The sequence below is a fragment of the Oncorhynchus keta genome, chromosome 33, assembly GCF_023373465.1.
Source record: "Oncorhynchus keta strain PuntledgeMale-10-30-2019 chromosome 33, Oket_V2, whole genome shotgun sequence".
NCBI lineage: Eukaryota > Metazoa > Chordata > Actinopteri > Salmoniformes > Salmonidae > Oncorhynchus > Oncorhynchus keta.
The window spans coordinates 1,580,112-1,650,546 of record NC_068453.1 but is presented as its reverse complement, the minus strand read 5'-3'; the positions used below and the strand labels follow the sequence as shown (position 1 = coordinate 1,650,546).

Here is a 70,435-nt window from a genome sequence, read left to right as displayed (position 1 = left end):
GCCGGGTGGAGATTATAACAGTACGTGGCCAAGATGTTCAAACGTTCATAGATGACCAGTAGGGTCAGATAATAATAATCACAGTGGCTGTAGAGGGTGCAACAGGTCAGCACCTGCGGAGTAAATGTCAGTTGGCTTTTCATAGCCAATCATTCAGAGAAAGCAGGTCTGGAACAAGGTAGCACGTCCGGTGAACAGGTCAGGGTTCCATAGCTGCAGACAGAACAGTTGAAACTGGAGCAGCAGCACGACCAGGTGGACTGGGGATGCAAGGAGTAGTCCTCAGGCATGGTCCTAGGGCTTAGGTCCTCTGAGAGAGAGAGAGAAAGAGAGAGAGAGAAGGAGAAAGAAAGAGAGAGAGAAAGAGAAATAGAGGGAGCATATCTAAATTCACACAGGACACCGGATAAGACAGGATAAATACTCCAGATATAACAAACTGACTGTTAGGAATATTATGATTAAATGACTGAACAATATTCTCATTTTAAATGGAACTGTAACTAAGTAAACTAACTGTAACTAGTAAACCTATGGTTGAACCGACGAAACTGAGCTCTGGGGTGTTTTAGATAAGACAGTGAGTGCATTCCTAGGTTTTCTGAGGGCGACAGAGAAGGTGACGGAATCGAACCGGCATTGCTTTTCCCAGTCTACAGGACGATGGTAAATAGTCTTTATTCTCGAATTTGGGAGGAATTATTTAAGGTATTTTTGATTGAATGTTCTAAAGGAGCTTGGAATTAACCAATGATAGGTGCTTGAATATTCTGAACAAATCCACTAGGTTTCTACTTTGTGTTTTAACCAAGATCGATAGGAAGGAAGGAATACAGGTCTGAAATGACCTGTGGTATGGTGCACTACCGTAAATAAAATAGAACTTAATAAATCCTGTTTTTGCAAGCCGAAGGGTTATTAAGGGTAAGTTTTGTTAGGGTGGTCGTTCTGTACAAATAGGATAGCCATTAATTCAAAAGACATACCTAAATAAAGTTTTAACCAAAGTAGTCTATCTGTATATGGGAAGTAGTCTGACTATGAAAAGTAGCAGATAGATATATTAAAATAGGTGAGGATAAATTAGGCTTGGTGAGAAGGCAGGGTAATTCTAGGCAAGCGTAATAACCTGAACCTATTCAATACTGAAGTAAATAATATCCAAAGGAGGTGGAGAGGGAAACCTAGTCTAGAGAAGTGAGATATGAGATATTAACGTTGACAGTCCCAAGGAACAATAGTTTATAATGAGCTTATAATTGTATACGGGTGAAATTTAATGTCCGATCAAAAGTCAAATCTATAGACGAAGTTTCCAGAAAGGTGAAATAAATATAGAAACCCATACAAATTGATTATCATTAAAGAGACACACACATAGTCAGACAGGAGAGCAACTAAAGTAACTGTGTAACAGTAAATACACACACATAGAAGGTAAAAAGTAGAAAGGCATAGATAAGTGATTAAATACCATAGCTACTAGTAACGGTAAGGATTTAACTAACATGGGTAGTAAATCCTCAAAGGAGGTTCTGGAACTAATGGGAGACGACCGATATATGGAACAGAGAGACCAAAGTAACATTGATTTCTGTTGAATTGTAAAATGGGTCTATTTGCAGAGAATCTTAGACATTTACATAGCGGTGGTGAGCATAGCTGCCTTCCAAGCTGGAGTCCAGGGTTTGGTTCCCAGCCAAGGCGTTAACTATAATAATCTGAGTTTTTGATTGGAATTAAACTGTTTATTAGTATTGCCTAGAAAGCTATAGTCATTAGTGTTTGTATAAGATATAAACTGAACGTTTTAATAGATAGTTTAGTTCAAATTGATAGAAGGGATAAATTGAACGGTTTAATAGATTGTTTAGGTTAAATTGATAGACTAATTCATGGAACTAAAAATAATAACGAAGTGAATTTTGATGCAAGACGATGTCTGTTCACTAAATGATCTGTTTGAATAATGTATTGGGAATAGAGTCGTAATTAAAAATGCTGAATCAAAGACGAGACAGTTACTTAAATCTAACGAATTCTAAATAATAATGAAGAGACAATTACGACAGATTTGTTCCCATCGAAATGTTCTTAGAAATTTTGCTAATTGAGAGATGAGAGATGTTGATTGATGTTGTAAGTTCTAATTCAAGATTCAACAGATGTGATAAATTAGGTTGGTTTATCGAACCCCTACTACTGAGTGGTGAAGTGTAAGTGGTCAAGAGTAAATGGTCAAGTATGATCAGTCAGGTGTGAGTGGTCAAGTGATAGTGATCAGCCAAGGTGTGAGTGCTTACCTTCATGCGGCTGTAGACGCTGCTGACCGGGGTGATCTTGAGGCCGTGGTGAGCCCCGATGCTTCCACACAGCCCACAGATGACCATCTTGTCCTCCTCACAGTAGAGGATCAGGGGGTTTTCGTGCTTGGGGTATGTCTCTGGCTGAGCCCTCTTTTGCCCACTCATCTCCTGCAGCACATCCACGATCCTGACCAGGCTAACATTGGATGGAGGGATGTTCCCATCCACGGCACAGCGGCACTCAGGACATTGCAGTTGGCCCTTGGGGTCCATGGTCATAGAACGCACACAGCACCGGCAGTAGGAGTAGCCGCACTGTAACATCAGAGGCTCGGTGAAGACATCCAGACACACGGGACACCTCAGCTGGTACTCCAGGGAAAGAAGGCTCTCTCTACCGTCTATCGGTACCAATAAAGAACAGAAAGAAGGCAAGAAACTCTGTCACCTGTTACATCTCAAATTATCTTCAACCTATGAAGTTTCAATGAATTGAACATGGACCGACCCTTCACAGTAGACTCTCCTTGAGATTAGAGAAACTGTCCTCAGCCTCTCAAGCGTCTACCGTACTGGGAGATAAGAGTTGATATTATCCTGCTCTGGTGCCAGTGAGGTCAACCATGTGAACACACAGATGCCTCTACACTCACACACACACAAACAGACAGAAACGTACACAGAGACACATGAAAACGTACACATGCACATACATGCACACCCAGACTTGCACTCATGCACACATGCACTCACACACACACACACAGTTATGGGTCACCTTGAGGCCCTGTTTCTCACAGCTCCCCCTGCTGCTAAGTGTAGACCACTTCACTTTAAGCAGCTGATTGCCCAGAGACATGGCCACTCTGAAGTCAAACACACTAAACATAATGCCTGGAATAAGGGAGAGGCATTAATGTAATTTAGGGCTCGATTCAATCTGTATCGCTGAAGTTCAGCGCTATAACACCATTTAAATGTAAAGGTAATTTCCGATTGAGCCGCCATATGCAGCGTTTCCCTTGAATGCAGTCTCTGCTAACTCAGAAACATTGCCTTTAAATGTCTATTGCGCTGAAGCGCAGCTCTTCGCCTCTACGGATTGAATGGAGCCCTTAGATATTCTAGGAAGAAATGAACTGAAATGATGTCAAAGGAACTCATGTTAAAAAGGAACCAAATTAACTCTGGTTAATTTAACATAAAATGTGAATGATAATACTAAAGATAATCTGGTCTTGGCTTTTAGATTGCTCTTTGGCGTGATCCCAACCCGAGGAAGTCCTCAGATAATTATCCTTATCAAAGCCCAGCTATTCTTGGAAATAGAGACCAATCAAAAGTATTCCAATGAGAGACAATTGAAAAACTTACACTGAACAAAAATAAAAACAATTTCAAAGATTTTACAGTTCAAATACAGTAAGGAAATCAGTAAATTGAAATAAATTCATTAGGACCTAATCTATGGATTTCACATGACTGAGAATAAAGATATGCATCTGTTGGTAACAGTAAAAAAGGGGCATGGATCAGAAAACCAGTCAGTATCTGGTGTGACCATAATTTGCCTCATGAGGCGCTGCACATCTCCTTTTCACATAGAGTTGATCAGGCTGTTGGTTGTGGCCTGTGGAATGTTGTCCCACTCTTCTTCAATGGCTGTGCGAAGTTGCTAGATATTGGCGAGAACTGGAACACGCAGTCGTACACGTCGATTCAGAGCATCCCAAATATGCTCAATTATCGGCATGTCTGGTGAGTATGCATGCCATGGAAGAACTGGGACATTTTCAGCTTCCATGAATTGTGTGCAGATCCTTGCGACATGGGGCTGTGCATTATCATGCTGAAACATGAGGTAATGGCGGCGGATGAATGGCACGACCTTGAGCCTCAGGATCTCGTCATGGTATCTCAAATTGCAATCAATAAAATGCAATTGTGTTCATTTTCCGTAGATTATGCCTGCCCATACCATAACCCCACCACCGACATAGGGCACTCTGTTCACGCAGATGAGCTTCCCTGAGACGGTTTCTGACAGTTTGTGCAGAAATTCTTCGGTTGTGCAAACTCAGTTTCACCAGCTGTCTGGGTGGCTGGTCTTAAACAATCCCGCAGGTGAAGAAGCAGGATGTGAAGGTCCTAGGCTGGCTTGGCTACACGTTGTACCTCCCTAAAACAATATTGAAGGGAGCTTATGGTATAAAAATAAAAATCTGGCAACAACTTTGGTGGACATTCCTGAAGTCAGCATGCCAATTGCACACTCCCTCAAAACTTGAAACATCTGTGGTATTGTGTTGTGTGACAAAACTGCACATTTTATAGTGGCCTTTTATTTTCCCCAGTACAAGGTGCACCTGTGTGATAGTCATGCTGTATCATCAACGTATTGTATTGGCAAAGGAGAAATGCTCACTAACAGGGGTGTAAACAAATTTGTGCACAACATTTTAGAGAAATAAGCTTTTTGTGCATATGGAACATTACTGGGATCTTTTATTTCAGCTCATGAAACCAACACTTTAAATGTTGCTTTTATATTTTGTTCAGTATATATATATATATATATATATATATAAACTGTACACAGTATATACCTGTTCCAGGTACCTGGAGAGAGAAAAAAACATTGGTAAAAGATCCCAGAACCCTAGTGTTCTTGCAGGCCCAGTCTCCAAGATCAAATCAAACTTTATTTGACACATGCTCAAAATACAGTGTAGACCTTACCATGAAATGCTTACTTACAAGCCCTTAACCAACAGTGCAGTTCAACAAGAGTTAAGAAAATATTTACCAAATATTTTTTTTTAAATAAAAAGTAACACAATAACGTGGCTATATTCGGGGGTACAGGTACCAAGTCAGTGTGCAGGGGTACAGGTTAGTTGAGGGAATTTGTACATGTAGGTAGGGGTGAAGTGACTATGCATAGATAATAAATATTGAGTTGCAGCAGTGTACAAAACAAATGGGGGGAGTCAATGTTAAGGAGCCTTTTGGTCCTAGACTTGACACTCCGGAACCACTTGCCATGCGGTAGCAGAGAAAACAGTCTTTGACTTGGGTGACTGGAGTCTTTGACAATTTATTGGCTTTCCTCTGACACAGCCTATTACAGTTGAATTCGGAAGTTTACATGCACTTAGGTTGGAGTCATTAAAACTTGTTTTTCAACCACTCCACAAATGTCTTGCTAACAAACTTGTTTAGGCAAGTCGGTTAGGACATCAAAGAGGCCTTGAAATACATCCACAGGTACACCTCAAATTGACTCAAATTATGTCAATTAGCCTATCAGAAGCTTCTAAAGCCATGACATCATTTTCTGGAATTTTCCAAGCTGTTTAAAGGCACAGTATATAAACTTCTGACCCACTGGAATTGTGATACAGTGAATTATAAGTGAAATAATCCGTCTGTAAACCTTGTGTCATGCACAAGGTAGATGTCCTAACCGACTTGCCAAAACATAAAGTTTGATAATTAACAAGACATTTGTGGAGTGGTTGATAAACAAGTTTTAATGACTCCAACCTAAGTGTATGTAAACTTCCGACTTCAACTATAGCTATGTAATGTCATGCCACTCCACAGTACAGACAACAGTTAGAATTCAGCCTACATGAGCGTTCCACAACCGATAACCTTGCTCTTCCCAATTGCATAGGCTCAGGAGAATCCAACTCACCCGTCGTTCATTGATAATTTACAAGGGGGCTCGGGTGGCTTTGGATCCTCTCGGGAAAACGGCCTTTCGTGAACTTCTGGATTCCTCCGAAGGTGAGCAATCCATAGCGGGTGAACGAGTGCCCGAGGCGACCTCCTCTCACTCCTGCGTTCCCTTAAGCGTCCATCAATTTTAATGGTTAGGGTGATGAGGTAGTCGAGATCCACCAGCAATTCCCGAGCAGATAGCTCATATTTTACCACCTCAGATAATCCGCGAAGAAAGGTATCCAAGACAGACTTCCCAACAGCCCCCTTCCCAACATTAGCGTAATAATATATGCTATCTTCGATCGGTCTGAAGGGAACAAAGATGGCTGTAGCTCAAAAATAAGCAAGCACTGAGAAAGAAAGTCCCTACAGATACCAGGATCTTCAGAATATCGCTCCGGAGGAGATAAGCGGGGTTCTCGTGAACCGGGGTAGGCTAATACAACTCACCAATAAAAGGAAAAAATGTACCAGGAGGTTGGGGTCTCTCAGGGATGGCAGACAGTCTATGGGTTAACTCCTTAATAAGCTCCATAGTAGCCTTAAACCCTTAGTCGTGGCATTCTGTCAGAGAGTGAAGCCCTTCCAGAAGGTCCTGTAACAGCTCATCATGTCTCTCGAAGCTGGTCCAAGTCTGCTGGGTCTGTCATGGCCAGTTCGTACTATCGTGACACAAGGTGAGACCCAGATGCAGACACAGGAGGCAGATGGTTGGAGTCTATAATGTATAATAATCCAAAAAGGAGGCAAGAGAATGGTCATGGACAGGCAAAAGGTCAAAACCAGATCAGAGTCCAGGAGGTACAGAGTGGCAGACAGGCTCTAGGTCAAGGCAGGCAGAATGGTCAGGCAGACGGGTACAGAGTCCAGAAACAGGCAAGGGCCAAAACCAGGAGGACTAGAAAAAGGAGAATGGGAAAAAACCACTGGTTGACTTGGAACATACAAGACGAACTGGCAGAGATACAGGAAACGCAGGGATAAATACAGTGGGGAAAACAAGCAACACCTGGAGGGGGTGGAGACAATAACAAGGACAGGTGAAACAGATCAGGGTGTGACAGTGTCATCGGGGTTAGAAGGTTTGGCTGGCCGGGATGTCCTTGGTTTCTCTCCCTCTAAAAACATAAATAAATATTATTTTGGCCTTTATTCAGATTGCTGTCGCTCACTTTTATTTTTTTGAAAACAAAATAATCTCAAAAATATCGTTATATATAGCCTACCCACTGTGGTCAACTATTTCAGCACAGAATCGTGCTGCTCTGAGACAAGAATGGACAAATGAAAATGTTCAATTATATTCCATGACATTCTTAAGATATACAGTTGAAGTCAGAAGTTTACATACACTTAGGTTGGAGTCATAAAAACTCGTTTTTCAACCACTCCACAAATGTCTTGTTAACAAGCTATACTTTTGGCAAGTCGGTTAGGATGTCTACTTTATGCATGACACAAGTAATTTTCCAACAATTGTTTACAGACAGATTATTTCACTTATAATTCCCTGTATCACAATTCCAGTGGGTCAGAAGTTTACATACACTAAGTTGACTGTGTCTTTAAACAGCATGGACAATTCCAGAAAATTATGTCATGGCTTTAGAAGCTTCTAATAGGCTAATTGACATCATTTGAGTCAATTGGAGGTGTACCTGTGGATGTATTTCAAGGCCTACCTTCTGGCTCAGTGCCTCTTTGCTTGACATCATGGGAAAATCAAAAGAAATCAGCCAAGACCTCAAAAAAGAGAATGTAGACCTCCACAAGTCTGGTTCAACCTTGGGAGAAATTTCCAAACTCCTGAAGGTGCCACGTCCGTCTGTATAAACAATAGCACGCAAGTATAAACACCATGGTACCACGCAGTCGTCATACCGCTCAGGAAGGAGACATGTTCTGTCTCCTAGAGATGAATGTGCTTTGGTGCGAAAAGTGGGAATCAATCCCAGAACAACAGCAAAGGACCTTGTGAAGATGCTGGAGGAAACAGGTACAAAAGTATCTTTATCCACAGTTAATCAAGTCCAACAGCAACATAACCTGAAAGGCGGCTCAGCAAGGAAGAAGCCACTGCTCCAAAACCACCATAGAAAAGCCAGACTATGTTTTGCAACTTCAAATGGGGACAAAGATCGTACTTTTTGGAGAAATGTCCTCTTGTCTGATGAAACAAAAATAGAACTGTTTGGCCATAATGACCATCGTTATGTTTGGTGTAAAAAGGGGGAGGCTTGCAAGCTGAAGAACACCAACCCAACCGTGAGGCACGGGGGTGGCAGCATCATGTTGTGGGGGTGCTTTGCTGCAGGAGGGACTGGTGCACTTCACAAAATAGATGACATCATGAGGAAAGAAAAGTATGTGGATATTTTGAAGCAACAACTCAAGACATCAGTCAGGAAGTTAAAGCTTGGTAGCAAATGGGACTTCCAAATGGACAATGACCCCAAGCGTACTTCCAAAGTTGTGGCAAAATGGCTTAACAACCAGTTAAGGATAAGCAGAATACTGCCCCCTTTGGAGGAATTGCGTGCCCATAGTAAACTGAAAACAAATCTGTCCAAAATTGCTAATATATGCATATAATAATTATTATTGGATAGAAAACACTCTAAAGCTTCTAAAACCGTTTGAATTATGTCTGTAAGTATAGCAGAACTCACAGGGCAGGCAATCTCCCAAACTATTTTTGGGAGCCTCAAACTTGGGGCAACTTTGACGTCATCGCCCCCACCCTCCCCAACCAGCTATGGATCTCGAGACACTTTCTATGTCTTCCACTAGATGTCCTCATTCAGTACAGCATTTAATTGTGCAAATCCCGTGTGTTTTAGCCTTTGGTAGGCAAAAGACTGAGTGTCGCGAGAAAATTCAAAGTTAAGAAAGCGCGCTTTTTGGAGACACGTTCCTTTGTTCCAGATCGCCTGCCAAGAAGCACGTTCGTCCGAGAGATTAGATAATAGTTTTGTACGTTTAGAACATCCTAAAGCTTGATTCTGCACTTAGTTTGACCAGTTTAGTACAAATATGTAATATGTAATTTTGATGCGCAACTGTTCGTGACCAGAAGTAATTTTTGGTAGTATTTCAGCTGGAACTTGCAGAATATGCTAATACAAAGACACACGTATTGAAACCAAACGATGTTTTGGGTAAGTATGACTTCTTCCACTACATTATGATCGAAGACCATCAAAGGTAAGGGAATATTTATGTTGTAATTTTGTGTTTCTGTTGACTCCAACATAGCGGAGAAATATTGCTTATGTCTGAGCGCCGTCTCAGATTATTGAAAAATGAACGATTTCTGTAACGTTAAAAAGAAATGTGGATGACGGATCACCACCTCAAGCTAAACCTCGGCAAGACGGAGCTGCTCTTCCTCCCGGGGAAGGACTGCCCGTTCCATGATCTCGCCATCACGGTTGACAACTCCATTGTGTCCTCCTCCCAGAGCGCTAAGAACCTTGGCGTGATCCTGGACAACACCCTGTCGTTCTCAACTAACATCAAGGCGGTGGCCCGTTCCTGTAGGTTCATGCTCTACAACATCCGCAGAGTACGACCCTGCCTCACACAGGAAGCGGCGCAGGTCCTAATCCAGGCACTTGTCATCTCCCGTCTGGATTACTGCAACTCGCTGTTGGCTGGGCTCCCTGCCTGTGCCATTAAACCCCTACAACTCATCCAGAACGCTGCAGCCCGTCTGGTGTTCAACCTTCCCAAGTTCTCTCACGTCACCCCGCTCCTCCGCTCTCTCCACTGGCTTCCAGTTGAAGCTCGCATCCGCTACAAGACCATGGTGCTTGCCCACGGAGCTGTGAGGGGAACGGCACCTCAGTACCTCCAGGCTCTGATCAGGCCCTACACCCAAACAAGGGCACTGCGTTCATCCACCTCTGGCCTGCTCGCCTCCCTACCACTGAGGAAGTACAGTTCCCGCTCAGCCCAGTCAAAACTGTTCGCTGCTCTGGCTCCCCAATGGTGGAACACACTCCCTCACGACGCCAGGACAGCGGAGTCATTCACCACCTTCCGGAGACACCTGAAACCCCACCTCTTTAAGGAATACCTAGGATAGGATAAAGTAATCCTTCTCACACCCCCCTTAAAATATTTAGATGCACTATTGTAAAGTGGCTGTTCCACTGGATGTCATAAGGTGAATGCTCCAATTTGTAAGTCGCTCTGGATAAGAGCGTCTGCTAAATGACTTAAATGTAAATGTAAATGTAAATGTGACAAAGCGATTGCATTAAGAAGCAGTGTATCTTTCTAACTATATGTAGAACATGTATATTTAGTCAAAGTTTATGATGTGTATTGCTGTTATCTGGCGTTATCTGAGTTATATATAATTTCTCCGGACATTTTTTTAGCATGTTCTGAACATGGCGTCAATGTAAATGGTGATTTATGGATATAAATGGCATATTATTGAAAAAAACATAAATGTACTGTGTAACATGTCCTATTACTGTCATCTGATGAAGATTTTCAAAAGGTTCGTGAATTATTTTTCTTTTAATCCTGCGTTTGTGATTGCATCTTTTGTTCGACAAAATGGCTATATATTGGCTGTGTCTTTGGTGGTGGTTTGACATAAATATGTGCTATGTTTTCGCCGTAAAACATTTTAGAAATCTTACTCGCTGGGTAGATGAACAAGGTGTTTATCTTTCATTTGAGCTATTGGACTTGTTAATGTGTGGAGGTTAAATATTTCGAAGAATATTTTTGCATTCTGTGCGCCATCTTTTGAGTTGAGCGTGGGGGGGGGGGGGCCCTTTGGGAACCTGGTAGTGTGAACAAGTTAAGGACGACAAAGTCAAGATATTGGAGTGACCATCACAAAGCCCTGACCTCAATCCTATAGAAAATTTGTGGGCAGAACTGAAAAAGCATGTACGAAGAAAAAAGGCCTACAAACCTGACTCAGTTACACCAGCTCTGTCAGGATGAATGGGCAAGAATTCAGCCAATTTATTGTGGGAAGCTTTTGGAAGGCTACCTGAAACGTTTGACCCAAGTTAAACAATTTAAAGGCAATGCTACCAAATACTAATTGAATGTATGTAAACTTTGGACCCACTGGGAATGTGATGAAATAAATAAAAGCTGAAATAAATCTCTCCCTCTACTATTATTCTGACATTTCAAATTCTTAAAATAATGTGGTGATCCTAACTGACCTAAAACGGGGATTTTTTACCAGGATTAAATGTCAGGAATTGTGAAAAACTGAGTTTAAATGTATTTGGCTAAGGTGCATGTAAACTTCCGACTTCAACTGTATGTGTTAACTGAATATAAGCAAGTTATTAAGTCTGCTAAATAATCAAATTGCTGGCACAGTTTAGCCTTGGCACATACATAAAGCTGACTGACTCATTCATGGCTTTGGATCAAAATAAATAAGTACCAACATTCTGTCTGATAGTCTATAATAAAGAAATGTTTTGGTTATCCTGACCTGGACACCATGTACAGGATTATAATAGCCCATCATGGGCTATTAGCAGGACAATATACCTTTACCAACACCTCTCTGTATTTTGATACTTTGCAAGGCAATTGATCAGAATTAAAAACTTTGTGGCTGGGGCATCCCGTGTTGCTACAGATGCTGGTTAGATACCTGTGCCGACAGCCACCGGGAGACCCATATGAAATTATTTTATATATATTTATAAATGTTATTTTGGCCTTTATTCAGATTACAAACTGTGTTGCTACAGATGCTTGTTCGATACCTGTGCGGGCCGCCACCGGGAAACCCATGAGGCAGCTTTTGGTTTCTTTCCTTCTAAAAACAGAAATAAATAATTATAAATAACAAACTGACTTTATTTACAAATTAGTGAGAATGTCTCACCCCATGTTCAAGAATGGCCTTTTTCCTCGCTCACTCTAGGTTAAATTAAAACGAAAACATCTCCAAAATATCGTTATTTTGTTAATTAAAGAGATATATTATTATTAATTTAGAATTATATAAAAGCCCCTTAGATATTTTCACATATCAGATTTGCCCTAACGAAAAATGTCCCTTAGATGAATTTAGAATCATCCAATCCTCTTATGCTCTTATGCTCTTATGCTCTTAGTACTGTAGCCTACTCCTTCTGTAGCTCAGTTGGTAGAGCATGGCGCTTGTAACGCCAGGGTAGTGGGTTCGATTCCCGGGACCACCCATACGTAGAATGTATGCACACATGACTGTAAGTCGCTTTGGATAAAAGCGTCTGCTAAATGGCATATATTATTATATTTATATATTTACTCCCGACCACCACATTGTACAGAGTCATATTTTCCGTTCCATCCTAACGGAACCCTGAGGGTTTCACTTTTTGTTTTTTTTAGAATAGAAACCCCATAATATTAATCAAAATAATTAAGCTATATTTCTTCAAATCAATCCCATATACTATGTTCTGACAAAAAAAGGTTTAAATTCTCTAGTAATGCCAATATTGAAGACTATCAAATGCTTCTCAAAGATGCCCTCTGGTGGTCAAACTAGCTCTAACTAGCATTAATGGTAAAACTGTCTGACAATTAAATAACGTGCCAGAGAATTCTGCAGCAGCACGCAAGGTGTGTTGCAGTATGATACAACTTTTAAAGGAGAAACCGGGATTTCTTATAAGCATCCGGATTAGTGTCTCGCTCCTTGAAAGCGGTAGCTCTAGCCTTTAGCTCGATGCGGATGTTGCCTGTAATCCATGGCTTCTGATTGGGATATGTACGTACTGTCACTGTGGAGACAACGTCATCGATGCACTTGTTGATGAAGCCGATGATTGAGGTTTTATACTCCTTAATGCCATTGGATGAATCCCGGAACATATTCCAGTCTGTGCTAGCAAAGCAGTCCTGTAGCGTAGCATCCAGGTCATCTGACCACTTCCGTATAGAGTGAGTCACTGGTACTTCCTGATTTAGTTTTTGCTTGTAAGCAGGAATCAGGATATGGTCATGTTTTAATGGGTCAATAGACCTTCATCAGGGTTATTTCCATAGGACCACCATGTGAGGGCAGCAGGTCAACACAATACTACAGAGCATTCAACTCTACATTCAAATCCTGGGCTCAGATTTAAAGTTGCATTGTTGACCAGGGCTGACATCTGCAGCGTGTACCGTGTGTGATCTCTGTGAATGTCAGGGCAATTGCCATTAAAAGGCGTATTGCCAGAAGTGCAGTACACTTGTCCTTTAATTTATCCCAGCCATGGCACTAAAAGTAAATGGACACACATATCTTTAAAATCATCTTTATTTAAGATTTGTTCTCATACCGACCATAAGGCATCTGTACAAAGCACAGTTCCCATAGGGGTGTAAAAATGTCTTCCCTTAGATGTTGGACAGGTAGGTTGAATTATAAGCATATATATTTTGGGGCATTTTTTCATTCTTCATGTATTCTCTTAATCAATAATCTTAAATTACAGCTATTCATCTATTTCTTAGTTTGATCTCTTACAGCGTTCAGACATAGTGAGCTAAAGAAAAACAGTGTTTATAGCCATCAAGTATGTACATACAGAAACAACACATCACACATAGCAGACTGCACAGCACTACGGGAGAAATACCACAACTCAATGCTCCAAATACAGCTATATACAGGTCCCTACTATGGCACGCTGTTGCTACATTACCACTAACTTTAATGGAGGTGGGGGTGAGAGGTGTGTATTTGTGTGCGTTTCAGGGGGGGTTCATGTTGTTAGTTTATAAGGAGCACACAACCCTGCTACCGTAGCTTCCCCTGATCCACCGGATGGAGGGAGGGAAGTGGATGGAGGAAGAGGTGGAGGTGGGTGAGGGCATTGATTATACTCAAAGGCGGCATTGTGCAACGCTGGTGGTTTTCCTGAGCCACTACTCGACCACTTTGACCCTGAACGTGACGCGCCCAAGGAACTTGTCACGGTCGTCACTGTTCCGCAGGTCGGAGCCCTCGATCTTACACTCCACGGTCAGCTCATTGTTGTAGTCCTCCTTGGTCAGCAGAAGCTTGACCGCGACCAGTGGCTGAACGTAGGTTGACTGGCAAACACACAGGGAGAGATGGAGATAAACCACTGTTTATTCATATATGCACAGATGTGCGCACATCCACACACATAACAGTCATTGTCATGACAATACACTGGCATCAATGGAGTCTTAGTTCACTCCCATACATTTCCTAGCATTCTCTTCTCGCCAGACTGCCTTGACAATGGTAACATTAACTACTTGTAAATAAGTTAAATTATTCTATTCATGAACAGTTTCCTTCTCAATATAAATAAATATGTAGCGTAATGTACTTACATGTAAATTTTTCCCGTAATAAGGGAAGTACATCTTATCGAACCGCCCCTCGGATGGGAAGTACTGCATCTGCAGGGGGCTTTCTCTCTGTGGGAGGAAGAGGAGGATGAAGAGGAAGGAGGGGGTGAAGAAGAGGAGGAGGAGGAGGAGGAAGAGGTTTGAGATCACAGAACTATACATATGAATGCCCTTGGAACAAATGACTCTCAGAACAACAATCTGACTAACTCTGTAAACAACGAGATACAACAACCCTGTAGTGGACAAACAGACACACACACACACTGTAGCTTTACACATGTGCGCATGGCATGGACCACACGACATAGTGTAAACCACCACACACTCTCACAGTACACAACAGTTACCACACATGCGCATAATATAGCTACCATCCACTCACACATACCCGTACAAACACACGCACGCACACACATACAATCTGCCACCAGATGGTTCTCTATGGTTATCAGAATGGTCTACGGTGGAGAGGAGAAATTCAAATGAATTTAGAGAGAACTAGAGGAGGACAGATGGGAGTTAAAACACCAGTGAAGTATTTAAAAGAGCCTTTTCGTTTGCTGAAAAGCAGAGTACAGCATCAGTGTTTCTCTGTTCACCTTTAAACATTTGCAAACAGATCACAAAGTTCAGAGTTGACAGTCTTGGTGAGGGAGAGATGAAACCCATATCACGTGCGCTGAGAGTGAGAAGTTGTTAGAATGTCAGAGCCAGGGCCTCCCGAGTGGCGCAGTGGTCTAAGGCACTGCATCACAGTGCTAGCTGTGCCACTAGAGATCCTGGTTCGAGTTTAGGCTCTGTCGCAGCCGGCCACGACCGGCTGCGCAATTGGCCCAGCATCGTCCTGGTTAGGGGAGGGTTTGGCCGGCAGGGATGTCCTTGTCCCATCACGCTCTAGCGGCTCCTGTGGCGGGCCCGTGCGCATACACGCTGACATGGTCGCCAGCTGTATGGTGTTTCCTCCAACACATTGGTGTGGCTGGCTTCCGGGTTAAGTGGGCATTGTGTCAAGAAGCAGCGTGGCTTGGTTGGGTCGTGTTTTGAAGTACGCACGGCTCTCAACCTTCGTCTCTCCTGAGTCCGTACGGGAGTTGCAGAGGTGAGACAAGACCGTAACTACCAAATTGCATACCACGAAATTGTGGAGAAAAAGGGGTAAAAGTCATGTCAGAGCCAGACAAAAACCAGGGAAACATTGTTAATGGGAGCCATGGTGTAGCGGAGCAGGGTTCTAAAATCAATGGAAATAACCTTTTCAGCTTACCCTCCAGATATATACACCAACTGCAGTTATATACAGTCAGTGACAATAATTACTAAAAAGATCAATGCTTTAATATTGACTATTCTTCAGTCTATATAGTACTGTATATAGGGGTTAGAGTAGAAAGCTCAACAATATGAACGCCATGAATGCTGTTTAAAGCAGCAGAGGTCAAAGCGCCAAATCACAGAGTTGGACAGAAGCAGCACAGAAAGGTAATGGAGAAAGGCTAGGGCTAGGACCATGGGAAAACATAGGGGGATATGACCCAATTTCTTACCCACCAGTGAACTGCTGGCCCTACAGGCAGCGTGGAGAGAAATCAAATACAGACACGTGTGTGAAAACACAGACTGAAACATACATGTGCATATCTACATAATGCACACACACACACACACACACACACACACACAACAAAAAACAGACACCTAACCTGTCTCTAAAAGTCCTAGCACACAAAGACACAACCTGGAACACACACACAATTAACTGTTTGTTTGCTTACCTTAGCTGTGCAGTTAATGTAGGGGTCCCCGCGCGGTTTCAGTCCAATGATCTGCAGGAGTGAGAAGAATACATTAAAATACTATTATAGCAACCTTTCTTTACATGTGTTCCATACCCATTCCACAAGCTTGTTTACATGAAAAAAATGATCGAGACACCAGATTTCAGAATGGTCTCAGAAATGGAAGCACTGATTTGAGATATGTTAAGAAGTAGCCCAGTTAGTGACACAATGAGGTCATTCGATATGAGCTGGCCAAGTCTGTAGATGGGGCACATGTGTGCTGCCTGCTTACTGAAGGGCCATGGATTTTGACTGTCATAAACACAGCGTTCTCAGAGATGCCTAAGAATCTTCTTAATTGCCCCTGACTGGATTTATTAAGTTGGGTTGAACTGAATACCAATCAGGCTACACAGAGGCCAATCAATTCACTCTGACCTCAATCCCTGCAAACAGCAATGCTGACACAGGATGCCCTGTCGTCAGAGGATATTCCAAACAGTGATTGAAAAAAAACAAGTGCAGTGGAAAGGACAGAGAATATGCACACTTTTTCAATAGGAATTTGAACAAACTCTACGTCTGCATTGAAGACAGAGAGAGGATACACTGAAACGCTGTAGTTCAAAGGAAATGGATCGAAGACAGGGACGTACTCATGTAGGGGAGGTAGTTCAGTGAACCACGCTTGTGTGATAAGTGACCTTGCCTGAGACCTGAAGACTTGTGTTTACCTCCCAGAGCTAATAGCTTTAAGGCTTTAAGCTCCAGTCTATAGGCTCAGTGGGCTAACGTTGCCCAATGCATTTTCAGAAGAGCAGAACCGACGACAACCTCCAGTCGGGGCACTCACCCTGTTCATCTTGACCAGGACGCAGGGTTTCCCCTCGGTGTAGCCAAAGGTGGTGTCAGACAGGCCGGAGCACTGCCGGAGCAGACTGCGCTTGAACTGACACACCTTCTTCTCCTCCTGATCATCCTGCTCATAGTACTCTCCCACCATACACAGCTCGTTCCTCTCCTGCACAGTGTCGTTGTATTCTGAGGGGTCCCAACATAGGGCACAGACTCAAGTTCCACTGTATTTGACAGCCTGCTATTTACCTGGTACCGACAGTATTCACCTAAATATTACATGTCAACATTGTAGCTAATAATTATTTCACAGTAACGTATTCATTACTTGTTTGTTTGGGATACATATTACATAATCAGTGGAGGCTGCTGAGTGTAGGACGGCTCATAATGGCTGGAACGGAGCGAATGGAATGGAATGGCATCAAGCCAAGTGTTATTCCACTCCAGGCATTACCACGAGCCCATCCTCCCCAATTGAGGGGCCACCAAACTCCTGTGGCATATGCATATTCCAGTGCATCTGCCAAGGATTACAGTGCACTTTCAAGTCAGGTAGAATACTCCTTAGTCATGTATACAAAGTGGAATCAACTGTAACTACTCAAACTCAAATTTCCTTTACCATGGTGGCCCAACACTAATACTGTATTTGTCCATTGGAGTCAAATGTACACATTCTTTAGAAAAAAAATGAACGGGTCTGAAAGTGGGATTCTATCACTCACGCTGAAGGAAGTTCTCCAGATGCTGGACATACTGGCCGTACTGCTTAGTGTCGGTGCGGTTGAAGACGATGTCCAAGGACCGGGGCCTGATCACCAAACCTGAGGACAGGTAGGGGGAAACATGTCACGTCAACTGTCTGCACCTACTAATGTTATGGAGATGGTCCAGTGAACCTCGCTCACATAACGAGTATCCTTGCATGAGACCTGAAGATTTGTGTTAGATCCCCGGGGGAATGCCTGGGCTTTAGCTCAGCAGGCTAACTCAATTCTGGTGGCATGCAAATTACCCCAATTCCAGCTTGTCACATTAATGAATGCTATTCATATAGCAAATGAGAGATATATACATTTTTATCAAAATCTTATACTTACAATAAGCCACATGTATTGCTTATGCTGCCTGACATTGTTCGACGGGGTTGCGGGGAGAGTTGTTAAAAAAAAAAAAAGTTTAATTAGCTAAGTTTTCAAAACCGCCAATGATATTAACACTCGCCAGGTGAAAACCTTCTGGCAAAGAGGGTCAGCAGGTGACTGACCGTCAAGACAGGGGTTGCACTACTTTATGACCTGAGGCCTTTGGGTCCTGGTCAAAAGTATTGCACTATGTAGGGAATAGGGTGCCATTTGGGACTCAGTCAGGCCATCTGCAAACGGCAAGGCAGAGGAGGCCATATTATCAGGACACTGTGATACTATACTATAACTGCATTCTACACATTTTTTGCCAAACCCCAAAAAGAAGCCAGTCAGAAGATTTGCATTTTAGCTGCAACTCTGCAGGTTCTGCTACACAGCCTTATAAACTTATAAAAGAGCAGGAAGAGTTATACACGAACAGGACGAGTTATAAGACAGAATCCCATTCGAGAGGTTTGGCTGCGAATGGGAGAGGGCATAAATGACTCAACTGGTAGAACATGGTGCTTGCAACGGCAATATCATGGGTTTGATTCCTGCTGGGGCCACCCTTACAAAAATGCATGACTGTGTCTCTTTGGAGAAAAGCATCTGCTAAATGGAATATATTATTATTATTATAATATACAGTATTAGGACTTGTAGGCCTAAAGGAGGGGAGTTAGTTTCACGATGGCCTCTCTGTCATCAGCTATCTGGGCAGCTAACCGATCGCTGCAGCTGTACATAGTCTATTGGTAAATAGCCCACCCATTTTCACCTACCTCATCCCCATACTGTTTTTATTTATTTACTTTTCTGCTCTTTTGCACACCAATATCTCTACCTGTACATGACCATCTGATCATTTATCACTCCAGTGTTAATCTGCAAAATTGTAATTATTCGCCTTCCTCCTCATGCCTTTTGCACACATTGTATATCGACTCCGCTTTTTTTCCTACTGTGTTATTGACTTGTTAATTGTTTACTCCATGTGTAACTCTGTTGTCTGCTCACACTGCTATGCTTTATCTTGGCCAGGTCGCAGTTGCAAATGAGAACTTGTTCTCAACTAGCCTACCTGGTTAAATAAAGGTGAAATAAAAAATAAAAAAATAAAAAAAGAGCCATGGAGTTGGAGAGAGGCTGTGGGGAACAGATGGGTGCTATACTGGTAGACCAGCGGGAGGATACCTGCACAGCCTGGGAGACAGACTAACTCCTACACACATGCACACACACAAATCTGCTCCATAATTCACAGGATCATATTTCTAACTCTTCTATTTTTTTTGTTACACTGGCACAGTATTTTAATTTTTAATTTCTAAAATGCCAACAGTCAACTGATCTGTTAATTCGCTGATGCCGGGGACATAGGTCGGGGTGCCTTGTATGGATCCGACGGCGAGTGGGTAATCTGCCTCTACCATCAGTCCTATTAGCCAATGTATGCAGGGAAACTTTATTGCATGGAAACTTAAATCTGTTTTATATCATTTCGACCAGCATGTTAAATATGAAACCAGAGGAAGGAAAAAAAACTTGACACCAACTTTACTCCACATAGAGACACGTACAAAGCTCTCCCTCGCCCTCCATTTGGCAAATCTGAACATAATTATATCCTCCTGATTCCTGCTTACAAGCAAAAACTAAAGCAGGAAGCACCAGCGACTCTGGTGCTATAAAAAAAGTGGTCAGATGAAGCAGATGCAAAGCAACAGGACTATTTTGCTAGCACAGACTGGAATATGTTCTGGGATTCTTCTGATGGCATTGTGGGGTACACCACATCAGTCACTGGCTTCATCAATAAGTGCATCAATGACATCGTCCCCACAGTGACCGTACGTACATACCCCAAACAGAAGTCATGGATTACAGGCAACATCCGCACTGAGCTAAAGGGTAGAGCTGCCGCTTAAAAAGACGCTTATAAGAAATCCCGCTATGCCCTCCGATGAACCATCAAACAGGCAAAGCGTTGATACAGGACTAAGATTTAATCTTACTGCATCGGCTCCAACGCTCGATGGATGTAGCAGGGCTTGCAAACTATTACATGCTACAACGAGAGTCACAGCCGAGAGCTGCCCAGTGACAATAGCCTACCAGACGAGATAAATTACATCTATGCTTGCGTCGAGGCAAGCAACACTGAAACATGCATGAGAGCATCAGCTGTTCTGGGCAACTGTGATCATGCTCTCCATGTGAGTAAGACCTCCATGTGAGTAAGATCACGCTGATGTGAGTAAGACCTTTAAACAGGTCAACATTCACAAGGCCGCAGGACAAGATGGATTAACAGGACGTGTACTCTGAGCATGCGCTGACCAACTGGAAAGTGTCTTCACTGACATTTTCAACCTGTCCCTGGCTGAGTCTGTAATACCAACATGTAATACCCTAGACCCACTCCAAATTGCATACCGCCCCAACAGATCCACAGACTCTATTGCACTCTACACTGCCCTTTCCCACCTGGACAAAAGGAACACCTACGTGAGAATGCTATTCATTGACTGCGTCAACGTTCAACACCATAGTGCCCTCAAAGCTAATCACTAAGCTAAGGATCCTGGGACTAAACACCTCCCTCATCAACTCGATACAACACACCTGCCATGCTGATCCTCAACTCTGTGGCCCCTCAGGGGTGCGTGCTCAGTCCCCTCCTGTACTCCCTGTTCACCCATGACTGCATTGCCAGACACGACTCCAACACCATCATTAAGTTTGCAGAGGACACAGCAGTGGCAGGACTGATCACAGACAACGATGAGACAGCATATAGGGAGGAGGTCAGAGACCTGGCCATGTGGTGCCAGGATAACAACCTCTCCCTCAACGTGATCAAGACAAAGGAGATGATTGTGGACTACAGGAAAAGGAGGACCGAGCATGCCCCATTCTCATCGACGGGCTGCAGTGGAGCAGGTTGAGAGCTTCAAGTTTCTTGGTGTCTACATCACCAACAAACTAACATGGCCCAGTCGTAAAGAGGGCACGACAAAGCCTATTCCCTCTCAGGAGACTGAAATGTTTTGGCATTGGTCCTCAGATCCTCAAAAAGTTATACAGCTGCACCATCGAGAGCATGGTTGCATCACTGCCTGGTATTTCAACTGCTCTGCCACCAACCACAAGGCACTACAGAGGGTACATCACTGGAGCCAAGCTTGCTAACATCCAGGACCTATATACAAGGTGGTGTCAGAGGAAGGCACAAAAAATTGTCAAAGACTCCAGCCACCTTAGTCATAGACTGTTCTCTCTGCTACTGCATGGCAAGCGGTACCGGAGCACCAAGTCTAGGTCCAAAATGCTACTTAACTGATTCTACCCCCAAGCCATAAGACTCCAGAACAGCTAATCAAACAGCTACCCAGACTATTTGCATTGTCCAACCCCCTCTTTTACGCTGCTGCTACCCTCTGTCATTTATCTATGCATAGACACTTTAACTCTACCTACACGTCCATATTACCTCAATTACCTTGACTATCCTGTGCCCCCGCACATAGACTCTGTACTGGTATCCTTGTATATAGGCTCGCTACTATTATTTTACTGCTGCGCCATAATTATTTGTTATTTTTATTATATATTTTACTCATCTATTTTTTACTTAACACTTACTTTTCTTAAAACTGCATTGTTGGTTAAGTACTTGTAAGTATTTCACTGAAAGGTCTACTACACCTGTTGTATTTGGTGCATGTGACAAATACAATTTGATTTGATTTGTCAAGCCAGTCAGGGCTTCAGTGGGACATGACAGCAGAGTCCGAGACACTGTGCATGCCAGGTGCAAGCAGAGACAGCTCTGGTGTTAGTGAGTGACCATGCTCCCATTCTGCAGGAGCCTTGTCTATGTGTCCAGATGCAGCAAGAAAAGAAAGTGACGCAGTCCGTGAGAGACAATGACATGTTTGAGAAAGAGTGGACATATTCATATTTTACATGTGTGTGTGAAGAGAGAGAGCGAAAGAAAGGAAGATTGAGAGAGAGAGAAAGAAAGAAAGAAAAAGAGCGCGCGCGAGAGAGAGAGTGAGTGAATGGTTGAATTTCAATATGAGCACTATTCTGTTTAGGATGAGTGTCTGATTTTCTGCAGCGTAATAAGTCACCTGGACTGGCCACTCGGTCGCGGTACGTAGGAATGTTGTCGTCCAGTGTCTGTAGCATGACCCACATGGTGAGCGTGAACATCCCTGCCAGGAACCCATAGAAGACCAGGTAGAAAAGCAATATCAGGGCTGAGGAAAGAGAGAGAGAGAAAGAGAGAATAATTACTCTGTTAATCACACAATCTTGGCTCAACAGATCAAAATTATTCTTCCCATCAGTGTAAGTCATATGACTTGATTTTTTGTCCCCATAAATCTTTTGCGAATTCGACAGTGTGTGTTTGTACATGTTTTACTAGACTTGTGAGTACCAGAAGTCCTAACAATAAGAGTAAACCAACAAAAATACAAGGTGAGGACACGTTTCCAGTCCTCACTTGTCAAAAGGATATTTTAGGCTTAGAGGTTTAGGGTTAGCTTTAACATTTTACTACAGTGGGCTAAATCACAGTGTTTCTTGGTAGTCTTTAATAAATCTTCTTAGAAACAAAAGTATACACCTCACACACATGGTTATGGGCTTAAAACAAAGAAGAAGACACCTGTACCATGTCAGATATAGAGATTAAATGTATTACATTTTGAGTTCGCCTCCAAATATTACACTTTATATACACATCACAGAAGACTGAAATATAACAGAACCGTTTGACATAGAAACACCAGACTTTCGGCAGGTTTTTGTAAATAATTATGAAAAATATTGATAACACACCACCCATGAGGCCACTAGAGGGCGATTTGGTCATTTGACTGCAAGAAAGGGTTGTAACTACTGTTAGGGGTTAAGGTTAGGGTAAGGGTTCGGGTTTAGGGTTTGGATTTTGAATGGGAATCAATTGTTGGACCCCAAAATGTCCTCACAAGTATAATAAGACATATCTGTGTGTGTGTGTGTGCATGTGTGTTTATATAGAGAGCAAGAGAGACAGAGAGAGACAGAGAGAGACAGAGAGAGAAAAACATATTTACTGTTTGTGACAAAGCACCTCACCCCTTTCAATCTGATTGTAAATCAATTAATTTTCCTATGAATCTCTGTCAAATGTCCATTTTGGCCATATCAAACTAGGGGCTCTACTAAATCCGTATTGCGGAAGTTCAACATTACAGCATGATTGAAAGAGACTGCATTCACTGTATACGCTGCATAGAAAATATCAGGGCCAGCACAGTACGGAGAGACAGAGAGAGAGAGCTTGACAATCCTTGACTATGTACAGATTCAGTGAGTAGAGCCTTGCTATTTAGAGAGGTCGCCATAGCCCGTCTTCTCTTGAGAGCCAAGTCTGCCTATGTGCCCACTGCCCACAAAATAATGTGGAAACTGAGCTACACCTCCTAACCTCCTGCCAAATGTATGACCACATTAGGGACATATGTTTCCCACAGACCAAATCAAACATTGATCAATCAAATTTATTTATATAGCCCTTCGTACATCAGCTGATATCTCAAAGTGCTGTATAGAAACCCAGCCTAAAACCCCAAACAGCAAGCAATGCAGGTGTAGAAGCACGGTGGCTAGGAAAAACTCCCTAGAAAGGCCAAAACCTAGGAAGAAACCTAGAGAGGAACGGGTGGAGATTATAACAGAACATGGCCAAGATGTTCAAATGTTCATAAATGACCAGCATGGTCGAATAATAACAAGGCAGAACAGTTGAAACTGGAGCAGCAGCACAGTCAAGTGGACCGGGGACAGCAAGGAGTCATCATGTCAGGTAGTCCTGTTAAGTGAAATTTCAGTGTGCCATCACATCAGCAAAATTTGTGGCTTGTTGCCATGAGAAAAGGGCAACCAGTGGAGCACAAACAACACTGTAAATACAACCTATATTTATCTGTTCAGTTATTTTCCCTTTCATACTGCAACTATTTGCACATTGTTACAACCGCGAGAGAGCGAGAGAGAGAGAGAGAGAGAGAGAGAGAGCGAGAGAGAGAGCGAGAGAGAACATTGTTACAACTGCGAGAGAGAGAGAGAGAACATTGTTACAACTGCGAGAGAGAGAGAGAGAACATTGTTACAACTGCGAGAGAGAGAGAGAGAGAACATTGTTACAACTGCGAGAGAGAGAGAGAGAACATTGTTACAACTGCGAGAGAGAGAGAGAGAACATTGTTACAACTGCGAGAGAGAGAGAACATTGTTACAACTGCGAGAGAGAGAGAGAGAGAACATTGTTACAACTGCGAGAGAGAGAGAGAGAACATTGTTACAACTGCGAGAGAGAGAGAGAGAGAGAGAGAGAGCTCTTTAAAAAAAAAAACTCCAGCACACAGGTATTCTTATTAAGTTCCACAATACAAACAAATGTAGATTTCAATTTAAACCAGTGTTTCAGTCAACAAAGTACGTACACACACGAAGCTGTATTATTTAAAAGAAAATTGCCATTGCCAGTCAGAGGTGTTAAAAAGGTCTGTACAGATCTGGGAGCAGGCTGGGATATCGTGTAGATGACAGGACGGTGATATTACATTTTAGTCATTTAGCAGGCGCTTTTACACCCAGAGCGACTTAGTGCATTCATCTTAAAATAACTACGTGGGACTCCCACTTATCACAGGCATAGTAAGTACACTTTTCTTCAATAAAGTAGCTATCAGCAAAGACAAGTGCAATTGTGTTGGTTCAGGATTTCAGGTGAGTATTTAAGATACTCTTTGAAGAGGTAGGCTTTCAGGTGCTTTCAGAAGATGGGAAGGGACTCTGCTGTCCTAGCTTCAGGGGGATTTCCCTGGTGTCTAATGGATGAAGAATAGAAAGCTTGCTTAGAGATACATTATATATAGACACTGTATATACCATATCTCTATGGTAGAGAGTCACTATTACACCATGCATGATATCCCTACAGAAACACCGGGGTTCAGGGAAGAGCCCACTCACAGCTATTTTTCCTAGCCACCATGCTTCAACATCTGCATTGCTTGCTGTGTGGCGTTTTAGGCTGGGTTTTCTGTCTAGCATTTTGTGACATCTGCTGATGTAAAAAGGCTTTATAAATACATTTGATTGATTGATATTCCAGGGAAATAGAGTTACAAAGAAAGAAAGAGAGGGGAATACAAAGAAAGAGGAGAGATACAAAATGAAAGTAACAGGTGAAAATAGGGGGGTGAGAGGCACAAAATGGTTGAATGAGCTACAGAGAGATCTTCATAAGGATGTGCATCGATAAAGTGCTACACAGGACAGAGAGAGATGTAGCCTAGATAGACAAAAAAAACCCACAAAAAACACATTTAAATACACATGACGAGATATCGCATAAAGAGAAGACAGGATGATGCAGGGAAAACAATATATGGATGGAGAGAAATGGTATGTGAGAGAAAAAAATATTCCTGAAGCCTCTGAGGTAAACTGTGCGTCTATAAATAGAGTGTGGGGGAGGACAGATAAGTGATGGCACAGCACTGGCCTGAGGTAGAGAAGAGCTGGGTAGGAAGTGTCAGATTGATCAGAGCTACACACGCGCACACACAATCCCATCCATCATCTATCACAGCATTAGTGCTAGACTGACAAAGGCATGCATGCACATCTTCAGACGGCAGGCTCAGGTAAGACAAATGTAGAATCCACCCTGTTTAAATCCGATAGACCAGTCTTTTTTATCCATTCGACCACTTGTGAATCTATAACTGGAATTAGGATTGACACTCCAACACATCCTCTTGGAGCACAGTCGGGATGTAGCCAGTCTCACCACACCCCCAAAAAACAGCCAGCATTAGAAAGCCATTTCCATCGAACAATCATTGGTCGTTAGGACTGAGAAACAGTACTGGGATGCCAAGTGCTTTTATCTCCTCAGAATAGCTGAGTGTGACCTTTCAGGAAGCCTGGGCTATGTCCCAAATGGAACCCTATTTTTATATGGTGCACTTTTTTTTTTTTTTAAAGAGCCTGAACCCTGATCAAAGGTAGTGTACTAATATATATATAGGGAATAGGGGGCCTTTTGGGACGCAACACTGCTCTTTGGAGTCAGGGAGGGAGAGGCTGGGCTGCCGTGGCCTCGCGTCTGCTCTGCAGCTGTTAAAGCATCGATCCTGGGCTCGGCTCAATCAACCATCAGCCTGCAGGACATTTCTTATACCAGATCCATTATTTTTAAATCAATGATGGAAAGTGAACAAGTGCACACTTTGGGAGAAAGGACTCCCTGGATTAAATAAAGGTTCAACAAAACCTCCCTTCACGTAATACCATGACCTCAAAGTATGCTCTCCACCTATTCCCTCTGTCCCCGTCTCAAAGTTCTCCAACTCCTCTCCAATCAGTTGTGTTGTGACAAGGTAGGGGTGGTATACAGAAGATAGCCCTATTTGGTAAAAGACCAAGTCCATATTATGGCAGGAACAGCTCAAATAAGCAAAGAGAAATGACAGTCCATCATTACTTTAAGACATGAAGGTCAGTCAATCCAGAAAATGTAAAGGACTTTGAAAGTTTCTTCAAGTGTAATCGCAAAAGCAATCAAGCACTATGATGAAACTGGTCATGAGGGCCACAGGAAAGGAAGACTGCTGCAGAGCTTAAGATCATTAGAGTTTCCAGCCTCAGAAATTGCAGCACAGATAAATGCTTCAGCGTTCAAGTAACAGACACATCTCAACATCAACTGTTCAGCCTTCATGGTCGAATTGCTGCAAATAACACTACCGAAGGACACCAATAATAAGAAAAGACTTCCGTTGGCCAAGAAACCTGAGCAATGGATATTAGACCAGTCAAAATCTGTCCTTTGGTCTGATGAGTCAAAATCTGCGATTTTTGGTTCCAACTGCCGTGTCTTTGTGAGACGTAGAGAATGTGAACGGATGATCTCTGCATGTGTGGTTTCCACCGTGAAGCATGGAGGAAGAGGTGTGATGGTGCTCTGCTGGTGACACGGTCTGTGATTTATTTAGAATTCAATGCACACTTAACCAGCATGGCTACCACAGCCTTCTTCAGTGATACGCCATCCCATCTGGTTAGTACTTAGTGGGACTATCATTTGTTTTTCAACGGGACAATGACCCAATATACCTCCAGGCTGTGTAAGGGCTATTTGACCAAGAAGGAGAGTGATGGAGTGTTGCATCAAATGACCTGTCCTCCACAATCACCCGACCGTAACCCAATTTAGATGGTTTGGGATCAGTTGGACTGCAGAGTGAAGTAAATGCAGCCAACAAGTGCTCAGCATATGAGGAAACTCCCTCAAGACTGTTGGGAAAGCATTCCAGGTGAAGCTGGTTGAGAGAATGCCACGAGTGTGCAAAGCTGTCATCAAGGCAAAGGGTGGCTACTTTGATGAATATAAAATATATTTTGATTTGTTTTTCACTTTTTTGGTTACTACATGATTCCATATGTGTTATTTCATAGTTTTGAAGTCTTCAATATTATTTGACAATGGAGAAAAAAATAACAATAAAGAAAAACCGTTGAATGAGTAGGTGGTGTGTCCAAACATTTGACTGGTACTGTACTTTTTGTATTTTGCCAAAAACGGATTGAGCCTTTCGCTTCTCTATTAGGGGGTCATACATTGATGGACCACAGAGACTCCAGATAGGCTATCTGTAATCTGTGTGACATTTCATACGTGTCAAAAGTTGAAATTAGTGCATTTTTTATGTGTTAATTCATCTTTGTCCGGGCCAATGGGTCCAGACCCTTCATCTCATCTTTTCAACTGCTCATGTTCTTTACTTGGTCGGCTGTAACTGAACCTTGTCAACCACATACTTTGTGTGGCTGTGACCCCCTTCAGTGATGTGCCTTGGGGGTTATTAATACTAAAGGGAGAGGGTCAGAGGGGCTGGGTACTAGGGGTGTGGTGGGTGTCCCAGGGAAAGTGAAGACTAGGGGTGGGGTGTGTGTGTGTGTGTGTGTGTGTGTGTGTGTGTGTGTGTGTGTGTGTGTGTGTGTGTGTGTGTGTGTGTGTGTGTCAGGAGGAGTGAGGATCAGAGGAGTGTGTGTATGTGAGGACTACGGGTACGTTGTTTGAATGTATCCCTGGGGTAGTGGGGACCAGGGCTATGGAGGTGTACATTACAGAGCCCAAGGAATGCCAAGAACACATGGTGGGCAATCAGACAGCTCTTTGGGAACGTTTTGTATCTTCTCTAAACTGACAGCATGAGACGACAGGCCTTGGCGCTGTCCTTACTTTTTCCATGCACCCATGTCAACATACACACGCACGTGGAGGAACACAAATATGCAATTACACACACCAGCCTGGTTCATGCATCATGGGCCTGGTATGAACATGGAAATAAATTACCTGTGACTCAAACCAGCCATTTCCTTTGAACCATAAATCTAATCCCAGTTCAGGACAGAGTCACATTTGACCGACCACCACGGACGGACAAGCTCACTCTCTCAGCTTGTCTCATTACACTACGATCAGAGCAGGCTGCAAACAATGATCAGTTAGGGGGAAATCAGATTTAACATTTTCATGCTATATTTATAATTATATAAAATATATGCAACACATTTTCCACTAAACCAATAAGTAGCGTTATGCATACCTACATACAGATTTCTGACTGAGAGTTTATCATCATAGTTTGCGTTTTCAATACCACAATCATGTATGTCAATCTTGACAAACAGAAAATACATCTCTCCCTACTCAGTATCGAAGGCTTGGTCTAACAATCTCCTAATGCCATTAAACGTTTCAGTTTTGTAACAGATGTCTATTTCCATTAATCAAATGGCTGTTTGGATGCTGGAAATACATTGGAGTGGATGAACATGCACAGGTAGCCTAAAGCAGACTTTTGAAGTAGTCTAATCAGAATAAAACATTGTGACAAGTTGTGTTTATGCCACACATTAAAAGGCAATCCATTTTAAAAGTTAAATGACAAATATTTAGGGACATAGGCCTATGTGACAACTTGGGAGAATGATGATGGGCAACAGACAGTGCATCAGTATCAGAAGTAAAAATACAGTCAGACTCATGCAACTGTGCCTTTCTATATTATGTTGAGTGGACACATAACTGATCCAAATGGAATGAAACGTTTAAGCCATTATTCAAATGATATTTTCGCTGCAGTTTACAGGCCAGAGTAGAATTGTACTCAATTGAAATCAATAATGCAATTTTTCATTGGATTGTGCTGGGCGGCAGGTAGCCTAGTGGTTAGAGTGTTGGTTTAGGGCATTGGGCTAGTAAACAAAAGGTTGCTGGATCAACTCCCCGAGCTGACAAGGTAAAACTCTGTTGTTCTGCCCCTGAGCAAGGCAGTTAACCCACTGTTCCCTGGGTGCTGTGGATGTTGATAAAGGCAGCCCCCTGCACCTCTCTGATTGAGAGGGGTTGGGTTAAATGCAGAAGACACATTTCAGTTGAATGCATTCAATTGTACAACTGACTAGGTATCCCCCTTATAGGCTAGACTACAGTATGTAGGACAATTGTAGTGTCCCTAAGCAAGATTAATAGGGGAGCTTTTTGGGCTGTGTGTTGTTTCATGTGCAATGACACAGCTGGACTATCAGCTACTGTACTCCTCTATCTTGTGGGATTTATATAGAAAATTGGTAAATATTTGAATGATTTTATGAGTGGTATGATCGCTAGTTAATTTATTGTAAATCTGGACAAATGATCCAAATACCATATTGCAGGGTTTCCATTAGGAAAATGTGGAGTAGGAACAGCAGCATTTTAATTTATAACATACAGTGCTCAGAATGACAGAAATCACATTTATATTATGGTAATTCAGCTCAACAGAACATGCAAATCGGGGATGCAAGGGCATGCATCCTTTTTACCGAACTCCAATGCGCATTTGAAGATGTACTTCCTCAGCAAGACGAGTAGTGAACAGCAAAATCACTTGTCAAACTCATTCCACAGAGGGCCAAGTGTCTGCGGGTTCTCTCCACCCTTGTACTTGATTGATGAATTAAGGTAACTAATTAGTAAGGAACTCCCCTCACCTGATTGTCTAGGTCTTAATTGAAAGTAAAACCCCAAAACCCGCAGACACTCGGCCCTTCTTGGAATGAGTTTGACACCCCTGGTCTATCAATCTGCTATTCCCCATGGTAGGAAAGTTTGCCTATTTTAGTGGTCAGCTTGTCATTCTGTGCAAAAATGACAATTCATCATACCAGTAGGCCTAGGCTACATATATTGTTTTTTAAAGCAATGAGGGCTATGAAAAAGATCAGAATGTTTAGCTTAAAATGTTGGTTAACTATTATGTATTCACATAAGCTGTGCGCAACCTTGACATTCAAATGAGGCTGCAAAGAAAACTAATAGGACTGTAGCAACTGTGTTGACATCAAGATTTGGGGTGTGAACTGTGTTTCTATTCAAGCGTTGATTGACATGATAATGGCTCTATAGTATTGGAGAAAAAACTGACCCCTCTGACGCTGTACAATACATCGTAACGTGTTATGACGTAACGTACAGCACGCATAAAGCAACTAATTCTGTCTTACAGCCACTCTCCACCAGGTGCAGCACTTCTCTCACCGTTTAAAAACAAGAAAGGGACAGGGACAGGGTAAGGGGGGGGGGATACCTAGTCATTTTTTGTGTCATCACTGCAAGCAATCATGACTCTCAAATGCAGCTGTTTACTTCTGAAGATCACTTTAGCACCGCCCTAAAAACACGATTCAAATTCGACACAAACCTTAAAATAGGTATGTAATGACATATTATATAAACTTTTTATGGTGTTTTATTTACATTTTAGAGGCGATAAGGTGATAAATTGGACAGATTGAGTGAAAAAAGCCATTTCCCCACATGACATCTCTCCTTCTCACAATCACGCAATAGGTTTCGATTCCCCACCTGCCATTTTTAAAAAGACCCGGTGGAGCTCATTGCCTTCTGGAATAATGCAGAGACGGGCAGCATGAAGGTCTCGTCATTGATTTTGTTGGAAAGGGGAGAAATTGTGCTTTACAATGGTATTGATATTACAGTTGATCTGGAAGTATTACATTTTTTGGCCTGTAAAATAAGGTAAATTGTACGGACCAGCGTGATATTCAAAAGTGAGTTAGTTTACGTTAGGCTATGAGCGAATGCTCATTCCATAATGCAATTAGCGGGAAAACCCCATTGTCAAAAGCTCACCTCACAGCAAGCATTTTCACGAGACATAGATGAAAATATAAAATTGACATTTTGAAAGAGGGGGGGGGGATCTAAAGCTGCCACAACTAAGATGGGTTGCTAAAATGACTAGGATTGTGCCTTTTGGCTACTGGACAATGAAAAAAAGCTGGATATTTGAAAACCAATAGAACATGAGTGGAATACACTACTGGTTTCAATGGCATATGGAAGTCTTAATAAAATAATTGCCTCCACGTTTGGTTGTATTTTGGCTAGGCTACTTTGAACCTGGGTAAACATGCCTCATAATATGTAGTAAAACATTCATGTTTCAAACAATTACACTGAACAAAATTATAAATGCAACTTGTAAAGTGTTTGAAATTATGAAGTGAGTGGATTGAGAAATACAGCTTCCCTCTATCCAATCAGAGCAGCAGGATCAACGTACAGCCCTTTAAAGACAGCCAGTTTAGTTATATAGACCACGTAGAACCTTGCACATGAGAAATATGCGTGCTGGCACCTGAATGTATTTTTCTTCTCGATCACAGATAATAAACAATGAAATGAGGATCCAGAAAATTGACCACATCCATTACAATACTCATTTTGTCCTACTACTCGGCAAACCCCTAGAAAATAGACACGTGCCATTTTAATTCCACTAAATTATGCAAACTACTCACAGACCGCTAAGCATGACCAGTCAAATGTATTTACATCAATTAATATTTGATCAATGAATAGGTTAAAAATGAATATTCTGCAATTCATTTGTTTTCTTCTCCCAGACAATTGACCTGCAACAATTTTATTTATTGGCTTTTCATTTTTTGACGGCCAAAAGCCAGCTAACGGAAACCCTGCATTATTGTCACTATGGATAGAGGGCAGGATAGACAATTGACTGGTAGACTATATTGACCTGTGTTATAATACGTGTGCAGAAGCATAGTGCATAAGGGAAGTACCAAAACACCTTAATTAGGGGAGGCGATTGTAAGCAGATGAGGACATTAGGCCTATATAGTAAAACCTGCTAAATTGTGAATGTATATCAGGGAAAAAACACACTACCCTTCCCTGTGCGCAATAAAAAAAAAAACACAAACCTCCCTAAAGCAAAAAAATAAATAAAGTTAGACAACCCTCCCCTATTTTGGATCAGTACATTTTTAAATGTCCCTTAGACATAAATAAAATAAGTGGTTGGCGAATACATTTAAAAATGTAATCCATAAGCCTACTAATAGATCAATGACATAGTAAAATACGTGCACATATTGTGGCAAACCTCTTCAAGGTTAGGAGCGTTTGTCAGAAACTAAGTGGTAAACTGTCACCAAATCACCCAAGAATGAGAGTTCTTTCGAACAGGACAGTACCTGTGTGTTTGTTTCTCCATCCTGGTCCACCCAGGCCGTAGGCGAGGTCAAGGATAGCAGGGTTCGGTACACGAATCGGGTTCTCGGTAGGTCCAGGTCCAAACGCCAACAGGTAAGTCCAAACAATCCAGCTCATACACAGTAAATCCAGCCAATCTCTATAGTCGCTTTCTCTATTGTTCATAGCTCCTTCCAGCACTCTCTCTTCCTCTTCCTGGTTTTTCTTGACCCTTTATCTGTGAGTCGGCTCCACCTTCTGAGGGTTCCCCTTGCTTCTGGGACTTGTAGTTTTGGCGGTCGGCCATTTTGTGATCTGTAGTTCTGACAGGGGTGGCCATTTTAGTGATCGGGCAGAGCCCGTTTATTAGCTCTGCTCTCACATATCTGCCACTTATCACTCGACCCCCTTCTTTGCCACATATCTGCCACTTATCACTCGACCCCCTTCTTTGCCACATATCTCTCCCCCTAGATCCGACCCCCTAGGTCGGGCTACCGCAGCAAAATATGCATGCATGCGGGATAACCCATCCGCGTTTCCCATTTCCTTCCCTGCTCTGTGTTTCAAGTCAAAATGAAACGGTTGGAGACTCAAAAACCACCGCATCACCCGAGCGTTCTTCTCTTTAGCCCTATGCATCCAGGTGAGTGGGGCATGGTCACTGATGAGGGTGAAGTGGCGCCCCAGCAGGTAGTACTTCAGGCTTTCTAGAGCCCACTTTACTGCCAGCGCCTCTTTCTCAACGAGTAGTTGGTTTCCCGTGGTTCCAGCTTCCTGCTTAAAAACAGGATGGGGTGTTCCACCCCTTCTACCTCTTGGGATAGCACTGCTCCCAAGCCGACCTCTGAGGCATCCGTCTGAACCACAAACTCTCTCTCAAAGTCTGGTACCACCAGCACTGGGTTACAACAGAGAGCCTCCTGTAATGTCCTAAATGCTTTGGTGGCCCTTTCATCCCATTTGACCATGTTTGGCCCTCTGGCTCTAGTCATGTCGGTAAGTGGGGCGGCCACTGTGGCATAACTTGGGATGAACTTCCGGTAGTAACCGGTCAGCCCTAGGAAGGCTCGGACCTGCTTCTTATTTACTGGTTTCGGCCATTCTCTATTGCCTTCACCTTCTTATGTTGGGGTTTGATTAACCCTCTTCCCACAGTGTATCCCAGATACTCTGTTTCCTCTAACCCACATAACACTTGGCAGGGTTTGCCGTGAGCCCTGCCTTTCTAAGGGCATCTAACACTGCCTGTACCCGGGGTAAGTGGGATTCCCAATCTGGGCTGTAGATCCCCACGTCATCTAAATAAGCTGCGGCGTATGCCTTGTGCGGTTTTAGGACTTTGTCCATGAGCCGTTGAAAGGTTGCTGGGGCCCCGTGTAAGCCGAATGGCATGACGGTGTATTGAAACAAACCGTCAGGTGTTGCAAAGGCTGTCTTTTCTTTGGCCCTGGGGGTCAGAGGAATTTGCCAGTACCCTTTTGTCAGATCAAGGGTCGTAATGTACCGAGCATGACCAATTTTCTCCAGTAGTTCATCTACTCGGGGCATGGGGTAGGCATCAAACTTCGAGATTTCATTTACCTTCCCGAAAGTCGTTACAGAACCGCAACGACCCATCGGGCTTGGAGACCATCACAATTGGGCTAGACCACTCACTATGTGACTCTTCAACCACTCCAGCTGTCAACATTTTCTCAGTCTCTGCTCTAATCGCGGCCCGTCGAGCCTCGGGTACCCGATATGGCCTCATACTCACTTTTCTCCCTGGTAGGGAAACGATATCATGAGCCGTAACCTCAGTTCGGCCAGGTACCTCTGAAAACACATCTGTTTTTCTGGATCAGGGTCTTTACTTCCTGTACTTGCGCTGGGGACAGAGTGGGTGAAATATTTACTTCGGCTGTCTCCTGAATGTGTGTGGGGTATGTGACCATTAGTGTTTCTCTCTCTCTCCATGCTTTTAACAGGTTTATGTGATAAATCTGTTCCTGGGGCCGTCGACCTGGCTGTCGGATCCGATAATTGACTTCTCCTATTCTCTCCAGTACTTCATATGGCCCTTTCCATGTGGCTAGTAGTTTACACTCTACTGTGGGGATCAGCACTAACACCTTATCTCCCGGTTGAAATTCCCTCAGGGTAGCCTGCCGGTTATAAGTGTGCCGCTGGTGTTCTTGTGTTTGTCTCATGTGCTCTCTGACGATGGGCATGACTGTGGCTATCCTGTCTTGCATTGCCGTGACGTGCTCTATGACACTAGTATACGGGGTGGATTGGTGCTCCCAGGTTTCCCGTGCGATGTCTAAGATTCCCCGGGGATGCCTCCCATATACCAGCTCAAAGGGAGAAAACCCCAGCGAGGCTTGAGGAACCTCTCTAATGGCAAACATCAGATACGGCAACATGCAATCCCAGTTTTTCCCATCCTTATCGATTACCTTCCTGAGCATTGACTTCAGGGTTCGGTTGAATCTCTCAACCAGCCCGTCCGTCTGAGGATGGTAAACCGATGTCCTCAACTGTTTCACCTGCCACAGTTTACAAGGTCCGCCATAAGGCGGGACCTAAAAGGGTCCCCTGGTCGGTAAGGATCTCCTTTGGAACCCCTACCCTGGTGAACAAGAGCACTAATTCCTTTGCGATATTTTTGGAAGTCATCGTCCGAAGGGGAATGGCTTCTGGGTAGCGAGTGGCATAATCGAGAATGACCAGAATGTATTGGTGCCCTCTGGCGGATTTGGGTAGTAGGCCCACTAAATCCATCGCTATCCTCTCAAATTGCGTTTCGATTATGGGGAGTGGCACTAACAGGCTTCTAAAAGCTGGTCGGGGAGCTGTTAACTGGCACTCCGGGCACTCTCCACAATGCCGAGCCACTTCAGCTTGAATTCCTGGCCAGTAAAACCTCCTTACAATCCGGTCTCTGGTTTTATCGATACCAAGGTGTCCACCCAGAATGTGCCCATGAGCTAGATCCAGTACTGTCCTCCGGTACCGGGTGGGAACCAACAACTGTTCCACCACATCAACCCCTATTTTCGAGACTCTGTACACCAAACCCTTTTTCATTATGAAGTGGGGAAAACTATTAGGCATCATCCCACCATTTATGGGAGTACCATCTACGACCTGCACATCTGCTCTGGCTTGTTGCAGGGTTGGATCCTGGTTTTGGGCCGTCCCAAAATTAGTCAAGGACTCTGCCAGGTCTGCTGGTTCTATATCGTCGTCCTCTGGATTCAGATCGATCCCAGCCCCACTAGTACCGGGCTGTTCGTCATCAGCGAGGTTTGCCACTTCATCCTCCTCCTCCCCTACTAGCACCTGTGATGTTGTCCCCAGGGAGACCTCTTTTCTTGGCTTTGGTTGAAGGCCCCATGCTTCTTCCTGCTTGGTCAGGGTTGTTGGATTCTCAAATATGCCATTCTTGTGGCCTAACCTCGCAAAGTTAGGAAAGTCTCTACCCAATATTACATCATATGGCATCTTTGGGACCACGCCGACCTCATAATCCAGTAGACCGTCCTCTGTTTGTATGCTCACTAAGGCCGTGGGGTACAGACGGGTATCCCCATGAATGCATGTAACACTGATATCCTGTCTTGTATCCAGTTTATGATTCGGCACTAGGCCTGCAACGACCAGGGTTAGCATACTGCCGGAATCCAGCAGTGCTTCAACCTCTTTCCCTTCAATCTTCACCCTGCACATATGTTTGTTTCTTGATCTTTCAAGTACAGTGGTTACAACAGGACATGCATACCGTATATCATCTTCATTTTCACCGAGGTTACATTGCATTGGCTCTTCTTTAATAGGGCAATAGGCTGCAATATGTCCTGGTTGATTACAATTGTAACAGATAATAGGGGTTCGGGGCGGAGACCCCCTCGACACCCGGTCCCGGTTTCCGTTTTTCCCTTAGTGTCTTGGCCTGATTCTGATTCTTTCCTCATGGCCCCACGCTGCTCTCTTCCCCCTCTATATGTTGGGACAGCCTTACCCTGTCCGCTGGTTCGCCCATGCCTGGGGAACGGGAATCTTTCCTCCTGTGCCTGCTCAGCTGTTCTTGCCGTACAATACCGTTCAACCAGGCCCACGAGATGGTCGGCGGAAAATACCTTGTTCTGGCCAACCCATCGTCTCACTTCTTGGGGTAGACCTCGCTGAAACTGGTTGAGTACGATGGTCTCGACAATCTCGGCGGATGACCGGGTCTCTGGTCGCAACCATTTCCGTGCCAGGTGAATAAAGTCGAACATCTGTGTTCGTGGGGTTGTCCCGGTCGGTAGGACCACTGGTGGAAGCGGTGTGCCCTCACGGTATCGGTCACTCCCAGTCTAGTCAGGATCTCCCCCTTTAGTTTATCGTAATCCTGTGCTTCTTTCAACTCCAGGTCGAAATACGCTTTTTGAGCGTCCCCTGCCAGGTATGGTGCCAGAAGCCCTGCCCATTCTTCTTTCGGCCACTTCTCCCTCTCTGCCGTCCTTTCAAAGGTGGTAAGATATGCTTCCACATCATCCTGCGCTGTCATTTTTTGAAGAAAATGATTGGCCCTCCTCTGGGTATTTGCAGCTGGTAATTGAGCCCCAATTTGGTCCGCTAGCCCCTTTAGGCCTTCTCTTAACTCCTGGGTGTTTCTCTCTTGCTCTTCTCTGAGCAGCTGGTTGGTGCGGTGCTGGATCTGTAACGTGTCCTGATACATTCGCATTGCATCCTGATGAACTATTTGTTGAGCTCTAGTTGCCTCTTGTTGGGCGGCCGCCGCTTGTAACAGGGCCTGTATGGCTCCCTCCATACTCATTTTCGTGAAAAACTGTCCTAACCAAACAAAGCCAAAACAAAAAAAAAAACCTGACTCCCCTTTGGAGTGCTAACTGAACATTTATTTAATTTTTCCTTCTACCTAACCAGTGGTATGTTAGTCCATGCCTGCATCCTCTACCATGTGTGGCAAACCTCTTCAAGGTTAGGAGCGTTTGTCACAAACTAAGTGGTAAACTGTCACCAAATCACCCAAGAATGAGAGTTCTTTCGAACAGGACAGTACCTGTGTGTTTGTTTCTCCGTCCTGGTCCACCCAGGCCGTAGGCGAGGTCAAGGATAGCAGGGTTCGGTACACGAATCGGGTTCTCGGTAGGTCCAGGTCCAAACGCCAACAGGTAAGTCCAAACAATCCAGCTCATACACGGTAAATCCAGCCAATCTCTATAGTCTCTTTCTCTATTGTTCATAGCTCCTTCCAGCACTCTCTCTTCCTCTTCCTGGTTTTTCTTGACCCTTTATCTGTGAGTCGGCTCCACCTTCTGAGGGTTCCCCTTGCTTCTGGGACTTGTAGTTTTGGCGGTCGGCCATTTTGTGATCTGTAGTTCTGACAGGGGTGGCCATTTTAGTGATCGGGCAGAGCCCGTTTATTAGCTCTGCTCTCACATATCTGCCACTTATCACTCGACCCCCTTCTTTGCCACAATATAAACGTTATTTCATCCTAATAATAATAAATGTTCTTTAATTTGCTGTATCGAATCTAATTATCAATATAATAAAACTAGGCCTATGATATTTCCTTGAATAGGCCTAGCCTACTCAAACATCATAATTGGCTTAACAAGGGCTGTGTAGATTCATTCATTTTTAGCACAAGGAGATTTTTAGGATTCATTTAAGTTTTTTTTAGAGTTCTGCACCACTCTGTTTCACAGCACAATAAATACAGTGGGGCAAAAAAGTATTTAGTCAGCCACCAATTGTGCAAGTTCTCTCACTTAAAAAGACGAGAGGCCTGTAATTTTCATCATAGGCACACGTCAACTATGACAGACAAAATGGGAAAGAAAAATCCAGAAAATCACATTATAGGATTTTTAATCAATTTATTTGCAAATTATGGTGGAAAATAAGTATTTGGTCAATAACAAAAGTTTCTCAATACTTTGTTATCTTGTTAGGGCCGTGGTTCCGAGGTGGGAACATCAATCAGCGGAAATTTCAAGTGCGCCACGTATAGTTTTTGATAAAACTCAAACTTTCATTAAAATGCACATACAATGTACTGAATTAAAGCTACACTTGTTGTGAATCTAGCTACCGAGTCAGATTTGTAAAATGCTTTTCGGCAAAAGCATGAGAAGCTATTATCTGATAGCATACACCCCCCAAAGTACTGCAACACTACTTAAAACGCCAGATTTTGCGTTACCCGGCACTACCCAAATTGCTGAAATAAAATATAGAACATTCATTACCGTTGACGAGCTTCTTTCTTGGCACTCCTATATATCCCATAAACATCCCATTTGGGTCTTTTTCCCGATTAAATCCGTCATTATATAGCCAAAATGTCATTTTCTGAAGACCGGTCTGATCCAGGAATATTCCGTTTTCCAAGACGCAACGTCACTTTTTAAAATGACAAAAGGTGCCTATATACTTTTACAAAACACTTCAAACTACTTTCTAAACCAACTTTAGGTATTAATAAACGTTAACTAGCTATACAATTCATCACGGGGCGATTTGTATTCTATAGCAGCTCGTCTGGAAATCAACGGCCATCTTTCCCATTTTAATAACTTCCTGTTGACAAACTGAAACAGGAAAGGGTAAAACGTAATAGAACCAAGGATTAAGTCTGCTCAAAATGCCAGCACTGGCGACATCGTGTGGAAGCTGTAGGCGTTTACATTACTGCTTCATGTATTTACGTTCGTCTTCAACAATACATTGACTGGCGGAGTAATATATTTTTTGTGTTTTTGGAGAACAGTTTTTCGAGGGATTTTTACTGCTAAACACGTTGTGTTATAGCCACAGACACGATTTAACCAGTTTTAGAGACTTCGGAGTGTTTTCTATAGACACATACTTATCATTTGCATATACTATATTCCAAACATGAGTAGCAGGACTTTGAAATGTTGCGCGATTTTTAACAAAAAGCTGCGAAAATTCGCAGCTTCCTTAAGAGGATTTATATACCCTTTGTTGGCAATGACAGAGGTCAAACGTTTTCTGTAAGTCTTCAGACACTGTTGGTGGTATTTTGGCCCATTCCTCCATGCAGATCTCCTCTAGAGCAGTGATGTTTTGGGGCTGTTGCTGGGCAACACGGAATTTCAACTCCCTCCAAAGATTTTCTATGGGGTTGAGATGTGGAGACTGGTTAGGCCACTCCAGGACCTTGAAATGCTTCTTACGAAGCCACTCCTTCATTGCCCGGGCGGTGTGTTTGGGATCATTGTCATGCTGAAAGACCTAGCCACATTTCATCTTCAATGCCCTTGCTGATGGAAGGAGGTTATCACTCAAAATCTCACGATACGTGGCCACATTCATTCTTTCCATTACACGGATCAGTCGTCCTGGTCCCTTTGCAGAAAAACAGCCCCAAAGCATGATGTTTCCACCCCCATGCTTCACAGTAGGTATGGTTCTTTGGATGCAACTCAGCATTGTTTGTCCTCCAAACACGACGAGTTGAGTTTTTACCAAAAAGTTATATTTTGCTTTCATCTGACCATATTGCATTCTCCCAATCTTCTTCTGGATCATCCAGAAGTTCAGACGGGCCTGGACATGTACTGGCTTAAGCAGGAGGACACGTCTGGCACTACTGCAGGATTTGAGTCCCTGGCAGCATAGTGTGTTACTGATGGTAGGCTTTGTTACTTTGGTCCCAGCTCTCTGCAGGTCATTCACTAGGTCCCCCCGTGTGGTTCTGGGATTTTTGCTCACCGTTCTTGTGATCATTTTGTCTCCACGGGGTGAGATCTTGCATGGAGCCCCAGATCGAGGGAGATTATCAGTGGTCTTGTATGTCTTCCATTTCCTAATAATTGCTCCCACAGTTGATTTCTTCAAACTAAGCTGCTTACCTATTGCAGATTCAGTCTTCCCAGCCTGGTGCAGGTCTACAATTTTGTTTCTGGTGTCCTTTGACAGCTCTTTGGTCTTGGCCATAGTGGAGTTTCGAGTGTGACTGTTTGAGGTTGTGGACAGGTGTCTTTTATACTGATAACTAGTTCAAACAGGTGCCTTTAATACAGGTAACAAGTGGAGGACAGAGGAGCCTCTTAAAGAAGAAGTTATAAGTTTGTGAGAGCCAGAAATCTTGCTTGTTTGTAGGTGACCAAATACTTATTTTCCACCATAATTTGCAAATAAATTCATTAAAAATCCTACAATGTGATTTTCTGGATTTTTTTTCTCATTTTGTCTGTCGTAGTTGAAGTGTACCTATGATGTAAATTACAGGCCTCTCGTCTTTTTAAGTGGGAGAACTTGCACAATTGGTGGCTGACTAAATACTTTTTTGCCCCACTGTATGTACATCGATAGGAGGAGTATCAGGCTATGGTGATTGGCACCAATAGCCTTTGTAAAGTCTGTATCAATACCACGTAGGAAAGTGTCTGGACGGCTGTGAGCTGATTGACCAGCAAGCTACAGTAGGTGTGACATTTTTGAAAGCCTTATCATCTGAATACTTCCCATCAATGGGAAGTGCCGTCATAAAGTAATCATTCAACTTGACGTATTCCACGTTTTGTTATGTTACAGCCTGAATTCAAAATGGATTACTCACCCATCTACTCAAAACGAAAAAGTCAAATCATGTTTTTTGAAAATGTTGCCAATTTACTGAAAATTAAATACAGAAGTATTCACACCCCTTTGGCAGCAATTACAGCTCTAAGAGCTTTGCACATCTGGATTGTACAATATTTGCACAATATTATTTTGTCATTCTTAAAGCTCTGTCAAGTTGTTTGTTGATCACTGCTAGACAGCCATTTTCAAGACTTGCCATAGATTTTCATGCCGATTTAAGTCAAAACTGTAACTAGGCCACTCAGGAACATTCAATGTCGTTTTGTTAAGCAAATCCAGTGTGTTTGACCTTGTGTTTTAGGTTATTGTTCTGCTGAAAGGTAAATTAATCTCCCAGTATCTGTTGGAAAGCTGAACTCCAGGTTCTCCTCTAAGATTTTGCCTGTGCTAAGCTCTATTCCATTTATTTGAATTTAAAAACTCCATAGTCCTTGCCGATGACAACCATACCCATAAAATGATGCAGCCACCACCATGCGTAAAAATCTATACAGTGGTACCCAGTGATGCGTTGTGTTTGCCCCAAAAATAACACTTTGTATTCAGGACATCATTTTCAGTTCTTTGCCACGTTTTCTGCAGTTTTACTTTAGTGCCTTACTATCCATCCATGATGAGCCTGTCCTGCACTGATGTGAAGTTAAGCCTCTGAACACATCAACTCATGCCTCATTCAATTACTGCTGTGATCCCTTCCCAACACTGTAAGTAGCCCTCTTATTCCCATTCCCATAACATTTTACTATGTTTTTATTAAATGTTTTAGGTTCAAATCATTTGTATTTGACGATTTTTGTTGTATTTCTTTTGTTGTCTCCATGTGGTTCACACCTATATCATTGGTCTTCCATCCTCCTACATTTATTAACTTCTTATGGCTGGGGGCAGTATTGAGTAGCTTGGATGCATAAGGTGCCCAGAGGTGCCCAGAGTAAACTGCCTGCTACTCAGTCCCAGTTGCTAATATATGCGTATTATTAGTAATATTTGGATAGAAAACACTTAGAAGTTTCTAAAACTGTTTGAATGAGGTCTGTGAGTATAACAGAACTCATATGGCAGGCAAAAACCTGAGAATAAATCCAACCAGGAAGTGGGAAATCTGAGGTTGGTTGTTTTTCAACTCATTCCCTATTGACGATACAGTGGGATGTTGGTCATGTTGCACTTCCTAAGAACTAATGCTACAGGCGAAACCAAGTTGAAATTTCATACAGGAAATGGTCCAGATTTTGAATGCCCTGTGTTCCAATGTCTCCTTATATGGCTGTGAATGCGCCAGGAATGAGCCTGCACTTTGTCGTTTCCCCAAGGTGTCTGCAGCATTGTGACGTATTTGTAGGCATATCATTAGAAGATTGACCATAAGAGACTACATTTACCAGGTGTCCGCCCGGTGTCCTCCGTCGAAATTATTGCGTAATCTCCAGGTCCATGCGCGTTCCATTTTCTTCAGAGGAGAAACCAAACTGCCACGAATGATTTATCATCGATAGATATGTGAACAACACCTTGAGGATTGATTCTAAACAACGTTTGCCATGTTTCTGTCGATATTATGGTGTTAATTTGGAAAAAAGTTTGCGTTGTAATGACTTAATTTGCTGTTTTTTTCTTACCCAAACGTGATGAACAAAACGGAGCGATTTGTCCTACACAAAATAATATTTTTGGAAAAACTGAACATTTGCTATCTAACTGGGAGTCTCCTCATTGAAAACATCTGAAGTTCTTCAAAGGTAAATTATTTTATTTGAATGCTTTTCTTGTTTTTGTGAAAATGTTGCATGCTGAATGCTAGGCTTAATGCTATGCTAGGCTATCAATACTCTTATACAAATTCTTGTTTAGCTATGGTTCAAAAGCATATTTTGACAATCTGAGATGACAGTGTTGTTAACAAAAGACTAAGCTTGAGAGCAAATATATTTATTTACATTCATTTGCGATTTTCATGAATAGTTAACGTTGCGTTATGGTAATGAGCTTGAGGCTATAAATAGGATCCCGGATACGGGATTGCTCGTCGCAACAGGTTAAAAACATCCTAAAGATTGATTCTATGCTTCGTTTGACATGTTTCTACGGACTGTAACGGAACTTTTTGACATTTCATCTGCTCCTAGTGAACGCGCTTCGTGAATTTGGATTTGTTTACCAAACGTGCTAACAAAAGGAGCTATTTGGACATAAATGATGGACATTATTGAACAAAACAAACATTTATTGTGGAACTGGGATTCCTGGGAGTGCATTCTGATGAAGATCATCAAATGTAAGTGAATATTTATAATGTTATTTCTGACTTCTGTTGACTGCACAATATGGCGTACATCTTTTTGGCTTGTTTGGGCTCTGAGCGCTGTACTCAGATTATTGCATGGTTTGCTTTTTCCGTACAGCTTTTCATAAGTCTGACACAGCGGTTGCATTAAGGAGAAGTGTATCTAAAGTTCCATGTATAACACTTGTATTTTCATCAACATTTATGATGAGTACTTCTGTAAATTGATGTGGCTCTCTGCAAAATCACGGGCGGTTTTTGGAACTACTGAACATAACGCGCCAATGTATACTGAGATTTTTTTATATAAATATGAACTTTATCGAACAAAACATACATGTACTGTGTAACATGAAGTCCTCTGAGTGTCATCTGATGAAGATCAAAGGTTAGTGATTAATTCTCTCTCTATCTCTGATTTGTGTGACTAGTCTCATTGGCTGGAAAAATGGCTGTTTTTCTGTGACTTGGCTCTGACCTAACATCATAATTTGTGGTGCTTTCGTCGTAAAGCCTATTTGAAATCGAACACTGTGATGGAATTAACAAGAAGTGTATCTTTAAAATGGTGTGAAGTACTAGTATGTTTGAGGAATTTTAATTATGGGATTTCTGTTGTTTTGACTTTGGCGCCCTGCACTTTCACTGGCTGTTGTCATATCGATCCCGTTAGCGGGATCTCAGCCCTAAGAAGTTTTTAAATCACCGGCCTCCACTTGTGTAGATATAGCAGAGGAGACAAGGCAAGAAAATCACTTTAGACTATTAGAGATTAGGGCTGACCCCAATTAGTCGACTGGTTGAGTGTTTGGTCGTTAGGCTGTTGGTCGACCAAGATTGTTTTAGTCATGCAGTAACAAATATATTTGCGCCCAGATCAGTAAACTAATCCATTGTGGCCTAGACTAAAAGCCAATATATGCTTAATACGATTTGTGTGGCACAATTGTGGAGCCTCCCAGAGGTATGCAGAGGCCAAATCGAGCTCTGTTCTGGATCATCATGCGCCTCCCAAATTTTGTAACAATGCGGAGGGCTCTATATAACTCTCAGCATTGACATGATTGGTTGACGGTAGATGGGGGCAGTACATTCTGTAGAAAACACAAACTCTTCCTTAACAACAGCTCTGCACTGCTCCACGAAGTGTAAGAAGTATGACCGACCTGACTTCTGCGAAAACCATATCGCCATAAATTGCTGCATGACCAATCCAGACGTAGGATTGACCATGCACTTCTCTCTCCAGAATGCACTCGTTCCAACCAATTTGTGCACGTGTTTTTTCATAACTTCACTGTGTGAATTGTTTGCATTCGATTGTTTGTGTATATCAATTCTCCATTACATATAACACCAGTTGTACATTTACCGTTAATTCCTATTTCTAATTTAGAATGTTTGATACTCTGTGTAAGGTAATTTCTGTTAATGCATTCTATATTATTATTATTATAATTGTAGGAGTAGAAACATTGTTTGCAGAGTGCCGAACCTATGCTACACTTGTGGGAAACACGTTTTGGTTTATTTCATTCCATTTACGAGTTTTGTCAACTTAGTCATCATCTTTTGTTTAGTGCGTAATCCAGTCAATGTTGAGTTAGGACGTGGAAGTAGGAAGTAGACTTATATGTTACCTGGCCTGAACGTAAATGTAGGCATATAAATGTGCCCATTTGGGGATCTGAAATTATTTATGATTGGCTTAACACACCACTACTAATGACCTGTTGAGCTTCTCAAAGTAATGTTTTCTTAACCTCAAACATCATTCAAAACAAAGTCTGTTTTTACATCCATTGAGAATTAGAATAGTTCCTCAATGTATTTGAAAAATCTTTCCAGCACTCTCCTTTTCAAAAACCACAGCGTGAAAAGGGAAAAATGTCCTGCTCTGATCCAGTGGAAACGCCATAAAATAAGCCTACCTTTAATTTGTATTTATTTATTTAACCTTTATTTAACTAGGTAGACTAGTTGAGAACAAGTTCTCATTTGCAACTGCGACCTGGCCAAGATAAAGCATAGCATTTCGACACATACAACAACACGGTGTTACACATGGAAGAAACAAAACATACAGTCAATAATACAGTAGAAAAAATAAAACAAAGAGTCTATTTACAGTGAGTGCAAATGAGGTAAGATAAGGGAGTTAAGGCAATAAATAGGCCATGTTGGCGAAGTAATTACAATATAGAAATTAAACACTGGAATGGTAGATGGGCAGAAGATGAATGTGCAAGTAGAGATACTGGGGTGCAAAGAGCAAGATAAATAAATAAACACAGTATGGGGATGAGGTACAGTGCCTTGTGAAAGTATTCGGCCCCCTTGAACTTTGCAACCTTTTGCCACATTTCAGGCTTCAAACATAAAGATATAAAACTGTATTTTTTTGTGAAGAATCAACAACAATTGGGACACAATCATGAAGTGGAACGACATTTATTGGATATTTCAAACTTTTTTAACAAATCAAAAACTGAAAAATTATTCAGCCCCTATACTTTCAGTGCAGCAAACTCTCTCCAGAAGTTCAGTGAGGATCTCTGAATGATCCAATGTTGACCTAAATGACTAATGATGATAAATACAATCCACCTGTGTGTAATCAAGTCTCTGTATAAATGCACCTGCACTGTGATAGTCTCAGAGGTCCGTTAAAAGCGCAGAGAGCATCATAAAGAACAAGGAACACACCAGGCAGGTCCGAGATACTGTTGTGAAGAAGTTTAAAGCCGGATTTGGATACAAAAAGATTTCCCAAGCTTTAAACATCCCAAGGAGCACTGTGCAAGCGATAATATTAAAATGGAAGGAGTATCAGACTACTGCAAATCTACCAAGACCTGGCCGTCCCTCTAAACTTTCAGCTCATACAAGGAGAAGACTGATCAGAGATGCAGCCAAGAGGCCCATGATCACTCTGGATGAACTGCAGAGATCTACAGCTGAGGTGGGACACTCTGTCCATGGGACAACAATCAGTCGTATATTGCACAAATCTGGCCTTTATGGAAGAGTGGCAAGAAGAAAGCCATTTCTTAAAGATATCCATAAAAAGTGTTGTTTAAAGTTTGCCACGAGCCACCTGGGAGACACACCAAACATGTGGAAGAAGGTGCTCTGGTCAGATGAAACCAAAATTGAACTTTTTGGCAACAATGCAAAACGTTATGTTTGGCGTAAAAGCGACACAGCTTATCACCCTGAACACACCATCCCCACTGTCAAACATGGTGGTGGCAGCATCATGGTTTGGGCCTGCTTTTCTTCAGCAGGGACAGGGAAGATGGTTAAAATTGATGGGAAGATGGATGGAGCCAAATACAGGACCATTCTGGAAGAAAACCTGATGGAGTCTGCAAAAGACTTGAGACTGGGATGGAGATTTGTCTTCCAACAAGACAATGATCCAAAAATGATCATAAACAATGATCAAACAATGATCTAAAGCAAAATTTACAATGGAATGGTTCAAAAATAAACATATCCAGATGTTAGAATGGCCAAGTCAAAGTCCAGACCTGAATCCAATCGAGAATCTGCGGAAAGAACTGAAAACTGCTGTTCACAAATGCTCTCCATCCAACCTCACTGAGCTCGAGCTGTTTTGCAAGGAGGAATGGGAAAAAAATTCAGTCTCTCGATGTGCAAAACTGATAGAGACATACCCCAAGCGACTTACAGCTGTAATCGCAGCAAAAGGTGGCGCTACAAAGTATTAACTTAAGGGGGCTGAATAATTTTGCACGCCCAATTTTTAAGTTATTGATTTGTTTAAAAAAGTTTGAAATATCCAATAAATGTCGTTCCACTTCATGATTGTGTCCCACTTGTTGTTGATTCTTCACAAAAAAATACAGTTTTATATCTTTATGTTTGAAGCCTGAAATGTGGCAAAAGTTTGCAAAGTTCAAGGGGGCCGAATACTTTCGCAAGGCACTGTAGATAGATGGGCTGTTTACAGATGGGCTATGTACAGGTGCAGAGATATGTGAGCTGCTCTGACAGCTGGTGCTTAAAGCTAGTGATTTTTGCAGTTCGTTTCAGTCATTGGCAGCAGAGAACTGGATGGAAAGGCAACCAAAGGAGGAATTGGCTTTGGGGGTGACCAGTGAGATAAACCTGCTGGAGCGTGTGGTACGAGTGGGTGCTGCAATGGTGACCAGTGAGTTGAGATAAGGTGGGGCTTTACCTAGCAGAGACTTGTAGATAACCTGTAGCCAGTGGGTTTGGCGCCGAGTATGAAGCAAGGGCCAACCAACGAGAGTGTACAGGTCGCAGTGGTGGGTAGTGTCTGAGGCTTTGGTGACAAAACGGATGGTACTGTGATAGATTGCATCCAACTTGTTGAGTGTTGGAGGCTATTTTATAGATGACATCGCCGAAGTCGAGGATCGGTAGGATGGTCAGTTTTATGAGGGTATGTTTGGCAGCATGAGTGAAGGATGCTTTGTTGCGATATAGGAAGCCGATTCTAGAATTAATTTTGGATTGGAAATGCTTAATGTGACTCTGGAAGGAGAGTTTACAGTCGAACCAGACACCTAGGTATTTGTAGTTTTTTAGTCCACGTATTCTAAGTCAGAGCTGTCCAGAGTAGTGATGCTGAACGGACGGGCAGGTGCGGGCAGTGATCAATTGAATAGCATGCATTTAGTTTTACTTGCGTTTAAGAGCAGTTGGAGGCCACGGAAGGAGAGTTGTAATGGCATTGAAGCTCGTCTGGAGGTTAGTTAACACAGTGTCCAAAGAGGGGCCAGAATTATACAGAATGGTGTCGTCTGCGTAGAGGTGGATCAGAGAATCACCAGCAGCAAGAGTGACATCATTGATGTATACAGAGAAGAGAGTCGGCCCAAGAATTGAACCCTGTGGCACCCCCATAGAGACTGCCAGAGTTCCGAACAGAGAAGTAGTTGGTAAACCAGGTGAGGCAATCATTTGAGGAACCAAGCCTGTCGAGTCTGCCAATAAGAATGTGGTGATTGACAGTCGAAAGCCTTGGCCAGGTCGATGACTACGGCTGCACAGTAATGTCTCTTATCAATGGCGGTTATGATGTCGTTTAGGACCTTGAGCGTGGCTGAGGTGCACCCATGACCAGCTCTGAAACCAGATTGCATAGCGGAGAAGGTACAGTAGGATTCGAAATGGTCCGTAACCTGTTTGTTAACTTGGCTTTCAAAGACCTTAGAAAGACAGGGCAGGATAGATATAGGTCTGTAGCAGTTTGGGTCTAGTGTCACCCCCTTTGAAGAGGGGGATGACCGCAGCAACTTTCCAATCTTTGGGAATCTCAGACGATACGAAAGAGAGGTTGAAAAAGCTAGTTATAGGGGTTGCAAGAATTGTGGCAGATAATTTTAGAAAGAGAGGGTCCAGATTTTCTAGCCAGGCTGATTTGGAGGGGTCCAAATTTTGCAGCTCTTTCAGAACATCAGCTATCTGGATTTGGGTGAAGGAGAAATGGTGGGGGCTTTGGCGGGTTGGAGGGTGCCGGACAGTTGGCCGGGGTAGGGGTAGCCAGGTGAAAAGCATGGCCAGCCATAGAGAAATGCTTATTGAAATTCTCAATTATAGTGGTTTATCGGTGGTAACATTATTTCCTAGCCTCAGAGCAGTGGGCAGCTGGGAGGAGGTACTCATGGACTTTACAGTGTCCCAGAACCTTTTTGAGTTTGTACTACAGGATGCAAATTTCTGTTTGAAAAAGCTAGCCTTAGCTTTCCTAACTGCCTGTGTATATTTGTTCATAACTTCCCTGAAAAGTTGCATATCACGGGGGCTATTCGATGCTAATGCAGAACGCCACAGTATGTTTTTGTGCGGGTCATGGGCAGACCTAGTCCTTGGTTTACTCCAGACCTATCGGTTCCTAGTTTTAAAAAAATTTAATGGGGCATGCTTATTTAAGATGGTGAGGAAGGCACTTTTAAAGAATAACCAGGCATCCTCTTCTGACGGGATGAGGTCAATGTCATTCCAGGATACACCGGCCAGGTCGATTAGAAAGGCCTGCTCGCAGAAGTGTTTTAGGGAGTGGTTTAGGGAGTGTGAAAGTGATGAGGGGTGGTCGTTTGGTCACAGATTACCTGATTACTTCTTATCAGTGCTTGACTTGGACTGAAGTAGGTTTAGGTACTCAATTGTGGGTTCTGGTACTGTTTCTATTTATGTGCAGATGCTCCACTGTACTTGTGAGCTAATATTCTATAAGAGGAACAGGAGCAACCAGAATATTTTATACAATGTTGCAAGTTAGCTACCTTTGGTCTGACCCAAGATAATAGTTGATACCATTGTGATTTATAGGATATTTATTTTTATCAGGATATTTTCTACATTCAGGCTGCAATGTTTTCATTTGTTGGCTTTATAGTAAACGTGCTGTATATCCTCAGTCAAATTGTCTCATCGTGCTCTAGAGACTCCTTGTGGCGGGCCGGATGCCTGCAGGCTGACTTCGGGTTAAGCAAGCAGGTGTTAAGCAGCACAGCTTGACGGTCATGTTTCGGAGGACACATGACCTGACCTTCACCTCTCCTGTGCTCATTGGAGAGTTGCAGCGATGAGACAAGATTGTAATCACGAAATTGGGTAGAAGGGGTTAACATTTTTGTTTTTTATCACAACTAAAGTGGGAGAAATACCATTTTAAAATTAAGCATATTAATCCTCTTTACAATGGTTGTAGAGCCTAACTGGCATACATACGCACTGTGTGAGTTTCAAGTTTGGGGAAGTTCATTTTCACCATAAAAATTCACCTTTATAATAAAAGCATTACATGAACAATTGCATTTGCGGTCACTTTTGAGAATGGTGCTTTCCCGCTAATTGATTACATTATGGAACATTCATGCTTATAGCCTACTGACGTTCGTGCATTGCTGTGCTTATAATGTGAAGTAATAGCCAAATAGTTTATTAACATTTTACGCTAAACGTTCTGATCGGTTGCATCAGCCTCAATATTTTAAAAATATTTGTTGATGCTAGTGGTTGTATTCATTTGGAATCTACTCCCTTCCACAACTTCCAGACTATGCTTGGAATATTTATATGGGGGATAATAGATTAACATGGGCTAGTGATTTTGATGTTCGTTAGGCCTACTCACCTTGCTGGCTGACGAAAAGTAAATGTGGCCAGTTCTTTCCGACATCTTCAATATGCTCCTCGGCATTTGATAAGGATGCACACGCGCAGCTGCATCCCTGTGAGAAGGACCTGATCACGGGATGGGCATTGACTAATAAGAATTGAGATATCTGAGAGAACCATGTGAGTGAGAGGCCCTTCTGGGGATGCAGCCAGGAGAAGGGAATTGTAATTATTATATTCAGCCCAAGAGGCACAACGGACAACGGCCGCAAAAGGCATGGATTAATTTAGGGGATATTACGGCAACACAAAGGGGATGCAGCCAGGAAATTCAAGGCAAATTGTGAATGAGAGACTGATGAAGTGTGTGCAGCCTGCGCAAAAAACAGAGCAAAGCCTTTCATGCAACTTTTTTGAAATCATCCTTAGTCACATCATGCTGCCTTAGAATGTGATTAAAATCAAAACATATATCCCAACGTTTGTACCACAACTAAAGTTGCATAAATAACTCCAAATTAAGCATATCGGAGGGCCGGTTAGCTGCATGTGTGTGACTCCCTCAAATCATTTGGAGATAATATCACTTCTATTTTATTCAGCTTTGTTCAATTGTATTCTTGATACTATAAAATTAATATCAAATAATGCCACGGAATTCCAAGCAAATCTTGTTTGCTAAATGAACTAGGGTAGCCCACAGCCATAGCCAGATAAGGGCCTAACATAAGGACAACTCAGAGTATGCTATTCTGTACATCTAAAATATATATTTTCCTCATATCATGTTTGTTTAGACCTGTCTAAAATAAATGATGGATTTATTGTGATGGTGTAGGCTATATTAAATTGATTTATTAGACCTGTTGAAATGTAGATGTTTCAAAACATGTGGCTTGTAGGCTGTGTGTGGAAGCCAGGAGTTGCTAAATGTGTTTGTTAATAACCATGAGACCGACAGTTATTTGCTTGACAATCACCAGCTGACAATTTTGTGACCACCACAGCCCTAGTAATGAGACACTACTGCTTTGAGTAGTCCAGACTGAATAATCTCTGATTGGTAAACCTTATGACACTGATGTGTGTCAATTACAATAACACTACTGAAAGGGTAAATGGTCAAATACAGCTAGGCAATCATTCTAAGGTCGATGGTTTCATTCCAGGATGATGCTCTCATTCTCTCCTCTTGGCATCCACATCCCTAAGGACTTGGTGTGGACATGGTCCATACACACCCGCACAGTCGTGAAGAGGGCACGGAAGTGCCTCTTCCCCCTCAGGAGGCTGAAAATATCTGGCATGGGCCCTCGGATCATCAAAAAGTTACAGCTGCACCATCAAGAGCATCTTGACACTTTGCATCACCGCTTGGGTATAGGAAATGCACCGCCCTTGACTGTAAAGTTCTACAGAGGGTGGTGAGGACAGCCCAGTACATCACTAGGGCAGAGCTTCCTGCCATCCAGGACCACGAAATCAAATGTATTGGTCACATCCACATATTTATAAGATGTTATTGAGGGTGTTGCAAAATTTGCATATCAGGCGGTGCCAAAGACTCCAGCCACCAAAGCCATAGACTGTTAATTCTGCTACTGTCTGGCAAACGGTAAGGGAGCATCGGCTCTCGAACCAACAGACTCAGGAGACAGCTTCTAAATCAAATAAAAATGTATTTGTCACATACACATATTTAGCAGATGTTATTGCGGGTGTAGCTAAATACTTGCAGTCATAAGACTGACAAATAGCCAGACTGCTAAATAGTAAATTAATGGTACCCAAACTATCTGCACTGACCCTATGCATACTCAATAGACCATATATACGCAAACCAGATACACACACTTCACTCACTCACACACTGTACATTGATACTCCGCCACAAAACCAACACACATTCACATAACACAATCACACATTTAAACTCATTTGGTGCTGCTACACTGTTCTTTATTTCACACGTATTATTGTCTATCCTAATGCCTAGTCACTTTACCCTGCCTTCATGTACATATCTACCTCGAATACCTTGTACCGCTGCACATTGATTTGGTACTGGTACCCCCTGTATATAGCATTACAGCCTTATTCTAATATGTATTACATTGATGAGGGGAAAAAACTATCCACACACAATACCTCATAATGACAAAGCAAAAACAGGTTAAAAAAAAATCACATTTACATAAGTACTCAGACCCTTTACCCAGTTGAAGCACCTTTGGCAGCGATTACAGCCTCGAATCTTCTTGGGTATGACGCTACAAGCTTGGCACACATCTGTATTTAACCAAAAGCAAGCCAGAAGCTAGCCAGTTTACTGGCTAACGTTAGTATTCAGCTAACCACGGTTTGTGGTCATCAGCTATCCTTTAGCTCGAAAAGCTATTACCAGTTTTGTACAACGCGACTGCAAGCTCTGGACATTTACACCTGGATCTCGCAGCTAACTAGCTGCTATCTGTGTGACTATTGGCTTACGACGATCCCGGAGCAAACAAAATTATTCCGGAGGTAGCCAGCTGAAGAGTTCCATCAGCCACTCCTGGGCTACGATCACCTATCCGGTCCCGTTTTACTGCCGATGCGGAGCCCCACCGGGACTTCACGACTGGACTACCGATGTTATCTGCCCGAGGGAGTTATCCAACTGGCCACTCCGTCACGATGTTACTTGAACGCCCATCTGCGGCCCGCTAATCGTTAGCTGTCTTATCGGCTGCTATTTGAATAGGTCTATCGGACAATTATTCTTGGGTCACTAGAACTTTATCTATTTTGCCAATTGGATTGATCCCCTCTACCACACGGAACCCCACTAATCTACCGACAGAAACACACAAGGTGGCTAGAAACAGACCTCCATCCTATGCTAGCTTGCTACCGATGGCCCGGCTAGCTGTCTGAATCACCGTGACCCCAACCAACCTCACTACTCACTGTAACCTTATGATCACTCGACTAAGCATACCTCTCCTTAATGTCAATATGCCTTGTCCATTGCTGTTCTGGTTAGTGTTTATTGGCTTATTTCACTGTAGAGCCTCTAGCCCTGCTCATTATACATTTACATTTACATTTAAGTCATTTAGCAGACGCTCTTATCCAGAGCGACTTATAAATTGGTGCATTCACCTTATGACATCCAGTAGAACAGTCACTTTACAATAGTGCATCTAAATCTTAAAGGGGGGTGAGAAGGATTACTTGTCCTATCCTAGGTATTCCTTAAAGAGGTGGGGTTTCAGGTGTCTCCGGAAGGTGGTGATTGACTCCGCTGTCCTGGCGTCGTGAGGGAGTTTGTTCCACCATTGGGGGCCAGAGCAGCGAACAGTTTTGACTGGGCTGGAACTGTACTTCCTCAGTGGTAGGGAGGTGAGCAGGCCAGAGGTGGATGAACGCAGTGCCCTTGTTTGGGTGTAGGGCCTGATCAGAGCCTGGAGGTACTGAGGTGCCGTTCCCCTCACAGCTCCGTAGGCAAGCACCATGGTCTTGTAGCGGATGCGAGCTTCAACTGGAAGCCAGTGGAGAAAGCGGAGGAGCGGGGTGACGTGAGAGAACTTGGGAAGGTTGAACACCAGACGGGCTGCGGCGTTCTGGATGAGTTGTAGGAAATACAATAAAATAAAGTGCATCTATTAATCAAAAACAACACTTTAATGGCACAGGCAGTTTAATGGCACAGGCAGGAGCCCAGCCAACAGCGAGTTGCAGTAATCCAGACGGGAGATGACAAGTGCCTGGATTAGGACCTGCGCCGCTTCCTGTGTGAAACTTTAAATATTTTGCACAAGGCAGGGTCGTACTCTGCGGATGTTGTAGAGCATGAACCTACAGGAACGGGCCACCGCCTTGATGTTAGTTGAGAACAACAGGGTGTTGTCCAGGATCACGCCAAGGTTCTTAGCGCTCTGGGAGGAGGACACAATGGAGTTGTCAACCGTGATGGGGTATCGAGATCATGGAATGGGCAGTCCTTCCCCGGGAGGAAGAGCAGCTCCGTCTTGCCGAGGTTCAGCTTGAGGTGGTGATCCGTCATCCACACTGATATGTCTGCCAGACATGCAGAGATGCGATTCGCCACCTGGTCATCAGAAGGGGAAAGGAGAAGATTAATTGTGTGTCGTCTGCATAGCAATGATAGGAGAGACCATGTGAGGTTATGACAGAGCCAAGTGACTTGTAAGTCGCTCTGGATAAGAGCGTCTGCTAAATGACTTAAATGTAAATGTATGTAAATGTATAGCGAGAATAGGAGAGGGCCTAGAACAGAGCCCTGGGGGACACCAGTGGTGAGAGCGCGTGGTGAGGAGACAGATTCTCGCCACGCCACCTGGTAGGAGCGACCTGTCAGGTAGGACGCAATCCAAGCGTGGGCCGCATTGCCGGAGATGCCCAACTCGGAGAGGGTGGAGAGGGAGGATCTGATGGTTCACAGTATCGAAGGCAGCCGATAGGTCTAGAAGGATGAGAGCAGAGGAGAGAGAGTTAGCTTTAGCGGTGCGGAGCGCCTCCGTGATACAGAGAAGAGCAGTCTCAGTTGAATGACTAGTCTTGAAACCTGACTGATTTGGATCGAGAAGGTCATTCAGAGAGAGATAGCGGGAGAGCTGGCCAAGGACGGCACGTTCAAGAGTTTTGGAGAGAAAAGAAAGAAGGGATACTGGTCTGTAGTTGTTGACATCGGAGGGATCGAGTGTAGGTTTTTTCAGAAGGGGTGCAACTCTCGCTCTCTTGAAGACGGATGGGACGCAGCCAGCGGTCAGGGATGAGTTGATGAGCGAGGTGAGGTAAGGGAGAAGGTCTCCGGAAATGGTCTGGAGAAGAGAGGAGGGGATAGGGTCAAGCGGGCAGGTTGTTGGGCGGCCGGCCGTCACAAGACGCAAGATTTCATCTGGAGAGAGAGGGGAGAAAGAGGTCAGAGCACAGGGTAGGGCAGTGTGAGCAGAACCAGCGGTGCCATTTGACTTAGCAAACGAGGATCGGATGTCGTCGACCTTCTTTTCAAAGAGGTTGACGAAGTCATCTGCAGAGAGGGAGGAGGGGGGGGAGGAGGATTCAGGAGGGAGGAGAAGGTGGCAAAGTGCTTCCTAGGGTTAGAGTCAGATGCTTGGAATTTAGAGTGGTAGAAAATGGCTTTAGCAGCAGAGACAGAGGAGGAAAATGTAGAGAGGAGGGAGTGAAAGGATGCCAGGTCCGCAGGGAGGCGAGTTTTCCTCCATTTCCGCTCGGCTGCCCGGAGCCCTGTTCTGTGAGCTCGCAATGAGTCGTCGAGCCACGGGGCGGGAGGGGAGGACCAAGCCGGCCTGGAGGATAGGGGACATAGAGAGTCAAAGGATGCAGAAAGGGAGGAGAGGAGGGTTGAGGAGGCAGAATCAGGAGATAGGTTGGAGAAGGTTTGAGCAGAGGGAAGAGATGATAGGATGGAAGAGGAGAGAGTAGCGGGGGAGAGAGAGCGAAGGTTGGGACGGCGCGATACCATCCGAGTAGGGGCAGTGTGGGAGGTGTTAGATGAGAGCGAGAGGGAAAAGGATACAAGGTAGTGGTCGGAGACTTGGAGGGGAGTTGCAATGAGGTTAGTGGAAGAACAGCATCTAGTAAAGATGAGGTCGAGCGTATTGCCTGCCTTGTGAGTAGGGGGAAGGTGAGAGGGTGAGGTCAAAAGAGGAGAGGAGTGGAAAGAAGGAGGCAGAGGGGAATGAGTCAAAGGTAGACGTGGGGAGGTTAAAGTCGCCCAGCACTGTGAGAGGAGAGCCGTCCTCAGGAAAGGAGCTTATCAAGGTATCAAGCTCATTGATGAACTCTCCGAGGGAACCTGGAGGGCGATAAATGATAAGGATGTTAAGCTTGAAAGGGCTGGTAACTGTGACAGCATGGAATTCAAAGGAGGCGATAGACGGATGGGTAAGGGGAGAAAGAGAGAATGACCACTTGGGAGAGATGAGGATCCCGGTGCCTCCACCCCGCTGACCAGAAGCTCTCGGGGTGTGCGAGAACACGTGGGCGGACGAAGAGAGAGCAGTAGGAGTAGCAGTGTTGTCTGTGGTGATCCATGTTTCCGTCAGTGCCAAGAAGTCGAGGGACTGGAGGGAGGCATTGGCTGAGATGAACTCTGCCTTGTTGGCCGCAGATCGGCAGTTCCAGAGGCTACCGGAGACCTGGAACTCCACGTGGGTCGTGCGCGCTGGGACCACCAGATTAGGGTGGCCGCGGCCACGCGGTGTGGAGCGTTTGTATGGTCTGTGCAGAGAGGAGAGAACAGGGATAGACAGACACATAGTTGACAGGCTACAGAAGAGGCTACGCTAATGCAAAGGAGATTGGAATGACAAGTGGACTACACGTCTCGAATGTTAATCGGTGGGCGTTTGCTAGCTGGCTAGCTGGTGAAGTGAAGACTACGTTAGGACGACGAAATACGATAATTATGCAATTATCTTTGATACAAGGACGGCTATGTAGCTAGCTAAGAAGAAATTGCTAAGATTAGACAAATCAAACCGTTGTACTATAATGAAATGTAATGAAATGTAATGAAAAAGTTATACTACCTGCGGAGCGAAGTGCCGATGCGACCGCTCGCTCCAACCCGGAAGTACCTAATCCAACCTTTCAATTCCACCACTCACACATGCAATGACATCACCTGGTTTCAATTATGTTTCTAGAGACAATATCTCTCTCAATGCCTAGGTTTACCTCCACTGTATTCACATCCTACCATACCATTGTCTGTACATTTTACCTTGAAGATATTTTAATCGCCCCCAGAAACCTGCTCCTTTTACTCTCAGTTCCAGACGTCCTAGACAACCAATTCTCATAGCTTTTAGCTTGTACCCTTATCCTACTCCTCCTCTCTTCCTCTGGTGATGTAGAGGTGAATCCAGGCCCTGCAGTGCCTAGCTCTACTTCTATTTCCCAGGCGCTCTCTTTTGATCACTTCTGTAACCGTTATAGACTTGGTTTCATGACTGTTAACATTAGAAGCCTCCTCCCTAAGTTTGTTTTATTCACTGCTTTAGCACACTCTGCTAACCCGGATGTTCTAGCCGTGTCTGAATCCTGGCTTAGGAAGACCACCAAAAATTCTGAAATCTTCATCCATAACTACAAAGTTTTCAGACACGATAGAACAGCCAAAGGGGGCAGTGTTGCAATCTACTGCAAAGATAGCCTGCAGAGTTCTGTCTTACTATCCAGGTCTGTACTCAAACAACTTCTACTTTTAAAAATCAACCTGTCTAAAAACAAGCTATAGACCACCCTCTGCCCCCAGCTGTGCTCTGGACACCATATGTGAACTGATTGCCCCCCATCTATCTTCAAAGCTCGTGCAGCAAGGCGACCTAAACTGGAACATGCTTAACACCCCAGCCATCCTACAATCTAAGCTTGATGCCCTCAATCTCACACAAATTATCAATGAACCTACCAGGTACCATCCCAAAGCCATAAACATGGGCACCCTCATAGATATCATCCTAACCAACTTGCCCTCTAAATACACCTCTGATGTTTTCAACCAAGATCTCAGCGATCACTGCCTCATTGCCTGCATCCGTAATGGGTCAGCGGTTAAACGACCTCCGCTCATCACTTTCAAACGCTCCCTGAAACACTTCAGCAAGCAGGCCTTTCTAATCGACCTGGCCGGGGTATCCTGGAAGAATATTGATCTCATCCCGTCAGTAGAGGATGCCTGGTTATTACAAAAAAGCCTTCCTCACCATCTTAAATAAGCATACCCCATTCAAGAAATTTAGAACCAGGAACAGATATAGCCCGTGTATCTCTCCAGACCTGACTGCCCTTAACCAACACAAAAACATCCTATGGCGTTCTGCATTAGCATTGAAAAGCCCTTGTGAAATGCAACTATTCAGCGAAGCTAGAAACCAATATATACAGGCAGTTTTTCAAGCAGAAATTTGCTTCCTGCAACACAAACTCAAAAAAGTTCTGGGACACTGTAAAGTCCATGGAGAATAAGAACACCTCCTCCCAGCTGCCCACTGCACTGAGGATAGTAAACAATGTCACCACCGATAAATCCACTATAATTGAGAATTTTAAAGAAGCATTTCTCTACGGCTGGCCATGCTTTCCACCTGGCTACCCCTACCCCGGTCAACAGCACTGCACACCCCACAGCAACTTGCCCAAGCCTTCCCCATTTCTCCTTCTCCCAAATCCAGTCAGCTGATGTTCTGAAAGAGCTGCAAAATCTGGACCCCTGCAAATCAGCTGGACTAGACAATCTGGACCCTCTCTTTCTACAATTATCTGCCGAAATTGTTGCTACCCCTATTTCTAGCCTGCTCTTTTGTGTTGTCTGAGATTCCCAAAGATTGGAAAGCAGCTGCGGTCATCCCCCTCTTCAAAAGGGGGGGACACTCTTGACCCAAACTGCTACAGACCTATATATATCCTACCCTGCCTTTCTAAGGTATTTGAAAGCCAAGTCAACAAACAGATTACCGACCATTTCGGATCCCTCCATACCTTCTCCGCTATGCAATCTGGTTTCAAAGCTGGGTGCACCTTAGCCACACTCAAGGTCCTGAACGATATCTTAACCGCCATCGATAAGAAACAATACTGTGCAGCAGTATTCATTGACCTGGCCAAGGCTTTCGACTGTCAATCACCACATCCTCATCGGCAGACTCGATAGCCTTGGTTTCTCAAATGATTGCCTCGCCTGGTCCACCAACTACTTCTCTGATAGAGTTCAGTGTGTCAAATCGGAGGGCCTGTTGTCCGGGCCTCTGGCAGTCTCTATGGGGGTGCCACAGGGTTCAATTATTGGACCGGCTCTCTTCTCTGTATACATCAATGATGTCGCGCTTGCTGCTGGTGAGTCTCTGGTCCACCTCTACACAGACGACACCATTCTGTATGCTTCTGGCCCTTCATTGGACACTGTTAACAATGCTCCAGACGAGTTTCAATGCCATACAACACTCCTTCCGTGGCCTCCAACTGCTATTAAATACAAGTAAAACTAAATGCATGCTCTTCCACCGATCGCTGCCTGCACCTGCCCGCCCGTCCAACATCACTACTCGGTTCTGACTTAGAATATGTGGACAACTACAAATACCTAGGTGTCCGGTTAGACTGTAAACTCTCCTTCCAGACTCGCAACAAACATGTCCAATCCAAAGTTAAATCTAGAATTGGCTTCCTATTTCGCAACAAAGCATCCTTCACACATGCTGCCAAACATCACCATTGTAAAACGGACCATCCTATCGATCCTCAACTTCGGCGATGTCATCTACAAAATAGCCTCCAATACCCTACTCAATAAATTGGATGCAGTCTATCACAGTGCCATCCGTTTCGTCACCAAAGCCCCATATACTACCCACCACTGCGACCTGTACGCTCTCGTTGGCTGGCCCTCACTTCATACTCGTCGCCAAACCCACTGGCTCCAGGTCATCTACAAAACCCTGCTAGGTAAAGTCTCCCCTTAACTCAGCTAGCTGGTCACCATAGCAGCACCCACCTGTAGCACGTGCTCCAGCAGGTATATCTAGCTGGTCACCCCCAAAACCAATTCTTCCTTTAGCAGTCTCTCCTTCCAGTTCTCCGCTGATCAATTAGCCTTTTAAAATTATAAACTTGGATTAGCTAATACAACGTGCCATTGGAACACAGGATTGATGGTTGCTGATAATGGGCCTCTGTACACCTATGTAGATATTCCATTAACAAACTGCCGTTTCCAGCTACAATAGTCATTTACAGCATTAACAATGTTTACAATGTATTTCTGATAAATGTAATGTTATTTTAAATGGACAAAAAAAAAGCTTTTCTTTCAAAAACAAGGACATTTCTAAGTGACCCCAAACTTTTGAACGGTAGTGTATATAATAATTGATCAACCCTACAAACAGCACAATACAAAGGAGGAACGTCTTGATGCAATTAAAGCCATTAAGTCCGGGAAAATGCCAGGGATGGATGGCATACCAGTGGAGGTATATATATATATATATTTTTTGATATTCTTAGAGGACCGTTATTAGCATGTTTTAACCAATCCTATATAAATAGATTACCGGACACTCAACAAGGTCTGATTTCATTATTACTGAAACAGGATCCAAGTGGTAAATATAAAGATCCAGTCCATTTAAAAAAATTGGAAGCCTCTTACACTTCAGTGTTGTGATACAAAAATTCTAACTAAATGCTTAAATTAAATTCTTAATTAAAAAGGTTTTGTCAGATATTATTCATCCTAGTCAGACATGCTTTTTACATGGAGATACATGGAGATAATATTAGACAAGTACTGGAAACAACAGAACACTATGAAATATCTGGGAATCCAGGACTGGTATTCATAGCTGACTTTGAAAAGGCCTTTGATAAAGTATGACTGGCGTTTATATATAAATGCCTGGAATTTTCCAATTTTGGAGAATTTCTTATAAAATGGGTTAAAGTTATGTATACTAACCCTTGGTGTAAAATAGTAAATAATGGCTACATCTCAGAAAGTTTTAAACTGTTAAGAGGAGAAAAACAAGGTTGTCCACTATTGACATATTGCCATTGAAATCCCTCCACAACCTCAAGAGTATCTAGATACTTTTTCTAACCTCTCTGGATTAAAACCAAATTATGTGTACTATATTACATATTTGATCACTAAAAAATACTTTTCCATTACTGTGTAGTTTACCTATAAAATGGTCTGACGGGATGTGGACATACTCGGTATACATATCCCAACATACATATCCCAAAATAAATAAATGATGTTACTCTAATATTTTTTTATAGAAAGTTAGATAAAAATAGATAAGATCTTGCAACCAAGTCTATTTGTGGAAAAATCTCCCTGATTAACTCTATAGCGACCAGTTTTTTAAATGATATGAACAAAAATGATATAAATTTGATTGGAATAGCAAGCCAGACAAAATTAAATAGGCCTATTTATATAATGAATATACATAGTGGGGCAAAAAAGTATTTAGTCAGCCACCAATTGTGCAAGTTCTCCCACTTGTAATTTTCATCATAGGTACACTTCAACTATGACAGACAAAATTAGACGGAAAAAAATCCAGAAAATCACATTGTAGGATTTTTAATTAATTTATTTGCAAATTATGGTGGAAAATAAGTATTTGGTCACCTACAAACGATTTCTGGCTCTCACAGACCTGTACCTTCTTCTTTAAGAGGCTCCTCTGTCCTCCACTCGTTACCTGTATTAATGGCACCCGTTTGAACTCCATAACCTCAAACAGTCACACTCCAAACTCCACTATGGCCAAGACCAAAGAGCTGTCAAAGGACACCAGAAACAAAATTGTAGACCTGCACCAGGCTGGGAAGACTGAATCTGCAATAGGTAAGCAGCTTGGTTTGAAGAAATCAACTGTGGGAGCAATTATTAGGAAATGGAAGACATACAAGACCACTGATAATCTCCCTCGATCTGGGGCTCCACGCAAGATCTCACCCCGTGGGGTCAAAATGATCACAAGAACGGTGAGCAAAAATCCCAGAACCACACGGGGGGACCTAGTGAATGACCTGCAGAGAGCTGGGACCAAAGTAACAAAGCCTACAATCAGTAACACACTACGCCGCCAGGGACTCAAATCCTGCAGTGCCAGACGTGTCCCCCTGCTTAAGCCAGTACATGTCCAGGCCCGTCTGAAGTTTGCTAGAGAGCATTTGGATGATCCAGAAAAAGATTGGGAGAATGTCATATGGTCAGATGAAACCAAAATATAACTTTTTGGTAAGAACTCACTTGTCGTGTTTGGAGGACAAAGAATGCTGAGTTGCATCCAAAGAACACCATACCTACTGTGAAGCATGGGGGTGGAAACATCATACTTTGGGGCTGTTTTTCTGCAAAGGGACCAGGACGACTGATCCTTGTAAAGGAAAGAATGAATGGGGCCATGTATCGTGAGATTTTGTGTGAAAACCTCCTTCCATCAGCAAGGGTGAAAGATGAAACATGGCTGGGTCTTTCAGCATGACAATGATCCCAAACACACTGCCCGGGCAATGAAGGAGTGGCTTCGTAAGAAGCATTTTAAGGTCCTGGAGTGGCCTAGCCAGTCTCCAGATCTCAACCCCATAGAAAATCTTTGGAGGGAGTTGAAATTCTGTGTTGCCCAGCAACAGCCCCAAAACATCACTGCTCTAGAGGAGATCTGCATGGAGGAATGGGCCAAAATACCAGCAACAGTGCGTGAAAACCTTGTGAAGACTGAAAATGTTTGACCTCTGTCATTGCCAACAAAGGATATATAACACAGTATTGAGATAAACTTTTGTTATTGACCAAATACTTATTTTCCACCATAATTTGCAAATAAATTCATAAAAAATCCTACAATGTGATTTTCTGGATTTTTTTTCTCATTTTGTCTGTCATGGTTGAAGTGTACCTATGATGAAAATTACAGACCTCTCATCTTTTTAAGTGGGAGAACTTGCACAATTGGTGGCTGACTAAATAATTTCCCCCCCACTGTACATATAGGTAGAGTGACTAGGCAACAGGATAGATAAGACATTAGCAACAGCATTTGTGGTGTGTGGTGTCAGTATGCATATGTAGTGTATGTGTGTGTGTGCGTATGTATGTGTGTGTTGGAGTGTCAGTGTAACTATGTGTGAGTGTGTGGGTAGAGTCCATTGTGTGTGCATAGTCAGTGCAAGAGACTGAGCGCAAAAAAAAAAGATCATACAGGCAGTCTGGGTAGCCATTTGATTAGCTATATAGCAGTCTTGTTCAGCAGTCGTATGGCTTGGGTGTAGAAGCTGTTCAGGGTCCTGTTGGTTCCAGACTTGATGCACTGATTCCGCTTGCCGTGTGGTAGCAGAGAATATATTCTACGGCTTGGATGGCTGGAGTATTTGACCATTTTTGGGGACTTCCTCTGACACCGCCTGTTATAGAAGTCCTGGATAGCAGGTGTTGACTGAAGCCTAGTGTCATTGCTCCTGTTCCTAATTGCCAGACACCTGTTAGAAGACCATGGGAGTTACCCATCTCTACCTCCCCCGCAAAATCAGTAAGCCTATCATTTTTCCATGTCTATAGCCTACTGGAGTAAAAACCATATTCAAGCCTGTGTGTTGAGAAGGAATCAACTAAGCACAATGCTGCAAGTTAACTTGCACTATTACAATCACGCAAGACGCCCACCAACACATGCACACACACAATTTTCTGCTCTAAAACCGAGCTATGGCAGGCCTGCATTTCAGGGCCCAACATTTCTCTCAAATCTAAAACTGATTTATGCTCACTGCAACACTAGCAGAGAGAGAGAGGCAGAGAGAGAGAGGCAGAGAGAGAGAGAGAGAGAGAGAGAGATCAAATTATTTTTTACAATAGGCTACAAATTGTGTGCCTGCTGTGCAATATGAGAGAACTGATTTGACCTTGAGCGAGAGACAGCAACAGAGAAAGAGCTTTATAGTAACATCATGGAAAGACAGTTAGAACATGACAGCAGAATTTGTGATCTGGGCTAGGACTGTCAATTAGTGATCCTGTATTGCCATAACAGAACACAAACACATACTGGTAGGCCTACACTATTCCCACAGACAGTAGCTTGGCAACTATGGGAGGAGTTCTAGGCCTATAGAAAATTGGGTTAGAAATGTTTTTTTCAACATGCATAAAGTCAATGCATTTTGTACCCTAGTATAAACCTATTGTATGCATTTATTGTAGGCCCTATGCACATTTATGTTTTAAATCATTGGAATTTGAGGAGAATAGGATGTAGAACTCTATGCCAGATGATAATAATGTTATATTTAAATAGTGACTGACGGCATGCGAGTAATGGCCGAGAAATAGCGTCAATCTATCGACATTTTTGGCAACATAATTTCAAATTAACCTACTCGCGTGCTTGCATGAATATGGATTTAAAAAATGACATTAATAAAAATGAGGGCAATATGACAGGGGGAACTCTGTATGCATGCCCCATAACACTCGCCGGCCTCGTGCAAGACTGCTTCTCGAGACTATACAACGTGCTTTACATGTTATTCTAAGAACAGTTTAATTGCACTGATTAGAGGGACGAAATTGGGGAAGTGTCGGTAAGGCTACAGGCCGATTATTATTAGCATAAATATAATATACTGTAATCCCAGTTTATGTTAATCCCATTGCAATTAATTTCGATACATTAGCCTACGGACCCGGTTAAGGCAGTCTCGATTCGGCCTGTTGGGCTCCGTCAAGATTTTCTTAATGACAAATCGGTTTAAAATGTTAATTTACCCCGCTACACTAGTGACCTAATAGCTAATAACTCGCAATCCCCTGAAAAAAAGCCTATTTCGAGGAATCTGCGGAAATATTTAGAGACATTTGAATTCCAATAGCCTATTTTAATTGCGGGGACATATGGCAACAGAGTGGAAGAACACATCCGATATACCGTTTGATCAGCTTTGATTGGCTGTTGACATTATTGGGGTGCAAATCATGATGAACAAACGTCTCCGTTATGTAGGCCCAGTCAAAAAAAACAAGGCTATTAAATTATTAAAATGTACATGCAAATTTGTATCCCAGGCTGCATTCACATTGGTAACTGATTAAAGCCGATAAATGAGACTGTACTATGGCTCTGAAATGTCATCAATAAGATATCATTGTTTTAATATGCAAACCCGATCTGATCGTGTCCCAAACCGATTTCTTACCCCAGCTTTTAGCGGTTCGGCCAATAAACTCTCCTGTTCGTGGGTTGTAGATAGAATCTTTCCAGGAGGAAGTCTGCGGTTTGTCTCCGTCAGCTACGGGTGTCTCCTCCTTGGTCGACATGGTTGGCTTTGAGTTGTTCAAAATGATGACCGTAGATGGTAAGAATGTTATAATGCCCAAAAGGCCTATAAACGATGGATTGCCTGTTTTATAAAATAAAAAATGGAGTGTTATTTCCGAGCCAATACAGCCTAGTCTCTTCAAGTTACCCTCTCCACACAGATACAGTACCGCAGCAACTGAGCTGGAGGAAAATTCGCATTTGAAGCATCTCAGCGCATGCGCATTTTCGGCATTCGGCATTCAAAACTCAGAGTAACGTTTTTTTTATTTGTTATTCATCATCTTAAGGTTCTATTGTATTTAAGTGGGCTAGATTGATTTCGAGCAGGGACGGGCAACTTTGATGGTGCTGGGGGACACAAAAACACGCAACTCATCATGGGTTGCTGCAGTGGCGCGTTTGTCTCCACGTCAATACTCCCCCAACCTTAACAGCAAAACATTTTAGCAATACCCCCTCCCCCCCCCTTGTGAAATATAAGATAAAGACATCATGTTTTAAATGTAATTTTCTGCAATTCTGCACATTTTGCCCATGGGTCATAGAGAAAATGTTGGCATTTTAAAGCAAGTTTGCTACAATTCTACTTATTTTGCCATGGGGCAGAAAGAAAAAAAAATTGCAGTTGCACAGCTAATTTCTTGCAATTCTACACATTTTGCCATAGGGTGGAGGCAAATGTTTGCAGTTTTTAATATGTGCCCCCACTCGGACAGTAATTCGACCATAATTATTTACAAGTTTAGATAGTTGGCCACTAGACTTATTTAACGATCTCTTTTTTTTTTGCCGTCATGGGCTTATTGAGTGACTGCTGATGCACAACCACATTTTGAAATTGCACCTTGTCTAATTTATTCTAAATCTCAATAGAAAAAAAAGAGTCAGTTGAAACTGCCTCTGCCTGCCAAGTGGTTACTTCTAAGTGAACTGGCAGACAGTAAAAAAATATTTTCAGAACTTTTTACCTAGTTTTTCTGTAAAATCGTCCACTGGCCTAAAAAAGGGGGGGGCTGGTTTATATATAACTTTCTAGTGAGGATCGAGAAGGCTGTAGGCATATGACCAATGATTAACCAAGTGTTTTGTGATCAATATTCAGTGATGGCAGTGCCACATTCATATCATAATTTAATGATGCTGGTTCATCATTTTGTCAGTATTTGTTATGTTCCGTTAGAGCCGGCATGGAGCTGAGAAACTCTAAGCTAGATGGTCCGAGTGGAAAAAAATCTCATGGAGCCTGCTTGCAGGGGTTACAATCTCCTGCCATGTTGCCCTTGAGCAATGCCCTTAACCCACCAACTGCTCCAGGGATGCTGAATTGTGGCTGATCCTGTACTTCCAACCCCTCAGCGTGAGTGTGACTCGGGTTGGTTTTTGCTCTGATCAAACAAAAATAAATCATTTTGGTTCTCTCCCCAAAAAAATGCTGGTATCAGAATCTCAGGTGCCTTTTGTGCCCTTGACAAAAGCACTTTACCACTAACCTGCTCCAGGGAACTGCAATGCAGCTGACGCGTGCTTGCTTCCAGCCTCGCGTGTGTGTGTGTGTGGTGTCCAGAGGTCAGGAATGAAATAACTGATGGCAAAATACATTTCAGGTTCAATATGGATAATAAAAGGTTGTATTGTATAGTTTTGAACTAGCACACAAGCTAGGGTAAAGTAGAGCGTTTCAGTATTACAGGGCAGTTCAATTAATGAAGCTGCTCTGGATTAGGAACGGATTTACACAATGTGGGTATTCTGGGACTCCGATGGAGAAGTCTCTGATGAGCAGTAGCGGTGCATATTATACAACCTACAGTATATGATCAAATAAAAAAATACAGATAAGAATAAGAAATAAAAGTAACAAGTAATTAAAGAGCAGCAGTAAAATAACAATAGCGAGACTATATATACAGGGGAGTACCGGTGCAGAGTCAATGTGCGGGGGCACCTGTTGGTTGAGGTAATATGTACATGTGGGTAAGAGTTATTAAAGTGACTATGCATAGATGATAACAGAGAGTAGCAGCGGTGTAAGAGAGGGGGGGGGGGCAATGCAAATAGTCTGGGTAGCCATTTGATTAGGTGTTCAGGAGTCTTATGGCTTGGGGGTAGAAGCTGTTTAGAAGCCTCTTGGACCTAGACTTGGCGCTCCGGTACCGCTTGCCGTGCAGTAGTAGAGAGAACAGTCTTTGACTAGGGTGATTAGTCTGACAATTTTAGGGCCTTCCTCTGACACCGCCTGGTATAGAGGTCCTGGAAGACAGGGAGCTTGGCCCCAGTGATGTACTGGGCTGTTCGCACTACCCTCTGTAGTGCCTTGCGGTCAGAGGCCGAGCAGTTGCCATACCAGGCAGTTTTGCAACAAATCAGGATACTCTGGATGGTGCAGCTGTAGAACCTTTTGGGAATCTGAGGACCCATGCCAAATCTTTTCAGTCTCCTGACGGGGAATAGGTTTTGTCATGCCCTCTTCACAACTGTCTTGGTGTGCTTGGACCACATTCGTTTGTTGGTGATGTGGACACCAAGGAACTTTAAAATCTCAACCTAATCCCCTGCAGCCCCTGTCGATGAGAATGGGGGCGTGCTCAGTCCTCCTTTTCCTGTAGTCCACAATCATCTCCTTTGTCTTGATCACGTTGAGGGAGAGGTTGTTGTCCTGGCACCAAACGGCAAGGTTTCTGACGTCCTCCCTATAGGCTGTCTCGCCATTGTCTGTGATCAGGTTCTACCACTGTTGTGTCATCGGCAAACTTAATGATGGTGTTGGAGTCTGGCCATGCAGTCATAAGTGAACAGGGAGTACAGGAGGGGACTGAGCATGCACCCCTGAGGGGCCCCTGTGTTGAGGATCAGCGTGGCAGATGTGTTGATACCTACCCTTGCCACCTGGAAGTCCAGGATCCAGTTGCAGAGGGAGGTGTTTAGTCCCAGGGTCCTTAGCTTATTTATGAGCTTTGAGGACACTATGGTGTTGAACGCTGAGCTGTAGTCAATGAATAGCATTTTCAAGTAGGTGTTCCTTTTATCTAGGTGGGAAAGGGCAGTGTGGAGTGCAATATAGATTGCTGCATCTGTGGATCTGTTGGTGCGGTATGCAAATTGGAGTGGGTCTAGGGTTCCTGGGATAATGGTGTTGATTGTGATAAATGACCAGCCTTTCAAAGCACTTCATGGCTACAGACGTGAGCGGTTCGGGTCGGTAGTCATTTAGGCAGGTTACCTTAGTGTTCTTGGGCACAGGGACTATGGTGGTCTGCTTAAAACATGTTGGTATTACAGACTCGGACAGGGAGGGGTTGAAAGTGTCAGTGAAGACACTCCAGTTGGTCAGCGCATGCTCGCAGTACACATCCTGGTAATCTGTCTGACCCTGCTGCCTTGTGAATGTTGACCTGTTTAAAAGGTCTTACTCACATCGGCTGGGCTGCGGAGACCATGATCACAGTCTTCTGGAACAGCTGGTGCTCTCATGCATGTTTCAGTGCCATTTGCCTTGAAGCGAGCATAGAAGTAGTTTAGCTCGCCTGGTTACTACATGATTCCATGTGTTATTTCATAGTTTTGATGTCTTCACTGTAGAATAATAATGTTGAAAATGGTAAAAATAAAGAAAAACCCTTTAATGACTAGGTGTTCTAAAACTTTTGACCGGTAGTGTATGTGGTAATTGCGTTGTTTGCTCTATAGCCTGTTAGTTCATATGCCTTGCAACCGTGATATGTAGGCCGAAGGCAGAGACAATAAGACACATTGGCAGAATAAATTCAACCACACCTTTTTTTCATCAAAGCATATGGCATGTAACAAACAGTTCCATAACCTACAGAAAGGTCAAGCAAGTTAATGTTTCTGACATTTCTAACTACTAAACTATTAATTTTGAACCACAGAGTTACCACAAGTCGCAAAGAAAACAGGAGCTGCCTCCACTATTCCAGCACTATTTCATCATCAAATCACCAATGCTTAGTCTAATACAGTGACAACTAAAAGATACCAAAAACAATGTAAGCTAAATATGTGCCTGTCCATGGTTCTGATGTGTGTGTGCGTGCATAAAAGAGCATGTTGACTCACCCCACTTGTAGAGAAACGCCAATGCCATCCTGTTCTTTCATGCTGACGAAATGGTCTATGACTCTGTCACACAGTACACACTTTTATTTTTTGATGTCCCAGGCTATCTGGCTAAAGTGCTTGCTCGCTAACCTAACTTCCTTTCATGGGCAATGCTAACTAGTTAACATTAGCCTTTTACATCTAGCTACACATTGAACATCTTTTACATCTAGCTACACATTCTTATTCCAGGGGCATATTCTATGAATTTATGGTTGGATCATGGATGTTTCTTTTGGCATTTATGAATTCACGCCACTGCTGAGGAGTCTGGCGGGCTTGTGGCAAGTTGCCCAGAGGTTTCCCTTTTGCACTTTCTTCTCATAACCTAGGACTAAATGCACAAATTTTGCAATGTTGGCATCATTCCTCAAACTTATTGTGCAAAATTCTTCAACTTGTGATTTTTGTGATGCAGCTGACGGGTCCCAGATGCAAGTGTGGAGTTTCTCAATGGGTATATTCAAATAGTCTAAAGTGGTTTCCTCTCCAGTCTCTATGCCTACTCAATCTGCACTGATGTTTTCACCTATCCCATGATTTCAGATCGATGCAGATGAAGAGGAGACGATTGAGGTGCACCGATCTCTAAAACAGAGGGCTTTGGCAAGGTTGAGAGGTGATTTCTACTCT

General features: G+C 43.1%; 1 protein-coding gene across 3 annotated transcripts; it reads right to left on the bottom strand.

Moving 5' to 3' along the window:
• Nucleotides 1-13,305: 13,305 nt before the first annotated feature.
• Nucleotides 13,306-65,895, bottom strand: LOC118366025 (sodium/potassium-transporting ATPase subunit beta-3-like). 3 transcript variants are annotated; one of them, XM_035748331.2, is made up of 7 exons: nucleotides 65,559-65,890; nucleotides 22,296-22,424; nucleotides 17,755-17,853; nucleotides 17,025-17,212; nucleotides 16,166-16,216; nucleotides 14,373-14,459; nucleotides 13,306-14,102 (listed from the first exon to the last, which is right to left on the bottom strand). In XM_035748331.2, exons 1-7 carry the CDS (start codon nucleotides 65,677-65,679, stop codon nucleotides 13,935-13,937), a joined length of 843 nt encoding a protein of 280 aa, XP_035604224.1. In that variant the 5' UTR covers nucleotides 65,680-65,890; the 3' UTR covers nucleotides 13,306-13,934. The 3 variants fall into 3 exon arrangements, with proteins under 3 accessions (XP_035604224.1, XP_035604225.2, XP_052347603.1); XM_035748332.2 differs by lacking the exon at nucleotides 65,559-65,890 and adding an exon at nucleotides 39,052-39,329; XM_052491643.1 differs by lacking the exon at nucleotides 22,296-22,424 and having other exon boundaries at nucleotides 65,559-65,895.
• Nucleotides 65,896-70,435: the final 4,540 nt, after the last annotated feature.

Excerpts from the sequence above, each read along its gene's own strand:
- LOC118366025 (XM_035748331.2), bottom strand. The coding sequence starts at position 65,679 with ATGTCGACCAAGGAGGAGACACCCGTAGCTGACGGAGACAAACCGCAG. Across the intron at positions 22,425-65,558 it reads CCGAACCGCTAAAAGCTGGG|CCCTGATATTGCTTTTCTAC; the intron begins GTAAGAAATCGG and ends CTCTTTCCTCAG. Across the intron at positions 14,460-16,165 it reads ACATTAACTGCACAGCTAAG|AGAGAAAGCCCCCTGCAGAT; the intron begins GTAAGCAAACAA and ends TTCCTCCCACAG.